Below are 72,089 nucleotides of genomic sequence, written 5' to 3'. Positions count from 1 at the left end.
AAAGCCTGAGTGTTGCTCTCCTGCAACTGTTGTTCCGCCTTCTGCTTGCATGCATCATGAGACCACACAAAAACTGCTTTTGTGGAAGTGACTCCATTCATTTATTCACTTTTCAATTTCAAGTAAGCATTTCTGATGGCCACACTGGTTTACTCCCTGTACACCTTTGTGCTGATGGTGTGTTTCCAGTGAGGAGCTATTCCAGCAAAATCTCATCTACCTGCAGAACACCTTTGCTTCCCTCTGGTGTGTCACTGTTGTCATTCTCAGGTTCATTTCTGCTCACCTTGTTCCAGTTACCAAGGATGATACTGAAGTTCCTGTACCATAAGTTTAAGGCTAAGTTTAAGGCAAACTACTTTCAGTAAGAAAATAAAGCTGTAATGCACTGTGCCTAATTTGTTGGAAAATATACGAATGCCAGGCTTAAATCCATCATACAACCTTATAAACGGATTTCTTGTGTTCAAGTCTCTCTTCCTTATTTAAAAGTTGCAAGAGCAGAGATGCTCCACTCCTGCCTGGGTGCCTCTCTGGTGTTGGAGTTGAAGTTTAAGTTAAAGTTTCGATGACAGTCACATACAGAAGTGCAGCTCGGCCGCCTCCAATGTAGGTCGGCCGCCTCAGAAGCTCCCCTCCTTAGCTGGTTCTCCCTGTTTTGGAACCATTTTGGGAATTACATTTTCACAAGTGAAACAAATATTGTTGTATGTGATGGCAGATGGAAACATGAAGAAAAATGGTAACATGTAGAAAAAAAAAAACGTGAAAACGTGCAACATGAAAAAAATGCTGAGATATGAAATCCAATGTGTGTCCAAAAAGCACAGTGCTTTGACTTCACATGTGGGTTTTCCCATGTTACTTGTTTGTAGGGGCACCCCAGGTTCTCCCTGGGGGACTATAGGCAATTTGAAAAACTATAAAGTCCCACCAGGTCTCTGGGTCCATGCCCACCAAGGTAAATTTGGTAAATTTTTGGTTTTGTCTGGGACTCTGACCTAATTAGTCATAGTTTTGTTCTTGTCTTTTTGAGCAAGACTAGTCATGACCTTGGTCTGAAATCTAATTCAAATCTACCTTGTCCTTGTCTTGTCTTGGACCCGATTGAGGTGATCCTGACTAAAGCCTTGCAGTGCACATCGGACAAGCCTTTTGGCTTGTCAACACAAACCCATGTTCATGGAATAAGATGCTGAAAATCTATGACCTCAATAAAATGAGATACCAGCCTTTTCCAATGGCAGCATTTCATATGCAGTGAACCTCTCCTGTCCAATAATTAACCACACCCCTCGTTTAAGACTCCCACCTGTTTCCAATAATCAATGAGGAAAGAAGGGGCAGTTTAAAAAGAGGCAGAGTTGATCAATTGTGTTATGACCGGTCTAGTTCTGTGAGTTGGTAGGAGCTGGAAGGAGGTTCTTGGGTTTGTCACTTCATCAGTCTGCAGTTGTGGCTGAAGCCATGGGCCTTTTCCTAAGGTAACATTTTTGAAGTACTGTTTTGTAATGCAACATGTTTAAGAAACCGTTAACTGTCATACAGTAACTTATGGATGTGTCTTGTCAAGGGTGGTGCTGTTGTCTTTGTTTGCTGTGGCAAGGTGTCAAACAAATGGTGAGATTAATATCCCGTAAAAAGCAATCTTGTTTTTTGGCTGTATGTATGAACTAACATGTTTGTTCTATAGCTTACAGTATTGGATCTGGGGCCTATGCTCAGAAACATGGCGATTCTCAAGAACCTGTTCCAGGCTACCAGCCTGTCTCCAGTGGGTCTGACACTGGAGGGAAGTTGTCATGGAGCGATGAGCTACTCGCTAGCTATGGTTCAAGCTTAGTGTTTCCAAATGGTTATGTTCCTCACAATGAATTGAAACCAGCAGTTGAACCCACCTCTGGAGGTCATAGCTCCTCTGACACTGATGCCATTAAAAACAGTTACCAGCCTGAGAAACCAAGATATAAGTGGCAACCTGTCTCACAACCTCACTCCCAACTGAGCTATCCCAAGCAGCCTAGCTCCCAGCCCAGCTCCCAGCCCCAGGTGCCCCAGCAGCAAGGCTCCCAGCAGCAGCCGCAGGTGCCCCAGCAGCCTACCTCCCAGCCACAGGTGCCCCAGCAGCTCATCTACTGGCTCGGGCAGCCCATCTACTGGCTCCAGCAACCTATCTACTGGCCGCAGCAGCCTAGCTCCCAGCAGCCACAGGTGCCCCAGCAGCCAAGCTCCCAGCCACAGGTGCCCCAGCAGCCAAGCTCCCAGCCACAGGTGCCCCAGCAGCCTAGCACCCAGCCACAGGTGCCCCAGCAGCCACAGGTGCCCCAGCAGCCTAGCACCCAGCCACAGGTGCCCCAGCAGCCTAGCACCCAGCCACAGGTGCCCCAGCAGCCTAGCACCCAGCCACAGGTGCCCCAGCAGCCACAGGTGCCCCAGCAGCCAAGCTCCCAGCCACAGGTGCCCCAGCAGCCAAGCTCCCAGCCACAGGTGCCCCAGCAGCCTAGCACCCAGCCACAGGTGCCCCAGCAGCCTAGCTCCTGGCCCCAGCAGCAGGTGCCCCAGAAGCCTAGCTTCCAGCAGCCTGGCTTTTGGCCCCAGCAGCAGGTGCCCCAGAAGCCTAGCTCCCAGCAGCCTAGCTCCCAGCCACAGGTGCCCCAGCAGCCACAGGTGCCCCAGCAGCCTAGCTCCCAGCAGCCACAGGTGCCCCAGCAGCCACAGGTGCCCCAGCACCCTAGCTCCTGGCCCCAGCAGCCTAGCTCCCAGCCACAGGTGCCCCAGGAGCCTAGCTTCCAGCAGCCTGGCTTTTGGCCCCAGCAGCCTAGCTCCTGGCCCCAGCAGCAGGTGCCCCAGAAGCCTAGCTCCCAGCCACAGGTGCCCCAGCAGCCAAGCTCACAGGTACCCCAGCAGCCGCAGGTGCCCCAGAAGCCTAGCCCCCAGCAGCCACAGGTGCCCCAGCAGCCTAGCTCCCAGCCACAGGTGCCCCAGCAGCCTAGCTCCCAGCCACAGGTGCCCCAGCAGCCTAGCTCCCAGCCACAGGTGCCCCAGCAGCCTAGCTCCCAGCCACAGGTGCCCCAGCAGCCAAGCTCACAGGTGCCCCAGCAGCCACAGGTGCCCCAGCAGCCTAGCTCCCAGCCACAGGTGCCCCAGCAGCCAAGCTCACAGGTGCCCCAGCAGCCCCAGCAGCCAAGCTCACAGGTACCCCAGCAGCCACAGGTGCCCCAGCAGCCAAGCTACCGGCCCAAGCAGCCTACCTACCAGCCACAGCGGCCGCAAGTGCCCCGGAAGTCAAGCTACCGGCCCAAGCAGCCTACCTACCAGCCACAGCGGCCGCAAGTGCCCCGGAAGTCAGGCTACCGGCCCAAGCAGCCTACTTACCAGCACCAGCGGCCGCAGGTCCCTCAGCAGCCAAGCTACCGGCCCAAGCAGCCTACCTACCAGCCACAGCGGCCGCAGGTCCCCCAGCAGCCAAGCGACTGGCCCAAGCAGCAGCCCCAGCAGCCTAGCCCCCAGCAGCCCCAGCAGCCTAGCCCCCAGGTGCCCCAGCAGCCAAGCTCACAGGTACCCCAGCAGCCGCAGGTGCCCCAGAAGCCTAGCTCCCAGCCACAGGTGCCCCAGCATCCAAGCTCACAGGTACCCCAGCAGCCGCAGGTGCCCCAGAAGCCTAGCTCCCAGCAGCCACAGGTGCCCCAGCAGCCAAGCTACCGGCCCAAGCAGCCTACCTACCAGCCACAGCGGCCGCAAGTGCCCTGGAAGCCAAGCTACCGGCCCAAGCAGCCTACCTACCAGCCACAGCGGCCGCAGGTCCCCCAGCAGCCAAGCTACCGGCCCAAGCAGCCTACCTACCAGCCACAGCGGCCGCAGGTCCCCCAGCAGCCAAGCGACTGGCCCAAGCAGCCGCAGCAGCCTAGCCCCCAGGTGCCGCAGCAGCCTAGCCCCCAGCAGCTGCAGGTGCCGCAGCAGCCTAGCCCCCAGCAGCCGCAGCAGCCTAGCCCCCAGCAGCCGCAGGTGCCGCAGCAGCCTAGCCCCCAGCAGCCGCAGGTGCCACAGCAGCCAGGCCCCCAGCCACAGGTGCCGCAGCAGCCAAGCCATCTGCCCAAGCGGCCGCAGGTGCCCCAGCAGCCAAGCCATCGGCCCAAGCGGCCACAGGTACCCAGGCAACCAAGCTACCAGCCCATGCAGGTGCCACAGAGGCCACAGGGACCCAAGCAGCCAAGCTACCGGCCCAAGTGGCCGCAGGTGCTCTACCGGCCAAAGTGGCCACAAAGGCCACAGCTGTCCCAACAGCCTAGATACCATGATTAACCTGCTTTTGCCTAAACGCAAGGTATTGTCACCCACGTGGATTCTCTTGGGTGAGTGATTCTTGATAATTTTCCATTATCTAAATGTATAGCACAATGACAGCTGTCATTTCTAATGACAATCTGGTTGACTAAACAAGGAGCTCATTCCCTCACCAGGTTTGGTATTGCTGATGAATTTTATGGTCACAAGGAGAGTTGATATGGTCTTTAACTGCTTGAATTTGTATGACCAGTGCAATTGTCTAGCAAGTTAAATTCTCTGGAAACTAATTTCTTTTTTTTCTCTTAGGAATTACAACAGTGTCTCAAAGACTTTCTTCAACTGTCAGTCCTTGTATTGACTCCTGTATTTTGTCAATTGAAAATAAAATCATTTTGCTTTGTACTTACTGGCATGTTTGTTTTTGATACTGGGCCTTTGACTGAATTATTCCACTCAGACTGGCTGCCTCTAGCTGTGATCAAGAAGTAGTTTGACAAACTGGCTTCCTTGTTGACTGCAACACTTCCACTGCATTTTCCAACTTCAGCCTTGTCCTGACTCAGTTGTTGGCTTGAGTAATGGAGGCAGTTGAAACTCTAGGATGAGGCCACATGGCTTGTAAATGTTTTGAATAGGATTTTCTCATTTGGTAACATGCTTTGGTGTTTCACTGTTAATGTTGCAAGTGATTCTAACTGAGTCTACTGAATTCATTAAATCTGGCTGCAAATATGCAGTGGGAAAGCAGAGAAATACATGAGGTAGAAGTTGATGAATAATTGAATTTGAGATTCAATTGCTGTGGTTGTCATTCTGTGTTTAATTGTATGCCTTAATATAAATTTGAGTTTACTGTGACTGTTTATGATCATGGCAGTAGCAACATTATTGATCAGTTAAGCTAGTTAAACCCAATGAGAAATGACCTGTACAGCCAGGCACAAAACTGCAACTAACTAGAAAAGTGAAACATGTCCTTCATGAATGATGCAGGCACCCACTGGGTCAGGAAGTAGCATATGCATCATACCTCCAGGTTTCCATCAAAATTGGACTGTAGCAGTTATAGCCTGAAATTTCAACGTTTTAATTATAGTACCCCAGTTACACAAATCAGTGTAATTTTGGAACACCATGTGAAGATTACATGTCTGAGATGTCAAATGATCTCCTATTTTACACACTGAAATGAAAATAGACCACAATCACACAGCTTGCACAGCCCCCAAGAGCATCAGCACAAGCCAATTTTTAAAATGACTTTTAAAAATTGTAAACATTTGTCAATTGCCAACATTTGTTAATATTGTAATATGGCCACAGGGTAATATTAGCAAGGCCTATGTTGCCACCACATGTAATTAGGCCGCAGCTAACAAATGTTAGCTAGCCATTTAGCTTTACAGCCAATTACTTAAAGGCCCTACATGTAGAATATTCACCTCGAAACACCATTCTTAGATTCATTTTGATAGCATAATATAATGGCTGTAAAAAAAAGTTAGACCAAATTCTGTGTGTTGCTTTTTATGCATTTATTCTATTTGTCCTGGAGTTTATTCAAGTTGAAATAACTCTGAAATGAAGTTTAAGAATTTAAGTTTGAGTTCCCACTGCCAATTTACATTTATCAGTCTAACTCCTGAATTTAAAAATTTGGGTTCAACTAACAAATAATTTTCAACTATTAGAGTGAGAAACAGCACATTGAACTAATGACAACTTTGTCTTTGTGGATAAATAGCTGCTGAATAGTTACAGTTACAGGGAAAAATCAATATCATCGTTCAAACTAGAATATGTAGCTTCTAACTTCACTATCCAGAATGTTTCCTGCTGAAGTAACTTGTTTAATCTGCCGCCCCCCTCTAACATTCAGCACTACTTCAGTAACCATTGCCTTTAGAGAGACAGGGCTACCCTGGCCAGCCTGTTGATGTATAGTCATGGAGTAACTAGGATTGACACTGCTGATGGTATTTTTTGGCAGGAGGAACTGTGCACCAACTTATCTCTCAAAGTGAAAAACTAGGCATCTCAGGGAATAGGATTGACCAGTTATCTTTAATAATCTTTATTCTTAAAAGCTTGCACACTATACTGTGTAACAAAACAGACAATCAACAATAATTTGCCTTAGCAAGGTTGTTGTTTGATCTGGAGGGAACGGATGTCAGGTGGAAGCTCTCTGAATTCCCTGACTTGGAGACTTTTTATACGTTTTCTCTCTTCCCATTTACAGTTGATTGCTATAGTTCATGGGATTAGCCTACATCTTGATTACAACCACAAATCACTTCATCCTTGCTTCGTCCTCCAAAGGACGCTTAGGAAGGTACTGTCATGTTAGGATTGACAGGCATAGATAGATAGGCATACATCCTTCTACATGAGGAACATATCTTTCTATCCTTTCCTAATGCTGGCTGGGACTGGTAGCAGAGTTTCCCATTTTGCAAGGCAGGTAGGCAGGTAACAGCCACCGAGTAGCTCCTCTTGTAACAGTACCTAAACTTAAGTAAATTCCTTAGATCATTACATGATTGCTCACTGTTCCTTTAACCCAATGCCTACTCTAGTCAGATCTGGTTCAAATGTAAAGCCATAATCACAATCAGTACCATCAGTTTCACTCAATTTGTTTATGTCCTTAACACATACTTGAGCTGGATCCTTCAAGGGGGCGTTCTTAAGATTCTCTCTCGATCAGCTGTTGGGATGTTCCTCTTTTGCTGGCACAGATGTTTCCTGTCTTGGCGTCTTCAGTGGGGCTGTTCCCCCGTTGGTGGTTACCACTTCTACTACTTCCTCTTCTCCTATCTCTGCGTTGGGAAGGGCAGAGAGAAGTGGACTTGTCCCCCACTGCCGCTTGAGGGGAAGATGTGGCATGTCCAGTCATGCCTGAAAGAGTTTGCCCAATCATTGCTGTTGCAGTCCCTCTGCTCCTTGGTGTAGGAAGTGTAGGTACAGCAAACATATAGAGGATGTTGAGGGGTCCTCTCTGCTGGTGAGCTTGCCTAATCCAGCCTTGGCCTTCTGCATTTCCAAGAACACTTAGCCTGTGCATATTACATGAGGACATGCCATAACCTGTACTGGTTGAGGGTATATCAACTGCATAACCCCTACTACATGAGGGCTTATCAGCTGAAGGCAACTTTGAAAGGAATAGACCATCAAGATGTGCACAAGCTGAGCCTACCTGAGTCTGTCCTCCCCACATCCAAACATGAGCCGCCTCTTCTTGTACTTTGGGTTGTTCTTGCTTGAGCTCCTGCTGAGATCAAAGCTTATTGTCCCCCACCAAAGGGCGGACTATGGATTGATCTCCGTCGTAGTTAGTTCGTTCGTTCGTTAGTTAGTCACACTGTAACGTTGACTTTGTGCTGCTAGGGGGCAGCATTGACAATGAATGGGGTGGTAAAGCAGGTCATACAGTTAAAGTTATCATACAATATGGGGGACAATGAATGGTGACTCAGTGGTAAAGCAATACAGTTAAAGTTATCATAGGTAACATAATAGTCTACACACGCTACACACTTGGAGACATCAGACTGGGTTGATGTGTTGAAGTGAGAGTCAATGGAGAATTTTTGGGCAAACCTCTAACCACAAGACACTGTAGTTATTGTACAGTTGTTGGACTGTTGTACTGTTATTGCACTCATCACTGCACTACCACTCAGTCAGTGTTGACTACTTATATCATATTACCACTTACCTACTGTGCAATACCATATATCACTTATCATTTAGCATTTATATTATTCATAACACTCATGCTCCTGGTGTTGTATGTTATATTGTATATTGTATTATAAATTGTATTGTAGTGTACATTGTGTAATGTATGGATTGTATTTATTGCGTATTGTAGTTCTTATATTTTGTACTGTATTTAGTAAAAACAGGACAATTGCAGTTACTACATTTCAAGATATAACTTGTAAGCCTAATTCTGAGAAGAGTAGGCAACAGAAATATATGGTCAATCTGTCCTTTCATTGTCCCATACCAAAATGCTTATACAATGTCACTCATATTTCAAGTACACTCAGCAATCACTGACTGACCCAAGGGTGGAACTACATCACTGGTGAGGGACAACATGTTTACTGTTTGCTTGTTAAGAATCTTTTGCCTCTGAACAGTCAGTATAGTGAGATGATACAACACAACACCTACCAGTTGCCACTTTGTCTAGCATCAACATGGAGCCTCTTCCTTGTCTTCAGAGAGGCCTGCTGGCTCTCACTGTCAGAGGTCAGGCTCATCATAACACTGGAAGACAATCAATCAGTGAATCAAGCAGCTTCATCCAGAGATGCTGGGTACAGTCGGTATCTCTGAAGAGAAAGCTTGTGCTTTTGACTCCACATTTGAGCAGATGGTCTGGTGGCGGACCCTGAGTCTGCACTTTATACCTGATCTGGAGACACAACACAAGAAAGAGAAAGTTATCATTCAAATTATTTCACCCAATAAGCAGACATTTAATTTGTTGACTGAATCCAGGATTAAATGTTTTTTTTGCAATCTTTAAAGAAACACTGACCCATGTCATATTCACATTTGGGATAGAGAGATAGCCAAAAGGGTAGACAGTAGGGGTACTGACTACCCAGGTGTCCAAGCTGAGTGAGGGCAGGGACATTCTGTGGCCCATGGGGGCCCATTTCAACATTCTATCATGAGGCCCTTTCCTCTCTTTTCAACCCTGCCCCAGCCACTTCCCCATATAGGCCTACAGAACAGTGGAATTTGTTACAACCATTCACAACTGGAATTTATTTATTTATGGTAACGCTTCATTTTCCAGGTCCGCAATTTCCTAATAATTTCCTAGAAAGGAACTGTACTGTATGTTTTAATTATTGGGACAATAGAGAAAGGTCAATGAGGGAGTTGGTACCAAAAATATTGTCTTCCTCAAATTTCCTACATATAATTATATGAATGACTTGGGTTACCAAATCCCCCTCTGCCTTTCATTGCAGTTCTCTTCTGGAAACTGTTTTAGAAATGTACAGTTCCTTATCAACTGCAAGCTGACCACTTAAATTTTCTTAGTTCTCTCTTGGAAACCTCAAAAGAAATGCGTAGGTACTGACCAATCATTGAACTCTATTTTCCATATAATTAGAAAATTATTTTATGATTCTTTCCAGAAAACCTCCTCAGACGTAGACAGTTCCTCTCTAGGAAATCATTAAGAAACTATGGACCTGGAAAATAAAGTGTTACCTTATTTATTTATTTATTCATTTATTAGGATTTTGGAAAAAGAGACATTAAATGTCTTTAGCTTTTAGAAAAAAACACGTTATAGAATAATCAAAGAGTTTCAACATATTAAAGCTGACAAAGATACAACTGTTTTCAAGTGTGAACTGCCCACGCCTCTTACACTGTACCTGCTGTGTATGTGTTGCTGTGTACTTGAGCTGTTGCAGGCCTACTGACAGGTGTTTGTGGCAGGGTTGAAGGCACAGAATTTGAATGGATGGAATGGTCTTTCCCTTCCGTTGTCACCATAGCATCTAACCATAGACGTCATTTTATGGTGTACCAGCCAAAATACCATAGAAAACAGTGGAAAGACCGTTCTATCCATTCAAAATCTGTGGTTGAGGGTCTTTCATACACTGGATGCACCTATGGCTTTTTTTAGGTCATCATTTAAATAACTATAAATTCTTACTGTTTAAAATTTTTCAAACATTTTCATGGGCCCCTTTGCTCATCGGGGCCTGTTTAATTTGAAACTGTTGAAACTGCCATGGCAGGCCTGTGAGTGAGGGCCCCCAAAATGAAATGAAACATGGCAGTCAGTAGAGCACAAACCTCCACCAACACTGATTTCGTTCACCAACTTCCAAAGTTGCAGTCTGCGTAACAGTTTGTATTTGTTTTTCATCGTATTGTCTTCCAGGTTTGATTTTCTGACAAAATAGCACGTGACTGCAATGTTGTTTTAGCAGGCAACTAGGAAGTCCTGGTCCTATATCTGCTAGAATAGTCTTAATTTTTTTATTCTTCATTTTTTCGAAAAACAGACTAGTTTTCAGATGTGCCATTTTGGTAACAAATTGCCAGTGTTCTACAGAATACTTTCATCCCCAATTTTGTCTTTTTCGTAACTTACAGGTGACATGACTCCCATGTGTAGAAAAATGAGGGAAAAGTTTTTCAGAAATTTTGACATTTTGGAGGCACAGGTTTTTGTCAAACACAATATCCACAATATTTTTAGTTTAATGAAGACACAACACCTCTACGCATCATGCATTATCGGAGTGTTTTTTTTTTTTAATCTAGTATATGCTACAACAGTGGTTCTCAACCTTTTTCATATCAAGGACCCTAATTTAGTCCACATTAGGGCCATGGACCCCCATTTGATGAGATTTTGTCTCTCAGACTCAAATCTGAGAATATTTTTATTGTCAGATATGATTTTGTCCAGAATTCCATGACTATCAGTACTGTAGGTAGAGAGATAACAGTGAAACTATGATCAAAATAGTCATTCTAAAATGACAAAATAATGAAGTTTAACAATTCATCAATTTGCTGGGGACCCCCTGGAATGCCCTCAAGGACCCCTGGTGGTCCCCGGACCCCACGTTGAGAACCACTGTGCTACAAGACCACAAATACATCACATGTCCACAAATAAATATACAATCAGACTATTTTTGCACATGAAATATTTATGTAATCAAACATATTTTTTCACCACACTTGCTGTAACTTTCAGGGGTCATGCTTTTTTTCACCCTGTGAGCTCACTATTATAAGATGTCAATCAAAATGATGCCCCTTATGTGAAGGCTTGTTCAGCAACTTTTCAGGAGGGAAAACCAGAAATTGACAGAAACTGAGCTTTCTGTTAATAGTTGTGTGCTATTTGGATAGGAACTACTTTTTCTCAAAGATGCACCACCTTCTAAACTGGTGTAAGTGCCACGAGAGCCAGAAGAATCCAAAAATAACTGCCGATAGAAATTTTTTCAAGATAACATACTGACACGGTATGATTATACTGTGAGCGTCTTGTTTTGAAAAACAACATTTACCATAGCCATTTTGATCTACAGGCTATAGACAAATATAAATAGTGAAGTTGATGCCTATGTATGAATTTCTTTCCATCAAGGCAAAGGGCGGCTACCTTAAAGGATCTAAAATATAAGATAGTTTTGATTTGTTTAACACTTTTTTGGTCACTGTATAATTCCATTTGTGTTATTTCATAGTTTTGATGTCTTTACTATTATTCTAAAATGTGGAAAATAGTAAGTGTGCAAACTTTTGACTGCTGGTATACCTACCCACAACTGATCTCGGAGCAGTGCTTTAAATAGTTCTTCTCAGTTGGTTTTTTTTCCAACCAAGGCGTTGTATTTCCTAGAAACAATTTCTCCCAGAGGTTTGCGTTAGCTGTTTCACCAAATAATTGAGTCTTACTAAGAAATGTTTGATGCAACACTCAGGGAAACTCCGGCTCAGTCCTTAATCCTGCTGCAAATAAAAGACAGAACATGAAATCACAGAACATTAAATCATTAAGGGGAAGGTGGCAGAAGCACTGACCACAGACCTGAAAGATGTCAGTGGCGTTCAACAGCAACTCATGCGAGGTCAGAGGAGTTTGTTTTAATAGGATGGATGTTGATGACGATCTCAGAATTCGATCAGCAAATGGAGGGGCATCTCAAAGTTCAGGTAAGAAAGCATGCCTAACCACATACCCACAAAACCTACAGTGTGCAGTTTACAACACTGTGAAATAGTAGTTGTAACAATTATAAGCTATATTGGATATGATGTACATGAGGCAATACAGATGGGGATTAGCAAAGGGACAAATTCAATGTCGATATCATACTATAGTGGGGTAGAAGGAACAAACATATAATGACTAAATACTATTGCTGACAAAATTGCCCATCTGCATTGCCTCAACATGTTGCCTGTGTACAAGGCTTTAAAGGCCCCCTGCTGATAATGTGTGATTCAGTGTGTGTTCAGAGGAAAGAGATGGACTGGAGCTACTGCAGTGTGTCTGGGGCTGCTGTGTCTTCTCCTGCTGGCTCTGATCATAGGCCTGGTGATCTACTGTGAGTACAGCGCTGTCTAATGAAAAAGCAAAAAAAACAAAACAAAGAGAGAGAGTGTAAAAATCAACTTAGGGTTTCTGTAACTCCACACTTATCAGAGTTAATTAAACACATCATTTTGACCAGCTGCCGGTATAGGGACTGTTCACGCTAGAATTGTTAAACTCTGATTCTAACCAACATGTCGTTGCAGACTCAAATGTTGCTGGTCATTATGAAGCTGAAATGCAAGACATCCAGACCAAATGCGGAAACTTGATTAATCAGTGGAGCCAGGTACAGAGCAGGTACAACTCCCTTACTGGACAGAGAGACCAGTTACAGACCAGGTACAGCTCCCTCACTGGAGAGAGAGACCAGCTACAGACCAGGTACAATTCCCTGACTGCAGAGAGAGACCAGTTACAGACCAGCTACAACACCCTGACTGGAGAGAGAGACCAGTTACAGACCAGGTACAATTCCCTCACTGGAGAGAGAGACCAGTTACAGAGCAGCTACAACTCCCTGACTGCAGAGAGAGACGCCCTGAGGAACGAGAGAAACCAACTGAAGAGCAACTCCAGCAGCTTGGCTAAAAAGAAAGCATAGTTACAGGAGGAGGTCAACAGGCTCATGATGGGTGAGCACATTTATTTAACTGAACTTTACATTAGAATAGAGTAGAATGAACAAGATACAACAAATGCAATCAAACCCCACAACACACAGTGGCGTCATAACAGAGCTTCAAGTGCATATACCATTAAACAGAAAGGTCAGGATTTATCGAAGAAATGGGATTTGGATCTCAAAATTACATGCAGATCATGCCAAATAGCTAATAGCATGCTATTACTTATTCTTAACAACAGCTTATGGAACTGCATGGAATGGCTACATGCAATCTGAAGGATGTTTGGACTGTGTTGATGCCCTGAAAAGAGGCTTGGTTAATGACAAATCCAGTACATCTCACTGAGGTATGCCTCTAACAACACAGAAATCATGTATCCAAACAGCAAGTCTAATAGCAGATGAAAAAGTAGCTTAGAAAAAGTAGAATTCTATGTAGAACTATCCTCAACTTTCTGAATAGTTGGAAAGTTGAAGATAGGGAATTCATGTTGTTCATGATAGTTTATGATAGTGATGAATTTTGCCAGGCAGCAACCTAGACTTTAGCTCTTGAAACTTGTCATCTGCTGGCCCCCATCCACCTAAAACCTATGAACTGTGTCAAAGTTTTAATGACTAAAATACACACTTGCAATCTCTAGGAAAACCCTGCCGCCCAGGATGGAAAAAGTTCAACAGCAGCTGCTACTATATCTCCACTGAGAGTAAAAACTGGCTGAAGAGCAGACAGGACTGTCAAGACAGAGGAGCTGACCTGGCCATTATAAACAGCAAAGAGGAGCAGAATTTTCTCACCGGATTTCACAACAGAACCTGGATCGGTCTGTCTGATGAGCACACAGAGGGGGAGTGGCAGTGGGTGGATGGGACTTTCCTGGTAGGTGCAGGACCCTGGTTAAGCGGGGAGCCCAACAATGACAATGGAGAGGACTGTGTGGAGGTGAGGCCTAATGGATGGAACGACTTGCGTTGTAGTAGCAGTTTATCTTGGGCTTGTGAGGAATAAGGTCCAATGGGTTGAAGTCGTTCATCCCATCTCACAGTGCAACACACATCTAGCATTTACTGTTTCTGAACTGCCGAGAGCCAGTTTGACCTGTAGACACATTGTCATTTACCATTTTAATCCAAATTATTCTTGCTGCATTTGTGAATATATGAGCTGGTAGACAGTTACATTTGGGGTTTTTTAAAACAAGTCTGTTAAAAAATCCTCTACCATCTTTGTTGTGCTCCTATTTCAAATCACTAATAAATTCTAAGTCTCTAGTAAATCCTTTAAATACACTAATCTCACATGTCACATGTTTAAAATCCTGAATGTTCTCTCTTTATATGTTCTTTATAACAAAATTAAAATGTACTTCTTTTACAAACATTATGGATGATTACTTGTGAAAGTTAACCTTTGCTATTCATTTCTTTCATTTGACATACAATGCAAGGTGATACAATGAAATATTGACAGTTTGCTTTGGTCTTGAAACTCTTGCTTATTAACATTTGTTCCTGCTTTTGCCAATAATGTGTAATAATTCAGAATATTGAGGTAAAATGTATTGTTGAACAAATTACATATGACATTTGACAATTCAGCCAACCAATGGCTAGCGTATTGTACAATGCTGTTGCCTCTGGATCCACACTGGCTGTCAAATAATTGGGGATATTGAAAAAAATGTTACTGATTGGCAGTATTTTATAGCAGCCATGGTCAAACATGATTCAACTTAAGTGTTTTAATGTCATTTTAGATCAGTAGATTCACAGATGAATCTACTGGTCTGTCATCAGTGATTTGTTAGTCTGTTCGACCATGGTTTCTATCAAATTTTTCCTATCAGTAACAATTTTTTCAATATTCCCAATTATTTGACAGCCTGTGTGGATCCTGGTGGCCTCCTGTAAAGGTCATTATACACAGGCCAACTTTAGAGATAATGGAAATAGGTAATACTGCTATTAGCAGGGGGACAAAATCAATGTGGACAGCATAGTGTGTTATAAAGAACATGACTGTATTAATATCAATCATAAAATACTATAATCATTGTTGATGTCAAGTCTGCACTGTCATAAAATGTTTTGTGTGTACCATGCCCTTTAACAGCCTGATATAGGCCTTAATAAATAAATAAATATAATACATACCAATATTACACCTTGTGGTTTCCTCCAGTGTGCCATAAACTGTTCATAAGACGATTCCTGTAAATATACTCACCTGTTAACTGACAACATATGAATGGATCCAGGCAGACTCTGCCATAAGCATTGGTAAACTAAATTTCCCAGATATACAATCAGATTCACACTGCCTTTTAGGCTTGGACGATATCCAAAATTTAATATTGCTATGCGACTAGCCTGTGTACATTGCCCAGGCTACTAAATATGAACAGTAATAGCTGATAACTGTACCCAAGCTGTGAGATAGCGGCTGGTACTTGACCTTACCAGAAATAACATGGCAAGTTTACTAGATTTTAAAGGAATAGTTCACCCAAAAATGAAAATTCAGTCATTAGTCAGTCATTTCTATGGAAGCCGAGAACAGCCGTGCTTGCAAAAAATTTTTTTACGTCGTTATCTCGAGATCACAAGTTAATTATCTCGTTATCTCGAGAAAAAGAGCTTTGTTATCTTGAGATAACGAGATAATCAACTCGTTATCACGAGTAAACAAAATGTTGTTTCCTCTTATTACTTATGTTTATCAGAGATCAGGAGTGTCATGCCAGCATAGAAGGTGTCTTGACAACTGTAGCAACTGATTGTCTGCTCTAATGACGTAACTGCAGCAAACAAAACTACACATTTATGCCTTGACTTCCTGTTCAGTTCTGAATCCTCCCCGACAGTCATGACAGTGATCTTGAAGGATGAAATCAGGTGTGATCAAATGAACCAGACACTCATTTTGGAGTTCTCCATAGTTATCCCGTGATCTCGAGAAAACAAGTCGTTTTCTCGTGATAAATTAACTCGTTATCCCGAGAAATCTGGCTTTTGTTTTCTTGAGATAACGAAATAATTAACTCGTGATCTCGAGATAACGGCATTAAAAAAATAATTGCAAGCTCGGCCGTTCTCGGCTTCCGTACATTTCAGCTGGCATGGGGGTGAGTAGATAATGTGAATTTTCATTCAATAGTATGTGGCATGCTTCGTCTTTGTCAGCAATGGCAGCAGCTGCGGGAGAACTGCACGAGACTGAACGTGAAAGCATGGCTTCTTTAATTTACATCCACACCGGGTATTATCGCCATCTAGTGTTCATTATTTCTTTATCTTAAAATAAGTTCGACTTTCTGAGTAAGTTCACTTAAATAATATTATTTCTGTGAACTGGTGCTACCTTTATTTTCACAACAATTAACCACTGTTAGTAAACTCAACATTTTTGTTAAAGGAATAGTTCATACAGTTAATATTGGTCTTTTCAAGTCACTTTGGGATCGTTTGGCTTCTGGAGACTTGGATAATGCTGGACAAGCTGCATGGAGCCATTTTATGGTTATTTTCCATTTTGTTTTGAACCATGAAGTCAAGTCAGGTCCCCAGCAACTTCAGTTGTTTTGGATAAGGCTTTGACGCCGTTCCACTGTGGAGCTCAGGGCGCTGTATGGACTAACAAACTTCACCTGAGTTTCAGCTGGAATGGGGGTGAGTAGATAATGACTGAATTTTCATTTTTGGGTGAACTATTCCTTTAAGTGACTAAGTATTTGCTTTGTAGCTGCTGTGGATAATTTGCTGGTGGAACAATGGCGGCGGATTAGTGTTTTGGAAGCAACAGAGTACTGTGAGTTTCAAGAGAAGACATAATTTGTTGTTCTGTGGAAGAACAAAGTTTATTCCTAGACAGACTTTTTGACATGGACTACTAATTTACCCCTATCTGTGGTGTGCCGTGGAAACCATTATTTCAGTTTTCAGTCTGACATTACGAGTCCCGGTGGCGGTGCTGGCAGGAAGCTGAAGTCATGGTGGTGAAGTTGTCCATAGGAGCGCCGATGACTCCGGGGTTTTTGGAGGAAGCTGACTGAGCACTGAACGGGTTTGGAACAGAGTTGCTGTTTGGGATTGAAGAGGATTCTGCGGTGGTTGCTTGGTCCAGTGCGGGGATTTCGGCAGTGAGAGTTGCACGTTGCATCACGGGAGATACACCAAAGATCGAAGTCATCAGAACTATTTACAAGGAGAGAGATTCCCCTGCCATTCACACAACTTTCTCCCAGCAACTCATCTCACCTCATCTTGTCGTAAGTCATCTCAACAGACTGGCTGGTTATTATTCATTATTCTATATCAGAGATGGAGGTGTGTCGAAGTTTTATCATTTATTGAACTGGACATTAGAAAATTGAGTGATATGTGATCACAGTTAAAAGTAAAATTTCTTCTATTGTGTCAGTTATTGTTTTTGTTTATTCAAAGAGTGTGAACATGGACTTCTTTGAGATAATCTGATGGTCTTATTACTGAACACTTTGTGAAGTGGGAGAAGTATTTAAGTTAAAATATTGAAGACTTAATGTGAAGTTGGAATATTTTGTTTTGACATTAAGCTTCATTGATTTCACTGCAAAGTGTAGTGTTTATTGTAACGATAGGAAATATCGGTCATATATCATTTTCTTGTCATTTTGATGATTTCTGTGAGTCTGCTGACAATTCATATTAGACCTAAATACAAAAGAAGGGAATAATTCATACAATCTCATTAAATAAATGACCTACATTAATCAATGTTAACTAGGTTTCCAGTTCATGTTATTGAGTTTAGGCTTACCTTCGAGTAGGGGCGTCTCACCCATCCTGTTGAATATGGGGAGGGAGGGTTTGTGCTAAGTCTTAATAAGAGTAAGCAAGTGCACATTTTGCAGTTCAGGTAGCTGCTGTGTTCATACTGGCTACGTTATTGAGCAGGATTGGTATAAACATAGTTGCACGTGCGAGTACTGCGACTAATTTTATTAGGGGTGGGGACTCAGATCCTTCCACTGTTACAATCGGCCAAGGTAGGAACACACTAGTTATAGCCCTACAAAGTGGTGGCTCAACCGCTTTGCTACATGCCTCTCCCACCATGTTGACATTCCAAGACAGCCCAATGGACAGAAATACAGTATATCCATCAATAATTTGTCAACCTCTATAATCACACATTGTCCAACTGCCTTGACCAGCTTGCCCCTTTAAAAACAAAAACTGTCACATTCACTCACTCTGCCCCCTGGTACAGTCCTGAATTACGGAAACTCAAACAAGGAAGACAACTGGAACGACTTCACAAGAAAACTAGACTGTACACGCCCTGGCCTACAAAGAGCACATTCACCATTACACGTCTGCACTCAACACAGCCCGCTCCACCTTCTACTCCGGCATCATACACTCTGGCTCCTCCAACCCCAACACTCTGTTCTCCAACACAAACAAGCTCCTCAAACCAATGGACAATATCTCACACACCTTCACCCTGGAAAAATGCACCGACTTCCCGTCATTCTTTCATTCCAAAATTGAAAATATACACAATCAGCTAGCCACCTCCTCTCCCATCCCCCCTCGCCCCCCCCCGACCCTGAGCCTGTCCCTCCCTCGCCAACAGACCATAGGCCTTTCCCACTTCTCCCCCATAACCGCATCTGACCTCACTAAAGTACTCACCGGCATCAAATCCTCCATCTCCCCCCTGGACCCCATTCCCTCCACCCTTGTCAAAGCCTGTCTCCCTTCTCTAACCCCATATCCTACCTTTTCAATAGATTTCACTATCAGATTTCACTTCTCCATCAATAACTGTAAATCCACCACCACCCCAGTCACCCATGGTGTTCCCCAAGGCTCAGTGCTTGGTCCCCTCCTCTTCATCCTCTACATGCTCCCCCTAGGTCACATCATACGCCACCACGGACTACAGTTTCACTGCTACGCCGATGACACCCAGCTCTACATCTCCACCAAAACTGTCACTCCTGCCGTTCTCTCCACCCTCACGAACTGCCTCACTGAAATAAAAACCTGGATGAACAGCAACTTCCTCAATAAATCGGAAATCATCATCATCGGCCCCAAATCCCTCCTATCCTCCTCCCAGGACTTCTCACTCAACATTGATGGTCACACAGTCACAGCTTCCCCCCGGTCCGTAACCTTGCCGTCACTCTGGATCCCATCCTCTCCTTCAAGCCACATATCAACCACATCCTTTTTCCATCGCCGCAACATTGCTCGACTCCGACCCTCCCTCTCCTTCTCAGCTGCTGAAACTCTCATGCACGCATTCGTAACCTCCAGACTGGACTACTGTAACAGCATCCTATATGGCCTCCCTTCCACCCTCCTTCAAAAATTACAATACATTCAGAACTCAGCTGCCCGGTTGCTCACCCACTCCCGCTCCAGAGAACACATAACACCCATCCTTCAACACCTTCACTGGCTCCCAATACAGCACCGAATCCACTTCAAGATCCTCCTCATCACATACAAAGCTCTCAATAATCTTGCCCCCTCATACCTGACAGACCTTCTCCATCGCCACAGCCCCACCCGCCACCTCAGATCAGCAGATGCCAACCTCTTGACCCCCATCACCAAGACCAAGCACCGCACCTTGGGGGACACAGAACTGCCTACAATACTTGACCCCCACTGCCTCTCCTAAAAGAACAAACCATCTACACTGTTTTCTTTCTCTGTCTTAATACTCATGTTATTTATTTTTATTATGGTCATTTACTTATCATCATCACTTTTGTACCATTTGCTTTATATATTTTTAATATTTTATTCTGTTTATCCCTTCGCTGTAAAGTGTCTTTGAGTACCATGTAAAGCGATCTAGAAATAAAATGTATTATTATTATTATTATTATTATTTAATTCTTTCCGTTTTCTTACGGATCAGTGTGGCCGCAGCTAGTGGAATTCAACACGCGCCGTGGGCCTGTACAGGATCTGTCCTTGTTCACCCTGTGAGCTCACTATTATAAGATGTCAGTCAAAATTATGCCCCTTATGTGAAGGCTTATTCAACAACTTTTCACTGAGTTTTTACGGGAAGAGTAAAGAAAATGCCTTTGGGCTGTTTTAGGAGCAAATTTCTGTTCACCAACATGTTAAAGGTCAGTTTTCAGGCTATTTTCGTGGCCTCATTCAAATGAATGGGAAGTAAAAGTCAGAATGCTACAAACTCATCCAGCTGCATCCGATCTTGGTGATTAGTTTATATTCTGGTTGTCATGGCAGTCAAGTGCCAACTAACCCCCATGTTAAAAATAAGTGGAATATTGCTTTAATCCTTCTGCAAATAAAAGACAGAACATGAAATCACAGAACATTAAATGCATGGCATTGCATTATCAAATTGATTACCGGTTTATACAAAGACTAACAGGATACAACAGTGAAGAACAACTTGTATATGTAAATGAAGCTGTAGAATTTCAAAGTAAATGAATATGTAGCATTTTGGAATGAAAGGCTTCAAATATACACTACCAGTCAAACCTTTGGACACACCTGACTGAATGTTCTATGTTTTTCATTCTCTTAAAGCCATTTTGATCTAAAGGCTTATGCTTAAATGCTTGAAACGTGTTTCTTAGACAAATATAAATAGTGAAGTTGATCCTATGTATGAATTTCTTTCCAAAGCCTTTGTCTTTCCATCAAGGCAAAGGGCGGCTACTTTAAAGAATCTAAAATATAAGAATGTTTTGATTTGTTGAACACCTTTTTGGTCACTGCATAATTCCATTTGTGTTATTTCATAGTTCTGATGTTTTTACTATTATTCTACAATGTGAGAAATTGTAAAAATAAAGAAAATGTGGTGTGTCCAAACTTTTGACTGGTAGTGTACATACCCACAGCTGATCTCGGAGCAGTGCTTTAAATAGTTCTTCTCAGTGTCTTTTTGTTTTTTCAAACCCAAGGCATTGTATTTCCTAAATAAAGAATTTGTCCCAGAGGTTTTTCCATTAGCTGTGTCAGCAAATCATTGAGTATTATTAAGAAATGTTTGATGCAACACCCGGGGAAATGAGTATAAAAGTGTAGGGCAGACCAGGAGGGTGGCAGAAGCACTGACCACAGAGCTGAAAGATGTCAGTGGTGTTCAACAGCAACTCAGGCGAGTCTGGAGAAGGTGTTGAGGACGATCTCAAAATTCAATCAGAAAATGAAGAGGGATCTCAAAGTTCAGGTAAGAATGCACGCCCCCTCACTTCCAACACTCGCCCCTTTTGTTTTCGTATTCGTTATTTTCTGGTTTAGGCCTACTACTTTTTTTACACTTTTTTTTTACTACTTTTTTTAAGTACACTTATGTCTCAACTAATGTATAGTAAGACTGATTCACAGCAGTGAACTCCACCAACACCACAGGTGTTACTAATTGAATGTATGTGTACAGTATATAGGGTGATGTGTACACTGTCTTATTTACACTGTCTTGAGAAAGGTCTCCATACCGAAACGTCGACAAAATAAATTTTAATGTGCAAAGAGGATACGTGTGTGCGTGTAATTTCCTTTAACATGAATGCACGCCTAACCACATTCCCAGAAAACCTACAGTGTGTAGTTTACAGCATATAAAGGCTATGAGGCAATGCAGATGGGGATTGGCAAAGGGACAAATTCAATGTCGATATCATACTATAGTGGGGTAGAAGGAACAAACATGTAATGACTAAATACTATTGCTGACAAAATTTCCCATCTGCATTGCCTCAACATGTTGCCTGTGTACATGGCTTTAAAGGCCCCCTGCTGATAATGTGTGATTCAGTGTGTGTTCAGTGGAGAAAGAGATGGACTGGAGCTGCTGCAGTGTGTCTGGGGCTGCTGTGTCTTCTCCTGCTGGCTCTGATCATAGGCCTGGCGGCCCACAGTGAGTACAGCACTGTCTCGCTAATGAGCAAATGCACACAGCTAAAAAAAAAAAAAAAAAAAAAAAAAACTCAGACTGTAAGAGAGCTAATTAAACACATCATTTCGACCAGCTGCCACAGAGCCATATCAGCTGAGTGGACAAACAACTCTCCAATCAACACTTGTCAATTCTAAACAATTGTCACTGAAAAATCAACACATGAAAACTGGAAAATTTGCTGGTGTAGGGACTGTTCATGCTAGAATTGTTACACTCTGATTCTAACCAACATGTCGTTGCAGACACAAATGTTGCTGGTCATTATGATGCTGAAATGCAAGACATGCAGACCAAATACGAAAACCTGACTAATCAGTGGAGCCAGGTACAGAGCAGCTACAACTCCCTGACTGCAGAGAGAGACCAGTTACAGACCAGGAATAACTCCCTGACTGCAGAGAGAGACCAGTTACAGACCAGGAACAACTCCCTGACTGCAGAGAGAGACCAGTTACAGAGCAGCTACAACTCCCTGACTGCAGAGAGAGACCAATTACAGAGCAGCTACAACTCCCTGACTGCAGAGAGAGACCAGTTACAGACCAGGAATAACTCCCTGACTGCAGAGAGAGACCAGTTACAGAGCAGCTACAACACCCTGACTGCAGAGAGAGACGCCCTGAGGAACGAGAGAAACCAATTGAAGATCACCTCCAGCAACTTGGCTAAAGAGAAAGCAGAGTTACAGGAGGAGGTCAACGTGAGAAGTGAGCACATTTATTGAACTCAACCTTACATTACAATAGAATAGAAACGTCCCTGTTCACATGTGGAAATTTGCCTTTGGATTCACTGTGGTAGAGATAAGAATGGACAACATACAATAAATGCATAATCAAACCCCACAACACACAATGGCGTCATAACAGAGCTTAAAGTAAATACCATTAAACAGAGTGGTCAGGATTTTTAGAGGCTTAATGTAATTATTGCTAATGAAGCCTCCTTTCAGGACATCCATGAAAATTTGTTTTTTGGGGGGTTTTTGGGTTTGTTTGTTTTTTGGAGAAATTGGATACCAGCCTGCTGTTAGCTGATGATACCAATGCATGTGAAAGGAAATGGGATTTGGATCCATTTCTCTCAAAATTACATGCAGATCATGCCAAATTGTGCTATTACTTACTCTTAACAACAGCTTATGGAACTGCATGGGATGGCTACATGCAATTTGAAGGATGTTTGGACTGTTTTGATGCCCTGAAAAGAGACTTGTTTAGTGACAAATCCAACAGGTGACACTGAGGTATGCCTCTAAGCAACACACGAATCATGTATCCAAACAGCTCTAACTCTAATAGCAGATGAAAAAGTAGCTGTAGAATTCCAACTATCCTCAACTTTCTGAATAGTTGTGCTTGTTTCATATTCCATAGTTTCACTTTCTTTTGATTAATGAGCAGGGGTTAAAGTGAAAAGTTGAAAATAGGGAATCCCTGTTGTTAAAAGTTTCCATCCAAGTTTATGATAGTGATTAATTTTGCCAGGCAGGAACCTAGGCTTTAGCTCCTGAAACTGATCATCTGCACCCAAAACCTATGAACTGTGTCAAAGTTTTAATGACTAAAATACACACTTACTATCTCTAGGAAAATTCTGCCGCCCAGGATGGAAAAGGTTCAACTGCGGCTGCTACTATATCTCCACTGAGACTAAAGACTGGGACAAGAGCAGACAGGACTGTCAAGACAGAGGAGCTGACCTGGCCATTATAAACAGCAAAGAGGAGCAGAATTTTCTCATCGGATTTTCCGGCCGATTCTGGATCGGTCTGTCTGACAAGCACACAGAGGGGAGGTGGATGTGGGTAGATGGGAGTTTTCTGGTAGGTAAAGGATACTGGCAAGACGGGGAGCCCAATGATCTCTCCGGAGAAGAGGATTGTGTGGAGGTCTGGCGTCCAAATAATGGATGGAACGACCTGCCTTGTAGTACCGGTTTATCTTGGGTTTGTGAGGAATAAGGTCCAATGGGTTGATGTCATTCAGTCCCTCACATCCCATCCCACAGCGCAACACACATCCAACATTTACTGTTTTCGAACTGCCGAGAGCCAGTTTGACCTGTAGACACTTTGTCATTGCTTTTGTGAATATATGAGCTGGTAGACAGTTACACTTGTTTTTTTCAAACAAAAAAGCCCTCTACCATCTTTGTTGTGCTCCTATTTCATACAATCGCTAATAAATTCTAAGTCCCTAGTAAATCCTTTAAATACACTGTAATCTCACACGTCACATGTTTAAAATCCTGAATATTCTCTCTTTACATGTTCTTTATAACAAAATTAAATTGTATGGTAACACTTTATTTGAAGGGGGGTGAATAAGGCTGACATAACACTGTCATAACTATGTCATGACAACTGACATGAACATTAATTAAACTTTTTGAATGTTTATGACTGTCATTAAGTGTCATTCGGTTGATAATGACACTTTCAATGCAAAGTTGACACTGTTCTAGATGTTTCTGTCATGACAACTTGACATTAACCAAATGGACATAACCTGTCATAAACATATGTCATGACAAACTTCAGAGACATCTGGAACAGTGTCAACTTTGCATTGAAAGTGTCATTATCGACCGAATGACACTTAATGACAACAGTCGTAAACATTCATAAAGTTTAATTAATGTTCATGTCAGTTGTCATGACATAGTTATGATAGTGTTATGTCAGCCTTATTCACCCCCCTTCAAATAAAGTGTTACAATTGTATTGTTTTTTTTACAAACATTATGGATGATTACTTGTGAAAGTTGACCTTAGCTATTCGTTTCTTTCATTTGACATACAATGCAAGGTGATACAATGAAATACTGACAGTTTCCTTTGGTCTTCACATTCTTGCTTATTAACATTTGTTCCTGCTTTCGCCAATAATGTGAAATAATTCAGAATTTTGATGTAAAATGTATTGTTGAACAAATTACATATGACACTTGACAATTCAGCCAACCAATGACTAGCGTATTGCACAATGCTGTTGCCTCTGGATCCACACTGGCTGTCAAATAATTGGGAATATTGAAAAAAATTGTACTGATTGGCAGTATTTGATAGCAACCATGGTCAAACATGGTTCAACTTGAGTGTTTTAATGCCATTTTGCTCTGTCATCAGGTATTTGTTAGTCTGTTCGACCATGGTTTCGATCAGATTTTTTTCTATCAGTAACAATTTTTTCAATATTCCCAATTATTTGACAGCCTGTGTAGATCCTGGTGGCCCCTGTAAAGGTCATTATACACAGGCCAACTTTGGAGATAATGGAAATAGGTAATACTGCTTTTAGCAGGGGGACAAAATCAATGTGGATAGCATAGTGTGTTATAAAGAACATGACTATTAATATCAATCATAAAATACTATAATCATTGTTGATGTCAAGTCTGCACTGTCAAAGTGTTTTGTGTGTACCATGCCCTTTAACAGCCTGCTATAGGCCTTAATAAATATAATACATACCAATATTACACCTTGTGGCTTCCTCCAGTATGTCATAAACTGTTCATGAGACGATTCCTGTAAATATACTCACCTGTTAACTGACAACATATGAATGGATCCAGGCAGACTCTGCCATAAGCATTGGTAAACTGAATTTCCCAGATATACAATCAGATTCATACTGCCTTTTAGGGGCGATATCCAAAATTTTATATCGCAATGCAACCAGCCTCTGTACATTGCCTAGGCTACTAAATATGAACAGTAATAGCTGATAACTGTACTCAAGCTGTGATATGTGATAGCTGGTACTTGACCTTACTAGAAATAACATGGCAAGTTTACTAGATTTTAAAGGAATAGTTCACCCAAAATTAAAAATTTTGTCATTATCTACTCACCCCATGCCAGCTGAAACTTAGGTGGAGTTTGTTAGTCCATACAGCGCCCTGAGCTCCACAGCAGAATGGAGTAGAAGCCTTCTCCAAAACAATTGAAGTTGCTGGAGACCTGACTTGACTTGACTTCACGGTTCCAAAAATAACAGAAAATAACCATAAAATGGCTCCATGCATTATCCAAGTCTCCGGAAGCCAAACGATCCCAAAGTGACTTGAATAGACTGACATTTAGACCATTATTTAGCTGAAATTTCCACTCTAGTTGTTATTTCAAAATACGTCGCCTGCTCACAACCCGACCTCAATAGGTAAGACTAGCTCGAATTAGCACAAACAAGATTTCCGATTTGGCCCTTTTGCCTTCAAAATAAAAGCGTGAGATTTGAAAATAGGTAGAAATACTGTTTTAAACCAATTACTTTGTATTTAATCATTAAATTCAATAAGTCAGCACCCACATTCATGTTTGATGTCCACTTAAGTCTCTGTTCTGTATGTATTCTGCACAGTGTAATACATGCAGCATTTATAGTTAAAAATGGTAAATGTTATTACATTTTTCATGGTTATTTTGACATCAAACATTAATATCAGTGCTGCAAACATAGGGAAAATATGCAGGTTCTACTCAGAAAGGGCTGGGGATGGGTAGACATATGGCGATTAAAAACCTCTTCAGTTAAAGACTTTACATTCTTCTCAAATCCCCATAACTCCTGTTCTAGGCTAGACTACTTCCTTATTCCACATACCTTAGCAGCATCAGTTTTAAATTGTAGGATTGGCTCAATTCACATATCAGACCATGCCCCAATTACTCTTAATTTAACCTTGCAACTCCCCGTACACACCTATAGATAATAATGCAACAAAGCCTTTCTGTCGGACCCAGAATTCTGTGATTACATCAGGAAAGAGCTATCCATGTTTTTGGAAATTAATGACAATGGCTCTGTGAATCCCTCTACACTCTGGGAAACTACCACAGCATATTTAAGAGGGCTAATTATTTCATGAAAAAATGAGTGTTGTAAGGGCTGCTCTTAATACTTTGATATCCCAACAAGCAGAGAAATCATTATTTTCTAAAAAAAACAAAAAAAAAACAGAGGTTATACGAATATGGGAACAAACCGGGTAATTTACTTTCAAAACTTTTAAGCAACCATAATAGCCATAACTCAGTTGCATGTCTCAAAGACTCACACTGAGGAAATTAATTCCATATTTACCAATTATTATAAATTACTATATACATCAGAAATACATAAAAGTGACCCTCAAATAAATGCCTTTTTGGAATGCTTAAACCTACCACAAATATATGAGCAACAACGACAGGCTTTGAATAGGCCAATTACATTTGCAGAGATAAAGGAAGCTATTGATGACATCCCCTCTGGGAAAGCTGCTGGCCCTGATGGCTTTTCCCCAGAACTATACAAAGTATTCAAAGACATTATCACTCCACTCTTAAGTAAAACGTATGAGCATTCCTTCCTGAATCAAAAATTGCCTGAATCAACACAGACAGCTGCCATTACCTTAATACCAAAGCAAGGTAAAAACCCAGAGGAACCTTCCTCATATAGATCAGTTAGTTTGCAGTGTGTGGAAAATAAAATATTGGCCAAGCTTTTAGCTAAGAGATTAGATCCTACCCACCATCATTGGGCCTGATCAAACAGGATTTGTGCAAGGTCGTCATTCCTATACTAATGTAAGGCGCTTATTGGGGGTCATTCAATATGCTAAAAACAAACCTCTAGATTCTATGGTGGTCTCTTTAGACGCTCAGAAAGCGTTTGACCGAATTGAATGGAAATATACTGTATGTTCAATGTTTTGAAGCGTTTCTCTCTGGGCAACACATCTATAAGTTGGGTGAAATTACTCTCCACAAGCAATGGTTATGGCTAATGGTTTCACATCACCCCGGTTCACTCTTGGGCATGGCACTCGTCAAGGTTGTCCACTGTCCCCACTTTTGTTTTCCATTGCCATTGAACCTCTGGCTGAGGCATATTAGAACACACCCACATGTTAATGGTATTAACAGTGGGAAAAGGGAGCATATTATTTCGTTGTATGCAGATGATATACTGCTATTTCTCTGCAACCCTAAACAATCAATTCCAGCTCTGCTAGAAACAATCAATGAATTTAGTAGTCTCTCTGGTTATAACATTTAACACGTTGGTGAACAGATTCAACAACAGCATTGAAAATCACAGCAGCAGGATCTGTTGTTGAATCTGTTCACCAACGTGTTAAATGTCAGTTTTCAGGCTATTTTTGAGGCCTCATTTAAATGAATGGGAAGTAAAAGTCAGAACGCTACAAACTCATCCAGCTGCATCCAATCTTGGTGATTAGTTTATATTCTGGTTGTCAAGGCAGTCAAGTGCCAAATAACCCCCATGTTAAAAAATAAGTGGAATATTGCTTTAATCCTGCTGCAGATAAAAGACAGAACGTGAAATCACAAAACATTAAATGCATGGCATTGCATTATCTACTTGATTACCGGTTTATACAAAGACTAACAGGATACAACAGTGAAGAACAACTTGTAAATGTAAATTAAACTGTAGAATTTCAAATTAAATGAATACGTAGCATTTTGGAATGAAAGGCTTCAAATATACACTACCAGTCAAACCTTTGGACACACCTGGCTGAATGTTCTATGTTTTTCATTCTCTTAAAGCCATTTTGATCTAAAGGCTTATGCTTAAATGCTTGAAATGTGTTTCTTCTTTAAAGAATCTAAAATATAAGATAGTTTTGATTTGTTGGACACCTTTTTGGTCACTGCATAATTCCATTTGTATTATTTCATAGTTTTGATGTCTTTACTATTATTCTACAATGTGAAAAATTGTAAAAATAAAGAAAATGTGGTGTGTCCAAACTTTTGAGTGGTAGTGTACATACCTACAGCTGATCTCGGAGCAGTGCTTTAAATAGTTCTTCTCAGTGTCTTTTTGTTTCTTCAAACCCAAGGCATTGTATTTCCTAAATAAAGAATTTGTCCCAGAGGTTTTTTCCATGAGCTGTGTCAGCAAATCATTGAGTATTATTAAGAAATGTTTGATGCAACACCCGGGGAAATGAGTATAAAAGTGTAGGGCAGACCAGGAGGGTGGCAGAAGCACTGACCACAGAGCTGAAAGATGTCAGTGGTGTTCAACAGCAACTCAGGCGAGGCTGGAGAAGGTGTTGAGGACGATCTCAAAATTCAATCAGAAAATGAAGAGGGATCTCAAAGTTCAGGTAAGAATGCACGCCCCCTCACTTCCAACACTCACCCCTTTATTTTGTTTTTTTATTCGTTATTTTCTGGTTTCTTTTGAGTAGGCCTACTACTTTTCTTTTTTGAAAGTACACTTATATCTCAACTAATGTATAGTAAGACTGATTCACAGCAGTGAACTCCACCACACCACAGATGTTACTAATTGAATGTATATATACTAATTGAATGTATGTATATATAGGGTGATGTCTTATTTACACAGTCTTGAGAAAGGCCTCCATACTGAAACGTTGACAAAATAAATTTTAACGTGCAAAGAGGATATGTGTGTGCGGAACCCTGTAATTTCCTTTAACATGAATGCACGCCTAATCACATTTCAACAAAACCTACAGTGTGTAGTTTACAACATATAAAGGCTATGATGTACATGAGGCAATACAGATGGGGATCGGCAAAGGACAAATTCAATGTCGATATACTATAGTGGGGTAGAAGGAACAAACATGTAATGACTAAATACTATTGCTGACAAAATTACCCATCTGCATTGCCTCAATATGTTGCCTGTGTACATGACTTTAAAGGCCCCCTGCTGATAATGTGTGATTCAGTGTGTGTTCAGTGGAGAAAGAGATGGACTGGAGCTGCTGCAGTGTGTCTGGGGCTGCTGTGTCTTCTCCTGCTGGCTCTGATTATAGGCCTGGCGGTCCACTGTGAGTACAGCGCTGTCTCGCTAATGAGCAAATGCACATAGAAAAAAAAAAAAAAAAAAAGCAACTCAGAGTGTAAAAATCAACTTAAGGGTTTCTGTAAGTCCACACCCATCAGAGCTGGACAAGCAACTCTCCAATCAACACTTGTCAATTGAAAAATCAACACTTATGAACACTGGAAAATTTGCTGGTGTAGGGACTGTTCATGCTAGAATTCTTACACTCTGAGTCTAACCCGCATGTCATTGCAGACTCAAATGTTGCTGGTCATCATGATGCTGAAATGCAAGACATGCAGACCAAATACAAAAACTTGACTAATCAGTGGAGCCAGGTACAGAGCAGCTACAACTCCCTGACTGCACAGAGAGACCAGTTACAGACCAAGCACAAGTCCCTGACTGCAGAGAGAGACACCCTGAGGAACGAGAGAAACCAACTGAAGATCAACTCCAGCAACTTGGCTAAAGAAAAAGCAGCGTTACAGGAGGAGGTCAACGTGAGAAGTGAGCACATTTATTGAACTCAACCTTTCCTTAGAATAGAACAGAATCGTCCCTGTTCACATGTGGAAATTTGCCTTTGGATTCACTGTGGTACAAATAAGAATGGACAACATACAACAAATGCATAATCAAACCCCACTACACACAGTGGCATCATAACAGAGCTTCAGGTACATATACCATTAAACAGAAAGGTCAGGATTTTTAGAGGCTGTAATGTAATTACTACAAACGAAGCCTCCTTTCAGGACATCCATGAAAATGTGTCTTCTTGTTTTTGAGAAACTGGATACCAGCCTGCTGCTGAAAGCAATGCACGTGAAAGAAAATGGGATTTGGTTCCACTTCTCTCAAAATTACACGCAGATCATGCCAAATAGTGCTATTACTTACTGTTTTGATGCCCTGAAAAGAGGCTTGGTTAGTGACAAATCCAATAGGTCTGTTTAAAGCCTCTAAGCAACACAAAAACCATGTATCCAAACAGCAACTCTAATAGCAGATGAAAAAGTAGCTGTAGAATTCCAGCTATCCTCAACTTTCTCAATAGTTGTGCTTGTTCTATATTAAATAGTTTCACTTTCTTCTGTGAGCAGGGGTTAAGTTGGAAAGTTCAAGATAGGGGATCCGTGTTGTTTATGATAGTTTATGATAGTGATGAATTTAGCCATGTAGCAACCTAGACTTTAGCTCTTGAAACTTGTGATCTGCTGGCCCCCATCCACCTAAAACCTATGAACTGTGTCAAAGTTTTAATGACTAAAATACACACTTACAATCTCTAGGAAAACCCTGCCGTCCAGGATGGATAAAGTTCAACATCAGCTGCTACTATATCTCCACTGAGACTAAAGAGTGGTTGAAGAGCAGACAGGACTGTCGAGACAAAGGAGCTGACCTGGTCATTGTAAACAGCAAAGAGGAGCAGAATTTTCTCAGCGGATTTCACGACAGAACCTGGATCGGTCTGTCTAACATACCCACAGTAGGGAGGTGGATGTGGGTGGATGGGACTTTTCTGGTAGGTGAAGGATCCTGGAAAAGTGGGGAGCCCAATGATGTGGGTGGAGTAGAGGACTGTGTGGAGGTGACGAGTGATGGATGGAACGACATGCCTTGTGATTTCAGTTTATCTTGGGCTTGTGAGGAATAAGGTCCAACGGGTTGATGTCGTTCAGTCCCATCCCATCTCACATTTATAACTGTTTCCGAACTGCCAAGAGCCAGTTTGACTGGTAGACACTTTGTCATTTATCATTTTAATCCAAATGATTCTTGCTGCTTTTGTGAATATATGAGCTGGTAGACAGTTACACATGTTTCTTTCAAAGAAGTCTGAGAAAAAAAAACGAATCTTTTCCTCATCTGTTCATCCTCATTCTATAAAGATTTTATACAATAACTAAAAAAGTCCCTAGTAAATCCTTTAAATGCACAGTAATCTTACACGTCACATGTTTAAAACATGTCTAAATATTCTGTCTGTACATGTTCTTTATAACAAAATTAAATTGTACTTTTTTTTTTCTACAAACATTATGGATGATTACTTGTGAAAGTTGACCTTTGCTATTAATTTCTTTCATTTGACATACAATGCAAGGTGATACAATGAAATACTGACAGTTTCCTTTGGTCTTTACACTATTGCTTATTAATATTTGTTCCTGCTTTCGCCAATAATGTGTAATAATTCAGAATATTAAGGTAAAATATATTGTTGAACAAATTACATATGACATTTGACAATTCAGCCAGCCAATGACTAGCATATTGCACAATGCTGTTGCCTCTGGATTCACACTGGCTGTCAAATAATTGGGAATATTGAAAAAATTGTTACTGATTAGCAGTATTTGATAGCAACCATGTTCGAACATGGTTCATCTTAAGTGTTTTAATGCCATTTTGCTCTGTCATCAGGTATTTGTTAGTCTGTTGGACCATGGTTTCTATCAAATTTTTCCTATCAGTAACAATTTTTCCAATATTCCCAATTATTTGACAGCCTGTGTGGATCCTGGTGGCCTCCTGTAAAGGTCATTATACACAGGCCAACTTTGGAGATAATGGAAATAGGTAATACTGCTTTTAGCAGGGGGACAAAATCAATGTGGATAGCATAGTGTGTTGGAAAGAACATGACTGTATTAATATCAATCATAAAATACTATAATCATTGCTGATGTAAAGTCTGCACTGTCATAAAATGTTTTTTGTGTACTAGTGTGTACCTCCTATCCTTGGACACAGTGACATTCATTTTATGGGAATATAATACTTTTCACACTCATTAGCTCTAACACAGTCACAGTTCACAAAGCCAATGTCCATGTCACTTGAACTCACAGTGTTGTTCATTTTATATGAATATATGCACCTTTTTATGCTCATTGGCATTACAGTGACATAGAATTAATTTGGATGTAAAATCGCAAACTTTGCAAGTTCACAGAGTGACACTTCGACCACTGGTCATTTGAGCACCTCAGGTACAATGGAAGTGAAGAATATAATTATTGGGGTTTCAAACTGGGGTTTGAACTCATGACCCTTGTTGCCAAAGGGAATTCACATACACACTGAAGGCGCTTTCACACCGCAAAGTCACTACAACACCAAGCAAGGTAGAGTCAGAAACTCTCTGTAATTTGGCTAAAAACAACCCAAACAACCCGCTGTGAAAGTGCAAATCATTACACACATGTTGTAATTTCCTCTGTTTGGTTCGGACTTTATCAAAGTTGCTTTCACACCAAAATGATTTGCATCACGGTCCGAATGGAAGAGGACCGAGACCACTGATTTTTGGTGAATCTTTTGCAAGATTTTGGTCCGATGATCCGAACTTAACAAGTCAGGACCAAACGATGCTGGTGTGAAAGTCACCTGAGTCATTATTGCGTTTCTCACAGTATGACTTTACCAGTGCTCTTAATGTCCAATGGTCTTAATGTCCAAGATTATCTTTTGCCTCTGTAATCATGGAATCTGCTTGAACAAAGGATGCAGTGGAAAAACTTTACAATTAAACTGAACTAATTTTGTAGTAGCCTGCAACACAATTTACGACTAACTCACTTGCATCTGCAAACATAGGGAAAATATGCAGGTTCTACAAAGAAAGGGCTGGGGCAGAGATACCAACCCAGAATCTTGTCACTGTGTGAGGACAATGCTGATAACAGGATTTGAACTCACAATCTCGTGCACTGTAGCCCTGTGCCTCAACCACTAGGCCACTGGTGTTGGTATTGCACTGTGGGGAAACAAGACAAAGGGACACCAATGTTGAAAGTCAACTGAATGGGACTAAGCCAGTGTGTTGTGGCCATTTAAAGTTAGAATATTGCTATAGGGTCAACTATGGACTATGAGGACCTTCACCTCGTACTACGGCCTTAGTGTTACAAAGTGTCTGATATATGAAAGTTAAAGCTGTTACTAATTTATAAACAATTATTAAAATTCCCCTTATGGGAAAATGAATGGTGATTTTGTTTTTTCTTTGAACGCAATCGGCAGATGGCGTAAGTTGACACTTTCCCTCCCTGTTACACCAACAGAAACCTCATGACCATCCTTCATGAACCCAGGCAGCTTGAGACAAACGTGTTAAATGTCAGTTTTCAGGCTATTTTCGTGGCCTCATTCAAATGAATGGGAAGTAAAAGTCAGAACGCTACAAACTCGTCCAGCTGCATCCGATGTTGGTGATTAGTTTATATTCTGGTTGTCATGGCAATCAAGTGCCAAATAACCCCCATGTTAAAAATAAGTGGAATATTGCTTTAATCCTGCTGCAAATAAAAGACAGAACATGAAATCACAGAACATTAAATGCATTGCATTGATTACCGGTTTATACAAAGACTAACAAGATACAACAGTGAAGTACAACTTATAAATGTAAATGAAACCGTAGAATTTCAAAGTAAATGAATATTCTTAAAGTCATTTTTATCTAAAGGCTTCTGCTTAAATGCTTGAAATTTGTTTCTTAGACAAATATAAATAGTGAAGTTGATCCTATGTATGAATTTCTTTCCAAAGCCTTTTGCTTTTCCGTCAAGGCAAAGGGCAGCTACTTTAAACTCCATTTGTGTTATTTCATAGTTTTGATGCCTTTACTGCTATTCTAAAATGTGGAAAATATAAAAAAAAATTTGACTGGTAGTGTACGTACCCACAGCTGATCTCGGAGCAGTGCTTTAAATAGTTCCTCTCGGTGTCTTTTTCTTTTTTCAAACCCAAGGCATTGAATTTCCTAAATAAACAAGGGTTTTCCATGAGCTGTCTCAGCAAATCATTGAGTATTATTAAGAAATGTTTGATGCAACACCGGGGGAAACGAGTATAAAAGTGTAGGGCAGACCAGGAGGGTGGCAGAAGCACTGACCACAGAGCTGAGAGATGTCAGTGGTGTTAAACATCAACTCAGGCGAGTCTGGAGAAGGTGTTGAGGACGATCTCAAAATTCAATCAGAAAATGAAGAGGGATCTCAAAGTTCAGGTAAGAATGCTGACCAACACTCACCCCACTTAATTTACTTCACTTCATTTTTTTTGTTTTTTTTGTTTTTGGTTCACATTATTTTGGTTTTTTATTTGTTATTTTCGGGTTTCTTTTGAGTAGGCCTACTCTTTTTTTTGAAAGTACACTTATGTCTCAACTAATGTATAGTAAGACTGATTGGCCTTCACAGCAGTCAACCCTTTAACATGAATGCACGCCTAACCACATTCCCACAAAACCTACAGTGTGTAGTTTACAACATTGTGAAATAGTAGTTGTAACAATTATGAGCTATAAAGGCTATACAGATGGGGATTGGCAAAGGGACAAATTCAATGTTGATATCATACTATAGTGGGGTAGAAGGAACAAACATGTAATGACTAAATACTATTGCTGACAAAATTGCTCAGCTGCATTGCCTCAACATGTTGCCTGTGTGTGTGTGTTTAAAGGCGATTCAGTGTGTGTTCAGTGGAGAAGGAGATGGACTGGAGCTGCTGCAGTGTGTCTGGGGCTGTTGTGTCTTCTCCTGCTGGCTCTGATCATAGGCCTGGTGATCCACTGTGAGTACAGCGCTGTCTAATGAAAAGCAAAAAAAATTTTTTTAAAAAGCAAAGATTAACTTAAGGGTTTCTGTAAGTCCACAACCATCAGAGCTAACTAAACACATCATTTTGACCAGCTGCCAATTCTGAATAATTGTCACTGAAAAATCAACACAAATTTGCTGGTGTAGGGACTGTTCATGCTAGAATTGTTACACTCTAATTCTAACCCACATGTCGTTGCAGACTCAAATGTTGCTGGTCATCATGACGCTGAAATGCAAGACATACAGGCCAAATGCGGAAACTTGACTAATCAGTGGAGCCAGGTACAGAGCAGCTACAACTCCCTGGCTGCAGAAAGAGACCAGTTACAGAGCAGCTACAACTCCCTGACTGCAGAGAGAGACCAGTTACAGAGCAGCTACAACTCCCTGACTGCAGAGAGAGACCAGTTACAGAGCAGCTACAACTCCCTGACTGCAGAGAGAGACCAGTTACAGAGCAGCTACAACTCCCTGACAGAAGAGAGAGACCAGTTACAGAGCAGCTACAACTCCGTGACTGCAGAGAAAGACCAGTTACAGACCAGGAACAACTCCCTGACTGCAGAAAGAGACCAGTTACAGACCAGGTACAACTCCCTGACTGCAGAGAGAGACCAGTTACAGACCAGGTACAACTCCCTGACTGCAGAGAGAGACCAGTTACAGACCAGGTACAACTCCCTGACTGCACAGAGAGACCAGTTACAGACCAGGTACAACTCCCTGACTGCACAGAGAGACCAGTTACAGACCAGATACAACTCCCTGACTGCAGAGAGAGACGCCCTGAGGAACGAGAGAGACGCCTTGGCTAAAAAGAAAGAAGAGTTTGATCTCTCCGGATACCATATTCCAGGGGGATATGGGGACTTTGGGGGATTTGGGTTTGGGGGCTATTGAACTCAACCTTACATTACAATAGAATAGAAACGTCCCTGTTCACATGTGGAAATTTGCCTTTGGATTCACTGTGGTAGAAATAAGAATGGACAACATACAATAAATGCATAATCAAACCCCACAAAACACAGTGGCGTCATAACAGAGCTTCAAGTTAATACCATTAAACAGAATGGTCAGGATTTTTAGAGGCTTAATGTAATTATTGCTAATGAAGCCTCCTTTCAGGACATCCAAGAAACTTTTGTCTTTTTGTTTTGGAGAAATTTTTCTCACTGGATTTTTCGCCCAAATCTGGATCGGTCTGTCTGACATACACACAGAGGGGAGGTGGATGTGGGTGGATGGGACCTTTCTGGTAGGTAAAGCATTCTGGCAAGACGGGGAGCCCAACGATTACTCCGGTTGACGTCATTCAGTTCCTCCCATCCCATCCCACAGTGAGCATTTACTGTTTTCAAACTCCCGAGAGTCTGTTTGACCTGTAGACACTTTGTCATTTATCATTGTAATCCAAATTTGTGAATATATGAGCTGGTAGACAGTTACACTTGTTTTTTTCAAACAAAAAAAACCTCTACCATCTTTATTGTGCTCCTATTTTATACAATAACTAATAAATTCTAAGTCCTTAGAAAATCCTTTAAGAAAAAAAAAACATCTTTGTTGTGCTCCTATAAAGATTTTTCCCTAGTAAATCCTTTAAATAAACTGTAATCTCACACGTCACTTGTTTAAAATCCTGAATATTCTCTCTTTACATTTAACAAAATTAAATTGTATGCAAAGTTGACACTGTTCTAGATGTCTCTGTCATGACAACTTGACATTAACCAAAGGGACATAACTGGAACAGTGTCAACTTTGCATTGAAAGTGCTTGAAAGTGTCATTATCGACCGAATGACACTTAATGACAACAGTCGTAAACATTCATAAAGTTTATTTAATGTTCATGTCAGTTGGCATGACATAGTTAGGATAGTGTTATGTCAGCCTTATTCACGCCTCATCAAATAAAGTGTTACAATTGTACTTTTTTTTACAAACATTATGGATGATGACTTTTTTCATTTTTTTTCATTTTTCATTTCTTTCATTTGACATACAATGCAAGGTGATACAATGAAATATTGACAGTTTCCTTTGGTCTTCACACTCTTGCTTATTAACATTTGTTCCTGCTTTCGCCAATAATGTGTAATAATTCAGAATATTGTGGTAAAATGTATTGTTGAATTGGGAATATTGAAAAATGTTTTACTGATTGGCAGTATTTGATAGCAGCCATGGTCAAACATGGTTCAACTTAAGTGTTTCAATGTCATTTTAGATCAATAGATTTACAGATGAATCTACTGCTCTGTCATCAATGATTTGTTAGTCTGTTCGACCATGGTTTATATAAAATTTTTCAGTATTGCCAATTATTTGACCTGTGTGGATCCTGGTGGCCTCCTGTAAAGGTGATTATACACAGGCCAACTTTGGAGATAATGGAAATAGAATAGGTAATACTGCTATTAGCAGGGGGATAAAATCAATGTGGATAGCATAGTGTGTTATAAAAAACATGACTGTATTAATATCAATCATAAAATACTATTAATCATTGCTGATGTCAAGTCTGCACTGTCATAAAATGTTCTGTGTGTACCATGCCCTTTAACAGCCTGATATAGGCTTAATAAATGTAATACATACCAATATTACACCTTGTGGTTTCCTCCAGTGTGCCATAAACTGTTCATAAGACGATTCCTGTAAATATACTCACCTGTTAACTGACAACATATGAATGGATCCAGGCAGACTCTGCCATAAGCATTGGTAAACTGAATTTCCCAGATATACAATCAAATTCATACTGCCTTTTAGGCTTGGGCGATATCCAAAATGTAATATTGCGATGCAACCAGCCTGTGTACATTGCCCAGGCTACTAAATATATACAAATTTTATTTTCAGGATAAAAACCCTTGAGATGTACCATCTCGTTTTCGAGGGGGTCCTGACAAAAGACAAAATAAAATATACACAACATAAGATACACAATATGCAACAAATACCAGACATGTTTTTTTCCTAATTCAAGTGAAATTTTTGGGACATGAAAAAGGAGATGATTATTATGTCTAAGAGAATAATTAGAATTAGAATTTTGTGGGATGAGTAGCTCTTGTAAATAGATCGGGTAGTTGAAATGAATACATTTGAAAATAAACTGGCACCAGTGCAGCTGTCGTCTATTTTCGAGAGAAAGCCATTGCAGTTGATTGTACATTATACAGTGGTGAAAGTGCTCGAAAGGGTTCGAAAGTGACAATTGAGAATTAATCTGCATAAACTATTAATTATGACTTCTAAATTTGCCAAATCAGTTTTTGAAGCATTTTGATATACAATGTCTCCATAGTCAAGAACAGGCAATAACAACTGGGATACCAGCTTCTTTTTTACATTCATGGTAAAACAGTTCTTTGATCTGTACAAAACACCAATGGAACAGCGAATCTTTTTACATAGATAATCAATGTGCTTTTTGTATGATAATTCAGAGTCAATCCATAGCCCCAGATATTGTACGCAATCAACCTTAGTGAATAGTGCACCATCAGATGTAAAAATAGAAAAATTATGAGTAGCAGATTTAAGCCTTTGCCTTGTACCAAACAGCATGATGTAAGACTTTGTCTAATTAAGAACTAGTCTATTTGTAATAAACCAGTTTTGTATCAGGTCAAAGTCTGACTGGGGAGAAGCAATGATCTGTAATGTATTTGAACTGGCAGCATAGATTACTGTATCATCTGCATGTAAATAGATATTTGAGGTTTTGCATAATAATGGGAGTTCATTAATAGAAGGGGTCCCAAAATAGAGCCTTGTGGAACATCTTTATTAATATCAAGAAGATCAGACTGATGCCCTTCAATAAACACACACTGCTTCCTACCACTAAGATATGCATTGAACCAGGTCAGGGCATTCTGAGCAAGTCCAATGTTTTTCAATTTTTGTAATAGTATATGATGATCCACCAAGTCAAAAGCCTCTGATAAATAGATAAAAATTGCACCTGTTAATTTGCCTTGGTCAGAGGAGGAGGTTATGTCATTAGTAATTTTCAATAGTGCTGTAGTAGTGGAATGATTGGGTCTAAAACCAGATTGAAAAGATGATAATATATCATGTTCTGTAAGATAACTGAATAATTGAGTATATATTAACTTTTCAAAAACTTTTGCCGTTGTACAGATAATGGATATGGGTCTATAATTGTAAGGGCAAGGGTCACTCTTGCATGTTTCCAAACATGTGGTATCTCACCAGTGGACAAAGAGAGGTTAAACAAGTCTGCTAGGGGGTACATCAATACATGGGCAGCCCATTTGATAAATTTAGCCTCAAGTCCATCTAAACCAGGACCCTTGTTAGATTTTAAATTGTTGAGAACAGATAGCAGTTCAGTTGGTTTGATTTTCCTGAAGCTGAATTTATTTATGTTCTGGTGTTGAATATAGGCCTAATTAGAAGTATGGTGGTTAATTTCACAAGAAGTCTGCATTGAGCTGATAGAAGAGAAATGTTAATTGAAGACATCAGCGATATCTGAAGGTTCTTGAATGATGCGCTCTTTGAACATTACCTGATTAATTGACTGTTTGCCAGATTTATTGAGAAGGTCATTTGCTTTTCTTCAGAACTGTCTTGGGTTTGGAAAGACTTTCTGCATAATAAGCGGCTTTTGTATTCCTAGTTTTAGTTTTGCTTGTGTTTCGTCGCTGTCTATAAACTTCCCAATCTAATGGGTCCCTAGTGTTTCTAAATTTAGTCCAGGTTATGAACTATGAACAGTATAACTGATAACTGTACCCAAGCTGTGAGATGGAGGCTGGTCCTTGACCTTACTAGAAATAACATCCCATGTTTACTAGATTTTAACAAAGATGTTGAGTTTACTATCAGTAGTTAATTGTTGTGAAAATAAAGGTAGCACCAGTTCACAGAAATAATATTATATAAGTGAACTCACTCAGAAAGTCTAACTTATTTTAAGATAAAGAAATAATGAACACTAGGTGGTGATAATACCCGGTGTGGATGTAAATCGCCATTAAAGAGCCAGCACCATAGCTCCTGCATCACATCGCTAGCTTGCCTGGGAAGCTAAACAGGTTTGGCTGTGGTTAGTCCTTGGATGGAACAGCACCTGGTGCTGGAAGTGGTGTTGGAGGACCAGTAGGAGGCACTCTTCCCTCTGGTCTCATGAATAATATTCCCAATGCCCCAGGGCAGAGACAGGGACTCTGTCCTGTGAGTGAGCACCGTCCTTCGGATGAGACGTTAAACCGAGGTCCTGACTCTGTGGTCAATATAGATCCCATCGGCACTCATCGCAAGAGTAGGGGTGTAACCCTGGTGCCCTGGCAAAATTCCCAAACAGGCCTTCCTTCCATCATGGCCACCTAATCATCCCTCCTTACCTAATTGGCTCTTCTCTCCACTGAGATAGCTGATGTGTGGTGAGCGTTCTGGCGCAAACTGGCTGCCGTGCATCACCCAGGTGGGTGCTACCCTCCCCCCTCATTTTCATGCAAATAATGACTTCATAGAGGGCGAGAAAATTAAGTGTGAAATGGACTCTGCTGTTGCATTTTAATAATGGCAGACAATGTGCATACCCAAACTTGAAAATGAAAATGCAAACTGGGCTTTTGCATTTGAATTTAGTCATGATTTTTGCACACATCCACACCGCACTAAGGTAATGTGGATCACATAATACAATGCATTAATAAGTGGGCTTATTAAATCTATATTGTGTATTGAGTATTTAGACTATATTTAGAATAAGCATATAAAAATTGTAGTAATTCTGCCTTTTCAGCCAACAAAAGCTGATAACAGATCTCAGTGGAATCTCAATGGATTTTAGGATGTAGGATGAATTCAAATTCAGAAAACCTGTCAAAAAGTCAATGTTGAATGGGAGGGTCACTTATAAATGGTTTTGGGGTCCCAGGTCTTAAAGTTTCAAAGAAAAATTTAAGTAAAAACATAACAAAAATGTAGCTGCATGCGGAAATGAATGTGGTCCAAGCACAATGTGCTAAATTGTCCAAAGATGAGAAACCTAATTATTCATGTGAGCTTACAGATAATAGTCCTCTCATGTGACCAAGTGTCTCAAGACTTGGCAAGTCTCTCATAACGTGTTATGTAACTGTAATTACACTACTTTTGGCAGTAACTAGTAATGTAACTAATTACTTTTTCAAATTAATAACGCAATTACAATTACTGAAATTTAAATGGGCTCGTTACTCGTTACTGGATCATCCGGTTTATGATCATCCGACTTTACAGTGGCGCAAGTGAATCAAAAGACTACCAACCTCTCTGGCGACTTTATTTCTCAAAAGCGACTAATGACAAATCTGGCGCCTTTTTCTGACCATGTTTCTGACCCGGTTTTCTCTACTTGCTTGTCTAATCCAGAGAAGTCTGATGATCACAGCTTCCCACAGCAGGGACTGTAGGATAGGGTCCACTTGTAATTGTTACCGATGTACGCCGAAACTGAGTCAGCACTTATATTTAAACGGGCTACTCTGCGGCGTGCATAACAAGTGCAGCATTATATATTGATATGCAAATCATCGTATGACATCATCTGGAAACTTCTAGCGACTTTCTGAGCAGCCAATAGCTACTTTCCTCAGCTCACACAGTGAACTAATGCTTGATTTGAAGGCCTGTCGAGGCTACAATAAATACGCCTATCAAAACATATCTATTGTGTTTTATTGTTCCACTACTTACTTTTCATCATAGTGATAATGGGTACAATGATAGATACAATTTGACAGTTGTCTTGTCCCACACTGTGCCTTAGCAACACTAATATAGCTATGTGTAATACGAGAATTGAAGCAGACATTTAAAAATAACGCGAAAGTTACTTTCCCTAGTAACTAATTACTTTTATTATGCAGTAATTGGTAAAGTAATTCAATTACTTTTTGAGAGAAGTAACTAGTAACTGTAACTAATTACTAATTTTCAGTAACTTGCCCAACACTGATCCTTGGACACAATGACGTTCATTTTATGGGAATATAATACTTTTCACACTCATTAGCTCTAACACAGTCACAGTTCACAAAGCCAATGTCCATGTCACTTGAACTCACAGTGATGTTCATTTTATATGAATATACGCACCTTTTTATGCTCATTAGCATTACAGTGACATAGAACTAATTTGGATGTAAAATCACAAACATTGCAAGTTCACAGAGTGACACTTCGACCACTGGTCATTTGAGCACATGTGTGTACATGGATTTAAAGGCCCCCTGCTGATAAGTGTGTGTTCAGTGGAGAAAAAGATGGACTGGAGCTGCTGCAGTGTCTCTGGGGCTGCTGTGTCTTCTCCTGCTGGCTCTGATCATAGGCCTGGCAGCCCACTGTGAGTACAGCGCTGTCTCGCTAATGAGCAAATGCACACAGCAAAAAAAAAAAAAAAGCAACTCTGAGAGTGTAAAGATTAACTTAAGGGTTTCTGTAAGTCCACACTTAGAGTTAACTAAACACATCATTCTGACCAGCTGCCACAGAGCCATATCAGCTGAGTGGACAAACAACTCTCCAATCAGTAATAACTGTCACTGAAAAATCAACACTTATGAACACTGGAAAATTTGCTGGTGTAGCGACTGTTCATGCTAGAATTGTTACACTCTGATTCTAACCCACATGTCGTTGCAGACTCAAATGTCGCTGGTCATCATGATGCTGAAATGCAAGACATGCAGACCAAATACAAAAACTTGACTAATCAGTGGAGCCAGGTACAGAGCAGCTACAACTCCCTGACAGAAGAGAGAGACACCCTGAGGAATGAGAGAAACCAACTGAAGATCAACTCCAGCAACTTGGCTAAAGAGAAAGCAGCGTTACAGGAGGAGGTCAACGTGAGAAGTGAGCACATTTATTGAACTCAACCTTACATTAGAATAGAATAGAATCTTCCCTGTTCACATGAGGAATTTGCCTTTGTATCACTGTGGTACAAATAAGAATGGACAACATACAACAAATGCATAATCAAACCCCACAACACACAGTGGCATCATACCATTACACAGAAAGGTCAGGATTTTTAGAGGCTTAATGTAATTACTACAAACGAAGCCTCCTTTCAGGACATCCATGAAAATTTGTCTTTTTGTTTTTGAGAAATTGGATACCAGCCTGCTGCTGAAAGCAATGCACGTGAAAGGAAATGGGATTTGGTTCCATTTCTAAATAGTTCTATTACTTATTTTGAACAGCTTATGGAACTGCATGGAATGACTACATGCAATTTGAATGATGTTTGGACTGTTTTGATGCCCTGAAAAGAGGCTTGGTTAGTGACAAAAATCCTGAATTGTCTGTTTAAAATTACGCTGAAGTATGCCTCTAAGCAACACAAAAAATCATGTATCCAAACAGCAACTAATAGCAACTAATTGCAGATGAAAAAGTAGCCATAGAACTATCCTCAACTTTCTGAATAGTTGTGCTTGTTCTATATTAAATAGTTTCACTTTCTTCTGTGAGCAGGGGTTAAGTTGGAAAGTTCAAGATAGGGGATCCGTGTTGTTTATGATAGTTTATGATAGTGATGAATTTAGCCAGGTAGCAACCTAGACTTTAGCTCTTGAAACTTGTCATCTGCTGGCCCCCATCCACCTAAAACCTATGAACTGTGTCAAAGTTAAAAATGCTAAAATACACACTTACAATCTCTAGGAAAACCCTGCCGCCCAGGATGGATAAAGTTCAACATCAGCTGCTACTATATCTCCACTGAGACTAAAGAGTGGTTGAAGAGCAGACAGGACTGTCGAGACAAAGGAGCTGACCTGGTCATTGTAAACAGCAAAGAGGAGCAGAATTTTCTCATCGGATTTCACGACGGAACCTGGATCGGTCTGTCTAACATACCCACAGTAGGGAGGTGGATGTGGGTGGATGGGACTTTCCTGGTAGGTGCAGGATCCTGGAGCAAGGGGGAGCCCAACAGTGCAAATGAGGACTGTGTGGAGATGACGCCTAATGGATGGAACGACCACACTTGTAGTACCAGTTTATTTTGGGCTTGCAAGGAATAAGGTCCAATGGGTTGACGTCATCCAGTCCTTCCCATCACATCTCAAACATCCAGCATATACTGTTTCCAAACTGCCGAGAGACAGTTTGACCTGTAGACACTTTGTCATTTATCATTTTAATCCAAATTATTCTTGCTGCTTTTGTGAATATATGAGCTGATTCTGTCTTTACATGTTCTTTATAACAAAATTAAATTGTACTTTTTTTTTTTTACAAACATTATGGATGATTACTTGTGAAAGTTAACCTTTGCTATTAATTTCTTTCATTTGACATACAATGCAAGGTGATACAATGAAATATTGACAGTTTCCTTTGGTCTTTATACTATTGCTTAGTAATATTTGTTCCTGCTTTCGCCAATAATGTGTAATAATTCAGAATATTAAGGTAAAATATATTGTTGAACAAATTACATATGACATTTGACAATTCAGCCAGCCAATGACTAGCATATTGCACAATGCTGTTGCTTCTGGATTCACACAGGCTGTCAAATAATTGGGAATATTGAAAAAATTGTTACTGATTCGCAGTATTTGATAGCAACCATTTTGCTCTGTCATCAGGTATTTGTTAGTCTGTTCGACCATGGTTTCTATCAAATTTTTCCTATCAGTAACAATTTTTCCAATATTCCCAATTATTTGACAGCCTGTTTGGATCCTGGTGGCCTCCTGTAAAGGTCATTATACACAGGCCAACTTTGGAGATAATGGAAATAGGTAATACTGCTATTAGCAGGGGGACAAAATCAATGTGGATAGCATAGTGTGTTAGAAAGAACATGACTGTATTAATATCAATCATAAAATACTATAATCATTGCTGATGTAAAGTCTGCACTGTCATAAAATGTTTTTTGTGTACTAGTGTGTACCTCCTATCCTTGGACACAGTGACATTCATTTTATGGGAATATAATACTTTTCACACTCATTAGCTCTAACACAGTCACAGTTCACAAAGCCAATGTCCATGTCACTTGAACTCACAGTGTTGTTCATTTTATATGAATATATGCACCTTTTTATGCTCATTAGCATTACAGTGACATAGAACTAATTTGGATGTAAAATCGCAAACATTGCAAGTTCACAGTGACACTTCGACCACTGGTCATTTGAGCACCTCAGGTACAATGGAAGTGAAGAATATAATTATTGGGGTTTCAAACTGGGGTTTGAACTCATGACCCTTGTCGCCAAAGGGAATTCACATACACACTGAAGGCGCTTTCACACCGCAAAGTCACTACAACACCAAGCAAGGTAGAGTCAGAAACTCTCTGTAATTTGGCTAAAAACAACCCAAACAACCCGCTGTGAAAGAGCAAATCATTACACACATGTTGTAATTTCCTCTGTTTGGTTCGGACTTTATCAAAGTTGCTTTCACACCAAAATGATTTGCATCACGGTCCAAATGGAAGAGGACCGAGACCACTGATTTTTGGTGAATCTTTTGCAAGATTTTGGTCCGATGATCCGAACTTAACAAGTCAGGACCAAACGATGCTGGTGTGAAAGTCACCTGAGTCATTATTGCGTTTCTCACAGTATGACTTTACCAGTGCTCTTAATGTCCAATGGTCTTAATGTCCAAGATTATCTTTTGCCTCTGTAATCATGGAATCTGCTTGAACAAAGGATGCAGTGGAAAAACTTTACAATTAAATTGAACTAATTTTGTAGTAGCCTGCAACACAATTTACGACTAACTCATTTGCATCTGCAAACATAGGGAAAATATGCAGGTTCTACACAGAAAGGGCTGGGGCAGAGATACCAACCCAGAACCTTGTCACTGTGTGAGGACAATGCTGATAACAGGATTTGAACTCACAATCTCGTGCACTGTAGCCCTGTGCCTCAACCACTAGGCCACTGGTGTTGGTATTGCACTGTGGGGAAACAAGACAAAGGGACACCAATGTTGAAAGTCAACTGAATGGGACTAAGCCAGTGTGTTGTGGCCATTTAAAGTTAGAATATTGCTATAGGGTCAACTATGGACTATGAGGACCTTCACCTCGTACTACGGCCTTAGTGTTACAAAGTGTCTGATATATGAAAGTTAAAGCTGTTACTAATTTATAAACAGTTATTAAAATTCCCCTTATGGGAAAATGAATGGTGATTTTGTTTTTTCTTTGAGCGCAATCGGCAGATGGCGTAAGTTGACACTTTCCCTCCCTGTTACACCAACAGAAACCTCATGACCATCCTTCATGAACCCAGGCAGCTTGAAACAAACGTGTTAAATGTCAGTTTTCAGGCTATTTTCGTGGCCTCATTCAAATGAATGGGAAGTAAAAGTCCGAACGCTACAAACTCGTCCAGCTGCATCCGATGTTGGTGATTAGTTTATATTCTGGTTGTCATGGCAATCAAGTGCCAAATAACCCCCATGTTAAAAATAAGTGGAATATTGCTTTAATCCTGCTGCAAATAAAAGACAGAACATGAAATCACAGAACATTAAATGCATTGCATTGATTACCGGTTTATACAAAGACTAACAAGATACAACAGTGAAGTACAACTTATAAATGTAAATGAAACCGTAGAATTTCAAAGTAAATGAATATTCTTAAAGTCATTTTTATGTAAAGGCTTCTGCTTAAATGCTTGAAATTTGTTTCTTAGACAAATATAAATAGTGAAGTTGATCCTATGTATGAATTTCTTTCCAAAGCCTTTTCCCTTTCCGTCAAGGCAAAGGGCAGCTACTTTAAACTCCATTTGTGTTATTTCATAGTTTTGATGCCTTTACTGCTATTCTAAAATGTGGAAAATATAAAAAAAATTTTGACTGGTAGTGTACGTACCCACAGCTGATCTCGGAGCAGTGCTTTAAATAGTTCCTCTCGGTGTCTTTTTCTTTTTTCAAACCCAAGGCATTGAATTTCCTAAATAAACAAGGGTTTTCCATGAGCTGTCTCAGCAAATCATTGAGTATTTTTAAGAAATGTTTGATGCAACACCCGGGGAAACGAATATAAAAGTGTAGGGCAGACCAGGAGGGTGGCAGAAGCACTGACCACAGAGCTGAGAGATGTCAGCGGCGTTCAACAGCAACTCAGGCGAGTCTGGAGAAGGTGTTGAGGACGATCTCAAAATTCAATCAGAAAATGAAGAGGGATCACAAAGTTCAGGTAAGAATGCACGCCCCCTCACTTCCAATACTCACCCCTTTATTTTGTTTTTTTTATTTGTTATTTTCTGGTTTCTTTTGAGTAGGCCTACTCGGTTTTTGAAAGTACACTTATGTCTCAACTAATGTATAGTAAGACTGATTGGCCTTCACAGCAGTCAACCCTTTAACATGAATGCACGCCTAACCACATTCCCACAAAACCTACAGTGTGTAGTTTACAACACTGTGAAATAGTAGTTGTAACAATTATAAGCTATATTGGATATGATGTACATGAGGCAATACAGATGGGGATCGGCAAAGGGACAAATCCAATGTCGATATCATACTATAGTGGGGTAGAAGGAACAAACATGTAATGACTAAATACTATTGCTGACAAAATTGCCCATCTGCATTGCCTCAACATGTTGCCTGTGTACATGACTTTAAAGGCCCCCTGCTGATAATGTGTGATTCAGTGTGTGTTCAGTGGAGAAAGAGATGGACTGGAGCTGCTGCAGTGTGTCTGGGGCTGCTGTGTCTTCTCCTGCTGGCTCTGATCATAGGCCTGGCGGTCCACTGTGAGTACAGCGCTGTCTCGCTAATGAGCAAATGCACACAGAAAAAAAAAAAAAAAAAAAAGCAACTCAGAGTGTAAAAATCAACTTAAGGGTTTCTGTAAGTCCACACCCATCAGAGCTGGACAAGCAACTCTCCAATCAACACTTGTCAATTGAAAAATCAACACTTATGAACACTGGAAAATTTGCTGGTGTAGGGACTGTTCATGCTAGAATTCTTACACTCTGAGTCTAACCATCATGTAATTGCAGACTCAAATGTTGCTGGTCATCATGATGCTGAAATGCAAGACATGCAGACCAAATACAAAAACTTGACTAATCAGCGGAGCCAGGTACAGAGCAGCTACAACTCCCTGACTGCACAGAGAGACCAGTTACAGACCAAGCACAAGTCCCTGACTGCAGAGAGAGACACCCTGAGGAACGAGAGAAACCAACTGAAGATCAACTCCAGCAACTTGGCTAAAGAGAAAGCAGCGTTACAGGAGGAGGTCAACGTGAGAAGTGAGCACATTTATTGAACTCAACCTTTCCTTAGAATAGAACAGAATCGTCCCTGTTCACATGTGGAAATTTGCCTTTGGATTCACTGTGGTACAAATAAGAATGGACAACATACAACAAATGCATAATCAAACCCCACTACACACAGTGGCATCATAACAGAGCTTCAGGTACATATACCATTAAACAGAAAGGTCAGGATTTTTAGAGGCTGTAATGTAATTACTACAAACGAAGCCTCCTTTCAGGACATCCATGAAAATGTGTCTTCTTGTTTTTGAGAAACTGGATACCAGCCTGCTGCTGAAAGCAATGCACGTGAAAGAAAATGGGATTTGGTTCCACTTCTCTCAAAATTACACGCAGATCATGCCAAATAGTGCTATTACTTACTGTTTTGATGCCCTGAAAAGAGGCTTGGTTAATGACAAATCCAATAGGTCTGTTTAAAGCCTCTAAGCAACACAGAAATCATGTATCCAAACAGCAACTCTAATAGCAGATGAAAAAGTAGCTGTAGATTTCCAGCTATCCTCAACTTTCTGAATAGTTGTGCTTGTTCTATATTAAATAGTTTCACTTTCTTTTGATTTTTGAACAGGGGTTAAAGTGGAAAGTTCAAGATAGGGGATCCGTGTTGTTTATGATAGTTTATGATAGTGATGAATTTAGCCAGGCAGCAACCTAGACTTTAGCTCTTGAAACTTGTCATCTGCTGGCCCCCATCCACCTAAAACCTATGAACTGTGTCAAAGTTTTAATGACTAAAATACACACTTACAATCTCTAGGAAAACCCTGCCGTCCAGGATGGATAAAGTTCAACATCAGCTGCTACTATATCTCCACTGAGACTAAAGAGTGGTTGAAGAGCAGACAGGACTGTCGAGACAAAGGAGCTGACCTGGTCATTGTAAACAGCAAAGAGGAGCAGAATTTTCTCAGCGGATTTCACGACAGAACCTGGATCGGTCTGTCTAACATACCCACAGTAGGGAGGTGGATGTGGGTGGATGGGACTTTTCTGGTAGGTGAAGGATCCTGGAAAAGTGGGGAGCCCAATGATGTGGGTGGAGTAGAGGACTGTGTGGAGGTGACGAGTGATGGATGGAACGACATGCCTTGTGATTTCAGTTTATCTTGGGCTTGTGAGGAATAAGGTCCAACGGGTTGATGTCGTTCAGTCCCATCCCATCTCACATTTATAACTGTTTCCGAACTGCCAAGAGCCAGTTTGACTGGTAGACACTTTGTCATTTATCATTTTAATCCAAATGATTCTTGCTGCTTTTGTGAATATATGAGCTGGTAGACAGTTACACATGTTTCTTTCAAAGAAGTCTGAGAAAAAAAAACGAATCTTTTCCTCATCTGTTCATCCTCATTCTATAAAGATTTTATACAATAACTAAAAAAGTCCCTAGTAAATCCTTTAAATGCACAGTAATCTTACACGTCACATGTTTAAAACATGTCTAAATATTCTGTCTGTACATGTTCTTTATAACAAAATTAAATTGTACTTTTTTTTTTCTACAAACATTATGGATGATTACTTGTGAAAGTTGACCTTTGCTATTAATTTCTTTCATTTGACATACAATGCAAGGTGATACAATGAAATACTGACAGTTTCCTTTGGTCTTTACACTATTGCTTATTAATATTTGTTCCTGCTTTCGCCAATAATGTGTAATAATTCAGAATATTAAGGTAAAATATATTGTTGAACAAATTACATATGACATTTGACAATTCAGCCAGCCAATGACTAGCATATTGCACAATGCTGTTGCCTCTGGATTCACACAGGCTGTCAAATAATTGGGAATATTGAAAAAATTGTTACTGATTAGCAGTATTTGATAGCAACCATGTTCGAACATGGTTCATCTTAAGTGTTTTAATGCCATTTTGCTCTGTCATCAGGTATTTGTTAGTCTGTTGGACCATGGTTTCTATCAAATTTTTCCTATCAGTAACAATTTTTCCAATATTCCCAATTATTTGACAGCCTGTGTGGATCCTGGTGGCCTCCTGTAAAGGTCATTATACACAGGCCAACTTTGGAGATAATGGAAATAGGTAATACTGCTTTTAGCAGGGGGACAAAATCAATGTGGATAGCATAGTGTGTTGGAAAGAACATGACTGTATTAATATCAATCATAAAATACTATAATCATTGCTGATGTAAAGTCTGCACTGTCATAAAATGTTTTTTGTGTACTAGTGTGTACCTCCTATCCTTGGACACAGTGACATTCATTTTATGGGAATATAATACTTTTCACACTCATTAGCTCTAACACAGTCACAGTTCACAAAGCCAATGTCCATGTCACTTGAACTCACAGTGTTGTTCATTTTATATGAATATATGCACCTTTTTATGCTCATTGGCATTACAGTGACATAGAATTAATTTGGATGTAAAATCGCAAACTTTGCAAGTTCACAGTGACACTTCGACCACTGGTCATTTGAGCACCTCAGGTACAATGGAAGTGAAGAATATAATTATTGGGGTTTCAAACTGGGGTTTGAACTCATGACCCTTGTTGCCAAAGGGAATTCACATACACACTGAAGGCGCTTTCACACCGCAAAGTCACTACAACACCAAGCAAGGTAGAGTCAGAAACTCTCTGTAATTTGGCTAAAAACAACCCAAACAACCCGCTGTGAAAGTGCAAATCATTACACACATGTTGTAATTTCCTCTGTTTGGTTCGGACTTTATCAAAGTTGCTTTCACACCAAAATGATTTGCATCACGGTCCGAATGGAAGAGGACCGAGACCACTGATTTTTGGTGAATCTTTTGCAAGATTTTGGTCCGATGATCCGAACTTAACAAGTCAGGACCAAACGATGCTGGTGTGAAAGTCACCTGAGTCATTATTGCGTTTCTCACAGTATGACTTTACCAGTGCTCTTAATGTCCAATGGTCTTAATGTCCAAGATTATCTTTTGCCTCTGTAATCATGGAATCTGCTTGAACAAAGGATGCAGTGGAAAAACTTTACAATTAAACTGAACTAATTTTGTAGTAGCCTGCAACACAATTTACGACTAACTCACTTGCATCCGCAAACATAGGGAAAATATGCAGGTTCTACAAAGAAAGGGCTGGGGCAGAGATACCAACCCAGAATCTTGTCACTGTGTGAGGACAATGCTGATAACAGGATTTGAACTCACAATCTCGTGCACTGTAGCCCTGTGCCTCAACCACTAGGCCACTGGTGTTGGTATTGCACTGTGGGGAAACAAGACAAAGGGACACCAATGTTGAAAGTCAACTGAATGGGACTAAGCCAGTGTGTTGTGGCCATTTAAAGTTAGAATATTGCTATAGGGTCAACTATGGACTATGAGGACCTTCACCTCGTACTACGGCCTTAGTGTTACAAAGTGTCTGATATATGAAAGTTAAAGCTGTTACTAATTTATAAACAATTATTAAAATTCCCCTTATGGGAAAATGAATGGTGATTTTGTTTTTTCTTTGAGCGCAATCGGCAGATGGCGTAAGTTGACACTTTCCCTCCCTGTTACACCAACAGAAACCTCATGACCATCCTTCATGAACCCAGGCAGCTTGAAACAAACGTGTTAAATGTCAGTTTTCAGGCTATTTTCGTGGCCTCATTCAAATGAATGGGAAGTAAAAGTCCGAACGCTACAAACTCGTCCAGCTGCATCCGATGTTGGTGATTAGTTTATATTCTGGTTGTCATGGCAATCAAGTGCCAAATAACCCCCATGTTAAAAATAAGTGGAATATTGCTTTAATCCTGCTGCAAATAAAAGACAGAACATGAAATCACAGAACATTAAATGCATTGCATTGATTACCGGTTTATACAAAGACTAACAAGATACAACAGTGAAGTACAACTTATAAATGTAAATGAAACCGTAGAATTTCAAAGTAAATGAATATTCTTAAAGTCATTTTTATCTAAAGGCTTCTGCTTAAATGCTTGAAATTTGTTTCTTAGACAAATATAAATAGTGAAGTTGATCCTATGTATGAATTTCTTTCCAAAGCCTTTTGCTTTTCCGTCAAGGCAAAGGGCAGCTACTTTAAACTCCATTTGTGTTATTTCATAGTTTTGATGCCTTTACTGCTATTCTAAAATGTGGAAAATATTAAAAAAAATTTGACTGGTAGTGTACGTACCCACAGCTGATCTCGGAGCAGTGCTTTAAATAGTTCCTCTCGGTGTCTTTTTCTTTTTTCAAACCCAAGGCATTGAATTTCCTAAATAAACAAGGGTTTTCCATGAGCTGTCTCAGCAAATCATTGAGTATTATTAAGAAATGTTTGATGCAACACCGGGGGAAATGAGTATAAAAGTGTAGGGCAGACCAGGAGGGTGGCAGAAGCACTGACCACAGAGCTGAGAGATGTCAGTGGTGTTAAACATCAACTCAGGCGAGTCTGGAGAAGGTGTTGAGGACGATCTCAAAATTCAATCAGAAAATGAAGAGGGATCTCAAAGTTCAGGTAAGAATGCTGACCAACACTCACCCCACTTAATTTACTTCACTTCATTTTTTTTGTTTTTTTTGTTTTTGGTTCACATTATTTTGGTTTTTTATTTGTTATTTTCGGGTTTCTTTTGAGTAGGCCTACTCTTTTTTTTGAAAGTACACTTATGTCTCAACTAATGTATAGTAAGACTGATTGGCCTTCACAGCAGTCAACCCTTTAACATGAATGCACGCCTAACCACATTCCCACAAAACCTACAGTGTGTAGTTTACAACATTGTGAAATAGTAGTTGTAACAATTATGAGCTATAAAGGCTATACAGATGGGGATTGGCAAAGGGACAAATTCAATGTTGATATCATACTATAGTGGGGTAGAAGGAACAAACATGTAATGACTAAATACTATTGCTGACAAAATTGCTCATCTGCATTGCCTCAACATGTTGCCTGTGTGTGTTTAAAGGCGATTCAGTGTGTGTTCAGTGGAGAAGGAGATGGACTGGAGCTGCTGCAGTGTGTCTGGGGCTGTTGTGTCTTCTCCTGCTGGCTCTGATCATAGGCCTGGTGATCCACTGTGAGTACAGCGCTGTCTAATGAAAAGCAAAAAAAATGTTTTTAAAAAGCAACTCAGAGTGTAAAGATTAACTTAAGGGTTTCTGTAAGTCCACAACCATCAGAGCTAACTAAACACATCATTTTGACCAGCTGCCAATTCTGAATAATTGTCACTGAAAAATCAACACAAATTTGCTGGTGTAGGGACTGTTCATGCTAGAATTGTTACACTCTAATTCTAACCCACATGTCGTTGCAGACTCAAATGTTGCTGGTCATCATGACGCTGATATGCAAGACATACAGGCCAAATGCGGAAACTTGACTAATCAGTGGAGCCAGGTACAGAGCAACTACAACTCCCTGACTGCAGAGAGAGACCAGTTACAGAGCAGCTACAACTCCCTGGCTGCAGAAAGAGACCAGTTACAGAGCAGCTACAACTCCCTGACTGCAGAGAGAGACCAGTTACAGAGCAGCTACAAGTCCCTGACTGCAGAGAGAGACCAGTTACAGAGCAGCTACAACTCCCTGACAGGAGAGACCAGTTACAGAGCAGCTACAACTCCGTGACTGCAGAGAAAGACCAGTTACAGACCAGGAACAACTCCCTGACTGCAGAAAGAGACCAGTTACAGACCAGGTACAACTCCCTGACTGCAGAGAGAGACCAGTTACAGACCAGGTACAACTCCCTGACTGCAGAGAGAGACCAGTTACAGACCAGGTACAACTCCCTGACTGCACAGAGAGACCAGTTACAGACCAGGTACAACTCCCTGACTGCACAGAGAGACCAGTTACAGACCAGATACAACTCCCTGACTGCAGAGAGAGACGCCCTGAGGAACGAGAGAGACGCCTTGGCTAAAAAGAAAGAAGAGTTTGATCTCTCCGGATACCATATTCCAGGGGGATATGGGGACTTTGGGGGATTTGGGTTTGGGGGCTATTGAACTCAACCTTACATTACAATAGAATAGAAACGTCCCTGTTCACATGTGGAAATTTGCCTTTGGATTCACTGTGGTAGAAATAAGAATGGACAACATACAATAAATGCATCATCAAACCCCACAAAACACAGTGGCATCATAATAGAGCTTCAAGTTAATACCATTAAACATAATGGTCAGGATTTTTAGAGGCTTAATGTAATTATTGCTAATGAAGCCTCCTTTCAGGACATCCAAGAAACTTTTGTCTTTTTGTTTTGGAGAAATTTTTCTCACTGGATTTTTCGCCCAAATCTGGATCGGTCTGTCTGACATACACACAGAGGGGAGGTGGATGTGGGTGGATGGGACCTTTCTGGTAGGTAAAGCATTCTAGCAAGACGGGGAGCCCAACGATTACTCCGGTTGACGTCATTCAGTTCCTCCCATCCCATCCCACAGTGAGCATTTACTGTTTTCAAACTCCCGAGAGTCTGTTTGACCTGTAGACACTTTGTCATTTATCATTATAATCCAAATTTGTGAATATATGAGCTGGTAGACAGTTACACTTGTTTTTTTCAAACAAAAAAAACCTCTACCATCTTTATTGTGCTCCTATTTTATACAATAACTAATAAATTCTAAGTCCTTAGAAAATCCTTTAAGAAAAAAAAAACATCTTTGTTGTGCTCCTATAAAGATTTTTCCCTAGTAAATCCTTTAAATAAACTGTAATCTCACACGTCACTTGTTTAAAATCCTGAATATTCTCTCTTTACATTTAACAAAATTAAATTGTATGCAAAGTTGACACTGTTCTAGATGTCTCTGTCATGACAACTTGACATTAACCAAAGGGACATAACTGGAACAGTGTCAACTTTGCATTGAAAGTGCTTGAAAGTGTCATTATCGACCGAATGACACTTAATGACAACAGTCGTAAACATTCATAAAGTTTATTTAATGTTCATGTCAGTTGGCATGACATAGTTAGGATAGCGTTATGTCAGCCTTATTCACGCGTATGGATGATGACTTTTTTCATTTTTTTTCATTTTTCATTTCTTTCATTTGACATACAATGCAAGGTGATACAATGAAATATTGACAGTTTCCTTTGGTCTTCACACTCTTGCTTATTAACATTTGTTCCTGCTTTCGCCAATAATGTGTAATAATTCAGAATATTGTGGTAAAATGTATTGTTGAATTGGGAATATTGAAAAATGTTTTACTGATTGGCAGTATTTGATAGCAGCCATGGTCAAACATGGTTCAACTTAAGTGTTTCAATGTCATTTTAGATCAATAGATTTACAGATGAATCTACTGCTCTGTCATCAGTGATTTGTTAGTCTGTTCGACCATGGTTTATATAAAATTTTTCAGTATTGCCAATTATTTGACCTGTGTGGATCCTGGTGGCCTCCTGTAAAGGTGATTATACACAGGCCAACTTTGGAGATAATGGAAATAGGTAATACTGCTATTAGCAGGGGGATAAAATCAATGTGGATAGCATAGTGTGTTATAAAAAACATGACTGTATTAATATCAATCATAAAATACTATTAATCATTGCTGATGTCAAGTCTGCACTGTCATAAAATGTTCTGTGTGTACCATGCCCTTTAACAGCCTGCTATAGGCTTAATAAATGTAATACATACCAATATTACACCTTGTGGTTTCCTCCAGTGTGCCATAAACTGTTCATAAGACGATTCCTGTAAATATACTCACCTGTTAACTGACAACATATGAATGGATCCAGGCAGACTCTGCCATAAGCATTGGTAAACTGAATTTCCCAGATATACAATCAAATTCATACTGCCTTTTAGGCTTGGGCGATATCCAAAATGTAATATTGCGATGCAACCAGCCTGTGTACATTGCCCAGGCTACTAAATATATACAAATTTTATTTTCAGGATAAAAACCCTTGAGATGTACCATCTCGTTTTCGAGGGGGTCCTGACAAAAGACAAAATAAAATATACACAACATAAGATACACAATATGCAACAAATACCAGACATGTTTTTTTCCTAATTCAAGTGAAATTTTTGGGACATGAAAAAGGAGATGATTATTATGTCTAAGAGAATAATTAGAATTAGAATTTTGTGGGATGAGTAGCTCTTGTAAATAGATCGGGTAGTTGAAATGAATACATTTGAAAATAAACTGGCACCAGTGCAGCTGTCGTCTATTTTCGAGAGAAAGCCATTGCAGTTGATTGTACATTATACAGTGGTGAAAGTGCTCGAAAGGGTTCGAAAGTGACAATTGAGAATAAATCTGCATAAACTATTAATTATGACTTCTAAATTTGCCAAATCAGTTTTTGAAGCATTTTGATATACAATGTCTCCATAGTCAAGAACAGGCAATAACAACTGGGATACCAGCTTCTTTTTTACATTCATGGTAAAACAGTTCTTTGATCTGTACAAAACACCAATGGAACAGCGAATCTTTTTACATAGATAATCAATGTGCTTTTTGTATGATAATTCAGAGTCAATCCATAGCCCCAGATATTGTACGCAATCAACCTTAGTGAATAGTGCACCATCAGATGTAAAAATAGAAAAATTATGAGTAGCAGATTTAAGCCTTTGCCTTGTACCAAACAGCATGATGTAAGACTTTGTCTAATTAAGAACTAGTCTATTTGTAATAAACCAGTTTTGTATCAGGTCAAAGTCTGACTGGAGAGAAGCAATGATCTGTAATGTATTTGAACTGGCAGCATAGATTACTGTATCATCTGCATGTAAATAGATATTTGAGGTTTTGCATAATAATGGGAGTTCATTAATAGAAGGGGTCCCAAAATAGAGCCTTGTGGAACACCTTTATTAATATCAAGAAGATCAGACTGATGCCCTTCAATAAACACACACTGCTTCCTACCACTAAGATATGCATTGAACCAGGTCAGGGCATTCTGAGCAAGTCCAATGTTTTTCAATTTTTGTAATAGTATATGATGATCCACCAAGTCAAAAGCCTCTGATAAATAGATAAAAATTGCACCTGTTAATTTGCCTTGGTCAGAGGAGGAGGTTATGTCATTAGTAATTTTCAATAGTGCTGTAGTAGTGGAATGATTGGGTCTAAAACCAGATTGAAAAGATGATAATATATCATGTTCTGTAAGATAACTGAATAATTGAGTATATATTAACTTTTCAAAAACTTTTGCCGTTGTACAGATAATGGATATGGGTCTATAATTGTAAGGGCAAGGGTCACTCTTGCATGTTTCCAAACATGTGGTATCTCACCAGTGGACAAAGAGAGGTTAAACAAGTCTGCTAGGGGGTACATCAATACATGGGCAGCCCATTTGATAAATTTAGCCTCAAGTCCATCTAAACCAGGACCCTTGTTAGATTTTAAATTGTTGAGAACAGATAGCAGTTCAGTTGGTTTGATTTTCCTGAAGCTGAATTTATTTATGTTCTGGTGTTGAATATAGGCCTAATTAGAAGTATGGTGGTTAATTTCACAAGAAGTCTGCATTGAGCTGATAGAAGAGAAATGTTAATTGAAGACATCAGCGATATCTGAAGGTTCTTGAATGATGCGCTCTTTGAACATTACCTGATTAATTGACTGTTTGCCAGATTTATTGAGAAGGTCATTTGCTTTTCTTCAGAACTGTCTTGGGTTTGGAAAGACTTTCTGCATAATAAGCGGCTTTTGTATTCCTAGTTTTAGTTTTGCTTGTGTTTCGTCGCTGTCTATAAACTTCCCAATCTAATGGGTCCCTAGTGTTTCTAAATTTAGTCCAGGTTATGAACTATGAACAGTATAACTGATAACTGTACCCAAGCTGTGAGATGGAGGCTGGTACTTGACCTTACTAGAAATAACATCCCATGTTTACTAGATTTTAACAAAGATGTTGAGTTTACTATCAGTAGTTAATTGTTGTGAAAATAAAGGTAGCACCAGTTCACAGAAATAATATTATATAAGTGAACTCACTCAGAAAGTCTAACTTATTTTAAGATAAAGAAATAATGAACACTAGGTGGCGATAATACCCGGTGTGGATGTAAATCGCCATTAAAGAGCCAGCACCATAGCTCCTGCATCACATCGCTAGCTTGCCTAGGAAGCTAAACAGGTTTGGCTGTGGTTAGTCCTTGGATGGAACAGCACCTGGTGCTGGAAGTGGTGTTGGAGGACCAGTAGGAGGCGCTCTTCCCTCTGGTCTCATGAATAATATTCCCAATGCCCCAGGGCAGAGACAGGGACTCTGTCCTGTGAGTGAGCACCGTCCTTCGGATGAGACGTTAAACCGAGGTCCTGACTCTGTGGTCAATATAGATCCCATCGGCACTCATCGCAAGAGTAGGGGTGTAACCCTGGTGCCCTGGCAAAATTCCCAAACAGGCCTTCCTTCCATCATGGCCACCTAATCATCCCTCCTTACCTAATTGGCTCTTCTCTCCACTGAGATAGCTGATGTGTGGTGAGCGTTCTGGCGCAAACTGGCTGCCGTGCATCACCCAGGTGGGTGCTACCCTCCCCCCTCATTTTCATGCAAATAATGACTTCATAGAGGGCGAGAAAATTAAGTGTGAAATGGACTCTGCTGTTGCATTTTAATAATGGCAGACAATGTGCATACCCAAACTTGAAAATGAAAATGCAAACTGGGCTTTTGCATTTGAATTTAGTCATGATTTTTGCACACATCCACACCGCACTAAGGTAATGTGGATCACATAATACAATGCATTAATAAGTGGGCTTATTAAATCTATATTGTGTATTGAGTATTTAGACTATATTTAGAATAAGCATATAAAAATTGTAGTAATTCTGCCTTTTCAGCCAACAAAAGCTGATAACAGATCTCAGTGGAATCTCAATGGATTTTAGGATGTAGGATGAATTCAAATTCAGAAAACCTGTCAAAAAGTCAATGTTGAATGGGAGGGTCACTTATAAATGGTTTTGGGGTCCCAGGTCTTAAAGTTTCAAAGAAAAATTTAAGTAAAAACATAACAAAAATGTAGCTGCATGCGGAAATGAATGTGGTCCAAGCACAATGTGCTAAATTGTCCAAAGATGAGAAACCTAATTATTCATGTGAGCTTACAGATAATAGTCCTCTTATGTGACCAAGTGTCTCAAGACTTGGCAAGTCTCTCCTATCCTTGGCAGTGTTGGGAATAACGCGTTATGTAACTGTAATTACACTACTTTTGGCAGTAACCAGTAATGTAACTAATTACTTTTTCAAATTAATAACGCAATTACAATTACTGAAATTTAAATGGGCTTGTTACTCGTTACTGGATCATCCGGTTTATGATCATCCGACTTTACAGTGGCGCAAGTGAATCAAAAGACTACCAACCTCTCTGGCGACTTTATTTCTCAAAAGCGACTAATGACAAATCTGGCGCCTTTTTCTGACCATGTTTCTGACCCGTTTTTCTCTACTTGCTTGTCTAATCCAGAGAAGTCTGATGATCACAGCTTCCCACAGCAGGGACTGTAGGATAGGGTCCACTTGTAATTGTTACCGATGTACGCCGAAACTGAGTCAGCACTTATATTTAAACGGGCTACTCTGCGGCGTGCATAACAAGTGCAGCATTATATATTGATATGCAAATCATCGTATGACATCATCTGGAAACTTCTAGCGACTTTCTGAGCAGCCAATAGCTACTTTCCTTGGAAAAGAGTTGGCAACACTGCTACCGGTGCAGTAACTCAGCTCACACAGTGAACTAATGCTTGATTTGAAGGCCTGTCGAGGCTACAATAAATACGCCTATCAAAACATATCTATTGTGTTTTATTGTTCCACTACTTACTTTTCATCATAGTGATAATGGGTACAATGATAGATACAATTTGACAGTTGTCTTGTCCCACACTGTGCCTTAGCAACACTAATACGAGAATTGAAGCAGACATTTAAAAATAACGCGAAAGTTACTTTCCCTAGTAACTAATTACTTTTATTATGCAGTAATTGGTAAAGTAATTCAATTACTTTTTGAGAGAAGTAACTAGTAACTGTAACTAATTACTAATTTTCAGTAACTTGCCCAACACTGATCCTTGGACACAATGACGTTCATTTTATGGGAATATAATACTTTTCACACTCATTAGCTCTAACACAGTCACAGTTCACAAAGCCAATGTCCATGTCACTTGAACTTACAGTGATGTTCATTTTATATGAATATACGCACCTTTTTATGCTCATTAGCATTACAGTGACATAGAACTAATTTGGATGTAAAATCACAAACATTGCAAGTTCACAGAGTGACACTTCGACCACTGGTCATTTGAGCACATGTGTGTACCTGGATTTAAAGGCCCCCTGCTGATAAGTGTGTGTTCAGTGGAGAAAAAGATGGACTGGAGCTGCTGCAGTGTCTCTGGGGCTGCTGTGTCTTCTCCTGCTGGCTCTGATCATAGGCCTGGTGGCCCACTGTGAGTACAGCGCTGTCTCGCTAATGAGCAAATGCACACAGCAAAAAAAAAAAAAAAAGCAACTCTGAGAGTGTAAAGATTAACTTAAGGGTTTCTGTAAGTCCACACTTAGAGTTAACTAAACACATCATTCTGACCAGCTGCCACAGAGCCATATCAGCTGAGTGGACAAACAACTCTCCAATCAGTAATAACTGTCACTGAAAAATCAACACTTATGAACACTGGAAAATTTGCTGGTGTAGCGACTGTTCATGCTAGAATTGTTACACTCTGATTCTAACCCACATGTCGTTGCAGACTCAAATGTCGCTGGTCATCATGATGCTGAAATGCAAGACATGCAGACCAAATACAAAAACTTGACTAATCAGTGGAGCCAGGTACAGAGCAGCTACAACTCCCTGACAGAAGAGAGAGACACCCTGAGGAACGAGAGAAACCAACTGAAGATCAACTCCAGCAACTTGGCTAAAGAGAAAGCAGCGTTACAGGAGGAGGTCAACGTGAGAAGTGAGCACATTTATTGAACTCAACCTTACATTAGAATAGAATAGAATCTTCCCTGTTCACATGAGGAATTTGCCTTTGGATTCACTGTGGTACAAATAAGAATGGACAACATACAACAAATGCATAATCAAACCCCACAACACACAGTGGCATCATACCATTACACAGAAAGGTCAGGATTTTTAGAGGCTTAATGTAATTACTACAAACGAAGCCTCCTTTCAGGACATCCATGAAAATTTGTCTTTTTGTTTTTGAGAAATTGGATACCAGCCTGCTGCTGAAAGCAATGCACGTGAAAGGAAATGGGATTTGGTTCCATTTCTAAATAGTTCTATTACTTATTTTGAACAGCTTATGGAACTGCATGGAATGGCTACATGCAATTTGAATGATGTTTGGACTGTTTTGATGCCCTGAAAAGAGGCTTGGTTAGTGACAAAAATCCTGAATTGTCTGTTTAAAATTACGCTGAGGTATGCCTCTAAGCAACACAAAAAATCATGTATCCAAACAGCAACTAATAGCAACTAATTGCAGATGAAAAAGTAGCCATAGAACTATCCTCAACTTTCTGAATAGTTGTGCTTGTTCTATATTAAATAGTTTCACTTTCTTCTGTGAGCAGGGGTTAAGTTGGAAAGTTGAAGATAGGGGATCCGTGTTGTTTATGATAGTTTATGATAGTGATGAATTTAGCCAGGTAGCAACCTAGACTTTAGCTCTTGAAACTTGTCATCTGCTGGCCCCCATCCACCTAAAACCTATGAACTGTGTCAAAGTTAAAAATGCTAAAATACACACTTACAATCTCTAGGAAAACCCTGCCGCCCAGGATGGATAAAGTTCAACATCAGCTGCTACTATATCTCCACTGAGACTAAAGAGTGGTTGAAGAGCAGACAGGACTGTCGAGACAAAGGAGCTGACCTGGCCATTGTAAACAGCAAAGAGGAGCAGAATTTTCTCATCGGATTTCACGACGGAACCTGGATCGGTCTGTCTAACATACCCACAGTAGGGAGGTGGATGTGGGTGGATGGGACTTTCCTGGTAGGTGCAGGATCCTGGAGCAAGGGGGAGCCCAACGGTGCAAATGAGGACTGTGTGGAGATGACGCCTAATGGATGGAACGACCACACTTGTAGTACCAGTTTATTTTGAGCTTGCAAGGAATAAGGTCCAATGGGTTGACGTCATCCAGTCCTTCCCATCACATCTCAAACATCCAGCATATACTGTTTCCAAACTGCCGAGAGACAGTTTGACCTGTAGACACTTTGTCATTTATCATTTTAATCCAAATTATTCTTGCTGCTTTTGTGAATATATGAGCTGATTCTGTCTTTACATGTTCTTTACAACAAAATTAAATTGTACTTTTTTTTTTTTACAAACATTATGGATGATTACTTGTGAAAGTTGACCTTTACTATTCATTTCTTTCATTTGACATACAATGCAAGGTGATACAATGAAATATTGACAGTTTCCTTTGGTCTTTACACTATTGCTTAGTAATATTTGTTCCTGCTTTCGCCAATAATGTGTAATAATTCAGAATATTAAGGTAAAATATATTGTTGAACAAATTACATATGACATTTGACAATTCAGGCAGCCAATGACTAGCATATTGCACAATGCTGTTGCTTCTGGATTCACACAGGCTGTCAAATAATTGGGAATATTGAAAAAATTGTTACTGATTCGCAGTATTTGATAGCAACCATTTTGCTCTGTCATCAGGTATTTATTAGTCTGTTCGACCATGGTTTCTATCAAATTTTTCCTATCAGTAACAATTTTTCCAATATTCCCAATTATTTGACAGCCTGTTTGGATCCTGGTGGCCTCCTGTAAAGGTCATTATACACAGGCCAACTTTGGAGATAATGGAAATAGGTAATACTGCTATTAGCAGGGGGACAAAATCAATGTGGATAGCATAGTGTGTTAGAAAGAACATGACTGTATTAATATCAATCATAAAATACTATAATCATTGCTGATGTAAAGTCTGCACTGTCATAAAATGTTTTTTGTGTACTAGTGTGTACCTCCTATCCTTGGACACAGTGACATTCATTTTATGGGAATATAATACTTTTCACACTCATTAGCTCTAACACAGTCACAGTTCACAAAGCCAATGTCCATGTCACTTGAACTCACAGTGTTGTTAATTTTATATGAATATATGCACCTTTTTATGCTCATTAGCATTACAGTGACATAGAACTAATTTGGATGTAAAATCGCAAACATTGCAAGTTCACAGAGTGACACTTCGACCACTGGTCATTTGAGCACCTCAGGTACAATGGAAGTGAAGAATATAATTATTGGGGTTTCAAACTGGGGTTTGAACTCATGACCCTTGTTGCCAAAGGGAATTCACATACACACTGAAGGCGCTTTCACACCGCAAAGTCACTACAACACCAAGCAAGGTAGAGTCAGAAACTCTCTGTAATTTGGCTAAAAACAACCCAAACAACCCGCTGTGAAAGTGCAAATCATTACACACATGTTGTAATTTCCTCTGTTTGGTTCGGACTTTATCAAAGTTGCTTTCACACCAAAATGATTTGCATCACGGTCCGAATGGAAGAGGACCGAGACCACTGATTTTTGGTGAATCTTTTGCAAGATTTTGGTCCGATGATCCGAACTTAACAAGTCAGGACCAAACGATGCTGGTGTGAAAGTCACCTGAGTCATTATTGCGTTTCTCACAGTATGACTTTACCAGTGCTCTTAATGTCCAATGGTCTTAATGTCCAAGATTATCTTTTGCCTCTGTAATCATGGAATCTGCTTGAACAAAGGATGCAGTGGAAAAACTTTACAATTAAACTGAACTAATTTTGTAGTAGCCTGCAACACAATTTACGACTAACTCACTTGCATCCGCAAACATAGGGAAAATATGCAGGTTCTACAAAGAAAGGGCTGGGGCAGAGATACCAACCCAGAATCTTGTCACTGTGTGAGGACAATGCTGATAACAGGATTTGAACTCACAATCTCGTGCACTGTAGCCCTGTGCCTCAACCACTAGGCCACTGGTGTTGGTATTGCACTGTGGGGAAACAAGACAAAGGGACACCAATGTTGAAAGTCAACTGAATGGGACTAAGCCAGTGTGTTGTGGCCATTTAAAGTTAGAATACTGCTATAGGGTCAACTATGGACTATGAGGACCTTCACCTCGTACTACGGCCTTAGTGTTACAAAGTGTCTGATATATGAAAGTTAAAGCTGTTACTAATTTATAAACAGTTATTAAAATTCCCCTTATGGGAAAATGAATGGTGATTTTGTTTTTTCTTTGAGCGCAATCGGCAGATGGCGTAAGTTGACACTTTCCCTCCCTGTTACACCAACAGAAACCTCATGACCATCCTTCATGAACCCAGGCAGCTTGAGACAAACGTGTTAAATGTCAGTTTTCAGGCTATTTTCGTGGCCTCATTCAAATGAATGGGAAGTAAAAGTCCGAACGCTACAAACTCGTCCAGCTGCATCCGATGTTGGTGATTAGTTTATATTCTGGTTGTCATGGCAATCAAGTGCCAAATAACCCCCATGTTAAAAATAAGTGGAATATTGCTTTAATCCTGCTGCAAATAAAAGACAGAACATGAAATCACAGAACATTAAATGCATGGCATTGCATTGATTACCGGTTTATACAAAGACTAACAGGATACAACAGTGAAGTACAACTTATAAATGTAAATGAAACCGTAGAATTTCAAAGTAAATGAATATTCTTAAAGTCATTTTTATCTAAAGGCTTATGCTTAAATGCTTGAAATTTGTTTCTTAGACAAATATAAATAGTGAAGTTGATCCTATGTATGAATTTCTTTCCAAAGCCTTTTGCCTTTCCGTCAAGGCAAAGGGCGGCTACTTTAAACTCCATTTGTGTTATTTCATAGTTTTGATGCCTTTACTGCTATTCTAAAATGTGGAAAATATAAAAAAAAATTTGACTGGTAGTGTACGTACCCACAGCTGATCTCGGAGCAGTGCTTTAAATAGTTCCTCTCTGTGTCTTTTTCTTTTTTCAAACCCAAGGCATTGAATTTCCTAAATAAACAAGATTTTTCCATGAGCTGTCTCAGCAAATCATTGAGTATTATTAAGAAATGTTTGATGCAACACCGGGGGAAACAAGTATAAAAGTGTAGGGCAGACCAGGAGGGTGGCAGAAGCACTGACCACAGAGCTGAGAGATGTCAGTGGTGTTAAACATCAACTCAGGCGAGTCTGGAGAAGGTGTTGAGGACGATCTCAAAATTCAATCAGAAAATGAAGAGGGATCTCAAAGTTCAGGTAAGAATGCTGACCAACACTCACCCCACTTAATTTACTTCACTTCATTCTTTTTGTTTTTTTTGTTTTTGGTTCACATTATTTTGGTTTTTTATTTGTTATTTTCGGGTTTCTTTTGAGTAGGCCTACTCTTTTTTTGAAAGTACACTTATGTCTCAACTAATGTATAGTAAGACTGATTGGCCTTCACAGCAGTCAACCCTTTAACATGAATGCACACCTAACCACATTCCCACAAAACCTACAGTGTGTAGTTTACAACATTGTGAAATAGTAGTTGTAACAATTATGAGCTATAAAGGCTATACAGATGGGGATTGGCAAAGGGACAAATTCAATGTTGATATCATACTATAGTGGGGTAGAAGGAACAAACATGTAATGACTAAATACTATTGCTGACAAAATTGCTCATCTGCATTGCCTCAACATGTTGCCTGTGTGTGTGTTTAAAGGCGATTCAGTCTGTGTTCAGTGGAGAAGGAGATGGACTGGAGCTGCTGCAGTGTGTCTGGGGCTGTTGTGTCTTCTCCTGCTGGCTCTGATCATAGGCCTGGTGATCCACTGTGAGTACAGCGCTGTCTAATGAAAAGCAAAAAAATTTTTTTTAAAAAGCAAAGATTAACTTAAGGGTTTCTATAAGTCCACAACCATCAGAGCTAACTAAACACATCATTTTGACCAGCTGCCAATTCTGAATAATTGTCACTGAAACATCAACACAAATTTGCTGGTGTAGAGACTGTTCATGCTAGAATTGTTACACTCTAATTCTAACCCACATGTCGTTGCAGACTCAAATGTTGCTGGTCATCATGACGCTGAAATGCAAGACATACAGGCCAAATGCGGAAACTTGACTAATCAGTGGAGCCAGGTACAGAGCAGCTACAACTCCCTGACTGCAGAGAGAGACCAGTTACAGAGCAGCTACAACTCCCTGGCTGCAGAAAGAGACCAGTTACAGAGCAGCTACAACTCCCTGACTGCAGAGAGAGACCAGTTACAGAGCAGCTACAACTCCCTGACTGCAGAGAGAGACCAGTTACAGAGCAGCTACAACTCCCTGACTGCAGAGAGAGACCAGTTACAGAGCAGCTACAACTCCCTGACAGAAGAGAGAGACCAGTTACAGAGCAGCTACAACTCCGTGACTGCAGAGAAAGACCAGTTACAGACCAGGAACAACTCCCTGACTGCAGAAAGAAACCAGTTACAGACCAGGTACAACTCCCTGACTGCAGAGAGAGACCAGTTACAGACCAGGTACAACTCCCTGACTGCAGAGAGAGACCAGTTACAGACCAGGTACAACTCCCTGACTGCACAGAGAGACCAGTTACAGACCAGGTACAACTCCCTGACTGCACAGAGAGACCAGTTACAGACCAGATACAACTCCCTGACTGCAGAGAGAGACGCCCTGAGGAACGAGAGAGACGCCTTGGCTAAAAAGAAAGAAGAGTTTGATCTCTCCGGATACCATATTCCAGGGGGATATGGGGACTTTGGGGGATTTGGGTTTGGGGGCTATTGAACTCAACCTTACATTACAATAGAATAGAAACGTCCCTGTTCACATGTGGAAATTTGCCTTTGGATTCACTGTGGTAGAAATAAGAATGGACAACATACAATAAATGCATCATCAAACCCCACAAAACACAGTGGCATCATAATAGAGCTTCAAGTTAATACCATTAAACATAGTGGTCAGGAATTTTAGAGGCTTAATGTAATTATTGCTAATGAAGCCTCCTTTCAGGACATACAAGAAACTTTTGTCTTTTTGTTTTGGAGAAATTTTTCTCACTGGATTTTTCGCCCAAATCTGGATCGGTCTGTCTGACATACACACAGAGGGGAGGTGGATGTGGGTGGATGGGACCTTTCTGGTAGGTAAAGCATTCTGGCAAGACGGGGAGCCCAACGATTACTCCGGTTGACGTCATTCAGTTCCTCCCATCCCATCCCACAGTGAGCATTTACTGTTTTCAAACTCCCGAGAGTCTGTTTGACCTGTAGACACTTTGTCATTTATCATTATAATCCAAATTTGTGAATATATGAGCTGGTAGACAGTTACACTTGTTTTTTTCAAACAAAAAAAACCTCTACCATCTTTGTTGTGCTCCTATTTTATACAATAACTAATAAATTCTAAGTCCCTAGAAAATCCTTTAAGAAAAAAAAAACATCTTTGTTGTGCTCCTATAAAGATTTTTCCCCAGTAAATCCTTTAAATAAACTGTAATCTCACACGTCACTTGTTTAAAATCCTGAATATTCTCTCTTTACATTTAACAAAATTAAATTGTATGCAAAGTTGACACTGTTCTAGATGTCTCTGTCATGACAACTTGACATTAACCAACTGGAACAGTGTCAACTTTGCATTGAAAGTGCTTGAAAGTGTCATTATCGACCGAATGACACTTAATGACAACAGTCGTAAACATTCATAAAGTTTATTTAATGTTCATGTCAGTTGTCATGACATAGTTAGGATAGTGTTATGTCAGCCTTATTCACGCCTCATCAAATAAAGTGTTACAATTGTACTTTTTTTTACAAACATTATGGATGATGACTTTTTTCATTTTTTTTCATTTTTCATTTCTTTCATTTGACATACAATGCAAGGTGATACAATGAAATATTGACAGTTTCCTTTGGTCTTCACACTCTTGCTTATTAACATTTGTTCCTGCTTTCGCCAATAATGTGTAATAATTCAGAATATTGTGGTAAAATGTATTGTTGAATTGGGAATATTGAAAAATGTTTTACTGATTGGCAGTATTTGATAGCAGCCATGGTCAAACATGGTTCAACTTAAGTGTTTCAATGTCATTTTAGATCAATAGATTTACAGATGAATCTACTGCTCTGTCATCAGTGATTTGTTAGTCTGTTTGACCATGGTTTATATAAAATTTTTCAGTATTGCCAATTATTTGACCTGTGTGGATCCTGGTGGCCTCCTGTAAAGGTGATTATACACAGGCCAACTTTGGAGATAATGGAAATAGGTAATACTGCTATTAGCAGGGGGATAAAATCAATGTGGATAGCATAGTGTGTTATAAAAAACATGACTGTATTAATATCAATCATAAAATACTATTAATCATTGCTGATGTCAAGTCTGCACTGTCATAAAATGTTTTGTGTGTGCCATGCCCTTTAACAGCCTGATATAGGCTTAATAAATGTAATACATACCAATATTACACCTTGTGGTTTCCTCCAGTGTGCCATAAACTGTTCATAAGACGATTCCTGTAAATATACTCACCTGTTAACTGACAACATATGAATGGATCCAGGCAGACTCTGCCATAAGCATTGGTAAACTGAATTTCCCAGATATACAATCAAATTCATACTGCCTTTTAGGCTTGGGCGATATCCAAAATGTAATATTGCGATGCAACCAGCCTGTGTACATTGCCCAGGCTACTAAATATATACAAATTTTATTTTCAGGATAAAAACCCTTGAGATGTACCATCTCGTTTTCGAGGGGGTCCTGACAAAAGACAAAATAAAATATACACAACATAAGATACACAATATGCAACAAATACCAGACATGTTTTTTTCCTAATTCAAGTGAAATTTTTGGGACATGAAAAAGGAGATGATTATTATGTCTAAGAGAATAATTAGAATTAGAATTTTGTGGGATGAGTAGCTCTTGTAAATAGATCGGGTAGTTGAAATGAATACATTTGAAAATAAACTGGCACCAGTGCAGCTGTCGTCTATTTTCGAGAGAAAGCCATTGCAGTTGATTGTACATTATACAGTGGTGAAAGTGCTCGAAAGGGTTCGAAAGTGACAATTGAGAATAAATCTGCATAAACTATTAATTATGACTTCTAAATTTGCCAAATCAGTTTTTGAAGCATTTTGATATACAATGTCTCCATAGTCAAGAACAGGCAATAACAACTGGGATACCAGCTTCTTTTTTACATTCATGGTAAAACAGTTCTTTGATCTGTACAAAACACCAATGGAACAGCGAATCTTTTTACATAGATAATCAATGTGCTTTTTGTATGATAATTCAGAGTCAATCCATAGCCCCAGATATTGTACGCAATCAACCTTAGTGAATAGTGCACCATCAGATGTAAAAATAGAAAAATTATGAGTAGCAGATTTAAGCCTTTGCCTTGTACCAAACAGCATGATGTAAGACTCTGTCTAATTAAGAACTAGTCTATTTGTAATAAACCAGTTTTGTATCAGGTCAAAGTCTGACTGGAGAGAAGCAATGATCTGTAATGTATTTGAACTGGCAGCATAGATTACTGTATCATCTGTATGTAAATAGATATTTGAGGTTTTGCATAATAATGGGAGTTCATTAATAGAAGGGGTCCCAAAATAGAGCCTTGTGGAACACCTTTATTAATATCAAGAAGATCAGACTGATGCCCTTCAATAAACACACACTGCTTCCTACCACTAAGATATGCATTGAACCAGGTCAGGGCATTCTGAGCAAGTCCAATGTTTTTCAATTTTTGTAATAGTATATGATGATCCACCAAGTCAAAAGCCTCTGATAAATAGATAAAAATTGCACCTGTTAATTTGCCTTGGTCAGAGGAGGAGGTTATGTCATTAGTAATTTTCAATAGTGCTGTAGTAGTGGAATGATTGGGTCTAAAACCAGATTGAAAAGATGATAATATATCATGTTCTGTAAGATAACTGAATAATTGAGTATATATTAACTTTTCAAAAACTTTTGCCGTTGTACAGATAATGGATATGGGTCTATAATTGTAAGGGCAAGGGAGTTACCACCTTTATGTAAAGGAGTCACTCTTGCATGTTTCCAAACATGTGGTATCTCACCAGTGGACAAAGAGAGGTTAAACAAGTCTGCTAGGGGGTACATCAATACATGGGCAGCCCATTTGATAAATTTAGCCTCAAGTCCATCTAAACCAGGACCCTTGTTAGATTTTAAATTGTTGAGAACAGATAGCAGTTCAGTTGGTTTGATTTTCCTGAAGCTGAATTTATTTATGTTCTGGTGTTGAATATAGGCCTAATTAGAAGTATGGTGGTTAATTTCACAAGAAGTCTGCATTGAGCTGATAGAAGAGAAATGTTAATTGAAGACATCAGCGATATCTGAAGGTTCTTGAATGATGCGCTCTTTGACCATTACCTGATTAATTGACTGTTTGCCAGATTTATTGAGAAGGTCATTTGCTTTTCTTCAGAACTGTCTTGGGTTTGGAAAGACTTTCTGCATAATAAGCGGCTTTTGCATTCCTAGTTTTAGTTTTGCTTGTGTTTCGTCGCTGTCTATAAACTTCCCAATCTAATGGGTCCCTAGTGTTTCTAAATTTAGTCCAGGTTATGAACTATGAACAGTATAACTGATAACTGTACCCAAGCTGTGAGATGGAGGCTGGTACTTGACCTTACTAGAAATAACATCCCATGTTTACTAGATTTTAACAAAGATGTTGAGTTTACTATCAGTAGTTAATTGTTGTGAAAATAAAGGTAGCACCAGTTCACAGAAATAATATTATATAAGTGAACTCACTCAGAAAGTCTAACTTATTTTAAGATAAAGAAATAATGAACACTAGGTGGCGATAATACCCGGTGTGGATGTAAATCGCCATAAAGAGCCAGCACCATAGCTCCTGCATCACATCGCTAGCTTGCCTGGGAAGCTAAACAGGTTTGGCTGTGGTTAGTCCTTGGATGGAACACCACCTGGTGCTGGAAGTGGTGTTGGAGGACCAGTAGGAGGCGCTCTTCCCTCTGGTCTCATGAATAATATTCCCAATGCCCCAGGGCAGAGACAGGGACTCTGTCCTGTGAGTGAGCACCGTCCTTCGGATGAGACGTTAAATCGAGGTCCTGACTCTGTGGTCAATATAGATCCCATCGGCACTCATCGCAAGAGTAGGGGTGTAACCCTGGTGCCCTGGCAAAATTCCCAAACAGGCCTTCCTTCCATCATGGCCACCTAAT

General features: G+C 40.1%; 2 protein-coding genes and 1 pseudogene across 2 annotated transcripts; all 3 read left to right on the top strand.

Annotated features, from left to right (window-relative positions):
- The first annotated feature begins 1,729 nt into the window (after positions 1 to 1,729).
- Positions 1,730 to 4,302, top strand: LOC139662765 (uncharacterized). Its single transcript, XM_071541472.1, has 2 exons — positions 1,730 to 1,774; positions 2,020 to 4,302. Exons 1-2 carry the CDS (start codon positions 1,730 to 1,732, stop codon positions 4,300 to 4,302), a joined length of 2,328 nt encoding a protein of 775 aa, XP_071397573.1.
- A 31,020-nt stretch (positions 4,303 to 35,322) lies between these two features.
- Positions 35,323 to 44,495, top strand: LOC139662763 (CD209 antigen-like protein C). The gene is made up of 3 exons (XM_071541471.1): positions 35,323 to 35,402; positions 35,631 to 36,200; positions 44,131 to 44,495. The coding sequence occupies exons 2-3, from the start codon at positions 35,663 to 35,665 to the stop codon at positions 44,493 to 44,495; spliced, it is 903 nt and encodes a 300-aa protein (XP_071397572.1). The 5' UTR covers positions 35,323 to 35,402; positions 35,631 to 35,662.
- A 4,007-nt stretch (positions 44,496 to 48,502) lies between these two features.
- LOC139662762 (C-type lectin domain family 4 member M-like) lies at positions 48,503 to 62,891 on the top strand (annotated as a pseudogene).
- Positions 62,892 to 72,089: the final 9,198 nt, after the last annotated feature.

Source organism: Centroberyx affinis, unplaced genomic scaffold, assembly GCF_046629955.1.
Source record: "Centroberyx affinis isolate AG114_WGS23_722 - 3 ecotype Tasmania unplaced genomic scaffold, CSIRO-AGI_Caff_v1 ptg003888l_1, whole genome shotgun sequence".
In the NCBI taxonomy this organism is placed as follows: domain Eukaryota; kingdom Metazoa; phylum Chordata; class Actinopteri; order Beryciformes; family Berycidae; genus Centroberyx; species Centroberyx affinis.
Note: the sequence above shows the minus strand (reverse complement) of the source record. Positions and strands in the feature narration are given on the sequence as shown.

Coding starts and splice junctions, on each gene's coding strand:
- LOC139662765 (XM_071541472.1), top strand. CDS start 1,730: ATGGCGATTCTCAAGAACCTGTTCCAGGCTACCAGCCTGTCTCCA. Junction 1,775..2,019: donor AGGCTACCAGCCTGTCTCCA/GTGGGTCTGACA, acceptor TATCCCAAGCAG/CCTAGCTCCCAGCCCAGCTC.
- LOC139662763 (XM_071541471.1), top strand. CDS start 35,663: ATGCAAGACATACAGGCCAAATGCGGAAACTTGACTAATCAGTGGAGC. Junction 36,201..44,130: donor GACCAGATACAACTCCCTGA/CTGCAGAGAGAG, acceptor ACTTACAATCTC/TAGGAAAACCCTGCCGCCCA.